General features: G+C 41.9%; 2 protein-coding genes and 2 long non-coding RNA genes across 11 annotated transcripts in view; all 4 read left to right on the top strand.

Annotated features, from left to right (window-relative positions):
• Positions 1 to 10,262, top strand: part of LOC109905455 (uncharacterized) — a 12,422-nt gene extending 2,160 nt beyond the window's left edge. The window contains exons 2-4 of one of the 5 annotated variants that reach the window (XR_002257275.2): positions 4,108 to 6,711; positions 7,428 to 7,597; positions 8,621 to 10,262. This is a non-coding gene — a long non-coding RNA (uncharacterized LOC109905455). Of the gene's footprint in view, positions 1 to 4,107 lie in introns of all 5 variants that reach the window. The other 4 variants (XR_004203100.1, XR_004203101.1, XR_004203099.1 and 1 more) reach the window with 4 other exon arrangements.
• Positions 10,263 to 23,671: 13,409 nt separating this feature from the next.
• Positions 23,672 to 36,458, top strand: LOC109905454 (HHIP-like protein 1). Its single transcript, XM_020502833.2, has 9 exons — positions 23,672 to 24,255; positions 28,325 to 28,971; positions 29,162 to 29,305; positions 32,835 to 33,163; positions 33,301 to 33,427; positions 33,609 to 33,754; positions 34,168 to 34,249; positions 34,670 to 34,752; positions 34,876 to 36,458. The coding sequence occupies exons 1-9, from the start codon at positions 23,968 to 23,970 to the stop codon at positions 35,919 to 35,921; spliced, it is 2,892 nt and encodes a 963-aa protein (XP_020358422.1). The 5' UTR covers positions 23,672 to 23,967; the 3' UTR covers positions 35,922 to 36,458.
• A 7,938-nt stretch (positions 36,459 to 44,396) lies between these two features.
• On the top strand, positions 44,397 to 52,971 carry LOC109905453 (protein YIF1B). Of its 3 annotated transcripts, none has more exons than XM_020502832.2 (8): positions 44,397 to 44,550; positions 50,291 to 50,517; positions 50,621 to 50,725; positions 50,874 to 50,952; positions 51,045 to 51,102; positions 51,210 to 51,365; positions 51,535 to 51,628; positions 51,743 to 52,971. In XM_020502832.2, exons 1-8 carry the CDS (start codon positions 44,508 to 44,510, stop codon positions 51,896 to 51,898), a joined length of 918 nt encoding a protein of 305 aa, XP_020358421.1. In that variant the 5' UTR covers positions 44,397 to 44,507; the 3' UTR covers positions 51,899 to 52,971. The 3 variants fall into 3 exon arrangements, with proteins under 3 accessions (XP_020358421.1, XP_020358420.1, XP_031646348.1); XM_020502831.2 differs by having other exon boundaries at positions 44,410 to 44,574; XM_031790488.1 differs by lacking the exon at positions 44,397 to 44,550 and adding an exon at positions 48,896 to 49,250.
• A 10,673-nt stretch (positions 52,972 to 63,644) lies between these two features.
• On the top strand, positions 63,645 to 65,348 carry LOC109906050 (uncharacterized). 2 transcript variants are annotated; one of them, XR_002257356.2, is made up of 3 exons: positions 63,685 to 64,187; positions 64,481 to 64,716; positions 64,876 to 65,348. It is a non-coding gene; the product is annotated as an uncharacterized LOC109906050 (long non-coding RNA). The 2 variants fall into 2 exon arrangements; XR_004203097.1 differs by having other exon boundaries at positions 63,645 to 64,716.
• The last annotated feature ends 6,741 nt before the right edge of the window (positions 65,349 to 72,089 follow it).

The raw sequence follows: 72,089 nt of genomic DNA, 5'->3' as shown, positions 1-72,089 counted from the left end.
CATTTGTCTGGTGAACATTATTTGGATAAAGGAAAAAAACAATAACTCAAAGCTGGAGGCAGCTGGCCAGTTGATGTGTGTGTGATCGTCATGCTAAACAACACAGCCACGGGGCCTGTATGCTATTTACTTCAACATTTATCATCCCTGTCATGACACCACACTTCTCTGGTGGCTTTTACACCCGGCGTGGTCCTCCCGGGGTTTAATAGCACACTGAAATAAAACTGTGATGACATAATCAAAGACATGGTTGTTATTTAGCTGGGTTCTCCTCTCGTGCGGTGACAGGAAACAGAAGCCTGTCAGTTAGGCTCCCCTGCCTGCCAGTGAATGCTTGGCTCATTTCCCATTGCCTTGTTAGAGACTATTAATTATAACTCCTAACAGCGGTCGCTATTGATGAACCTCAAGTCTTAATTTGCTGCTTCCTTCTGTCTGTTTCAATGGGTTTCTCATTGGCCTCCAGGGAAAGACGGAGCTCATTGTGAGCCAATCAAAGTAATTTGTCTCATTCCCTCACCGGGCCCGTGTCTCTGAGGTATTTCATAGTAGCTCAGGGCCTCAGACACATCCTCAATATTGAGACACATTGGGCAGTTTTCCATTAACCCAGGTTTATTCGACAAAAGCAATCATTGCGACGTGTATTGGAAACGGTCGGATATAGGATACCCTTTCTATAGATCGACAACATTTTTATCCGTTTGACATGGGCGTATTTGTTTAGCCTAATTGTCTTTATTGCGACAAATGATGATGGAAATGAATTACGATTGCCGAAGGCACATGGGGCACGTCATCAAGTAATTAATGTATAGGCTCCACTTGACATTTAATTCTAAATGCCTACTGCTTGCAAAACAAAAATGTTTAACTATTTAAAAAAAAAAAAATCTTTGCAATACAAGGATTGTCCGGTCTGTTCAAGAATGCCTGAATTTCTTCGCCTTGATTTTCTGGTTGGCTGGCAAGTTTCACCATCCAATTATTTCAGATCTACCGGCGTGAAAGTTTCACCATGGCACGGACTAACCTAGGCGATATGATGTGGCGATGCGTTGGCACATGAGAATTATTAGAATATGTGTCAGTTATTGCATTCTATCCATGCGGGATACCTGAGACATTAAACAGATAGGTGGGACGGCATACTGGCAGTCGCAAATGTATTAACGGGCAATTTGCCTAAATAGGTCATGGAAACACTTGAATCACGATGTCCAGCTGTTATAAATCGACATGATAACACTGAACAAAAATATGATATACTGAACAAAAATATGAATGTAACAAGGCAACCATTTCCCAAACTTGCTCAATGGGTGACATGTCTGGTAAGTATTCAGGCCATGGAAGATCGGGGTCATTTTCAACTTCCAGGAATTGTGTACAGGTCCTTGCGACACGGGGCCGTGCGTTATCATGCTGAAAGATGAGGTGATGGCGGCGGATGAATGGCACGACAATGGGCCTCAGGATGTCGTCACGGTATCTCTGTGCATTCAATTTGCCATCGATAAAATGCAGTTGTGTTCATTGTCCGTAGCTTATGTCTGCCCGTACCATAACACCACCGCCACCATGGGCCACTTTGTTCACAACATTAGCATCAGCAAACCACTCGCCCACACGTCGCGACGCCACACATCCTCTCTGCCATCTGCCCGGTACAGTGGTACAGTTGAAACTGACATTCATCTGTGAAGATCACACTTCTGCAGTGTGCCAGTGGCCATCCAAGGTGAGCATTTGCCCACTGAAGATGGTTACCAAACTGCACGACCAGCACGCAGATGAGCTTCCCTGATATGGTTTCTGACAGTTTGACAACACTACACAACTTTAATTGCTGATCAATTGAAACTTTGTTTGACACCCAAGTTCTCCCTGATCACTCTTCCTGATAGGAGGTGTAGTGGAGCTAGACAGTGGTTCCTCCTGGTTCCTCTCACTTCTTATCAGTAGCAGATGGGAGGAAGAGAATGATGAACCTGTCCCTTCCTGATGGATCGAGTATGTCTCCATCTAGACCGGCGGTGCAATGAGGCGCGGGGACAGGGAACAGCTAAATGATTGGGCCATCACAGGGTGCAGTTGTCCCGTCTGGCTGGTCCTGCCATATGTTAGAGCAGGGTGGGCCAACTCAGACTTAGCTGATAAATGGATGTGCGTTTTAAGCCAGGCAAGGTGAAGAGGGGTGAAGAAGACAGAAAACACCAATAAGTACGTGGAGTGAAAACAAACCTGGCCGTGTCCTCCAAACAATCCTCCAAATGCACTATATATGTGGACACCCCTTCAAATGAGTGGATTTGGCTATTTCACTCTTTGCTGACAGGTGTATAAACTCGAGAACACAGCCATGCAATCTCCATAGCTTAACACTGGTAGAATAATGGCCTTACTGAAGAGCTCAGCGACTTGCTTCGTCATAGGATGCCACCTTTCCAACAAGTCAGTTCGTCAAATTTCTGCCCTGCTAGAGCTGGCCCGGTCAACTGTAAATGCTGTTATTGTGAAGTGAAAATGTCTAGGAGCAAGAATGGCTCAGCCGCGAAGTGGTAAGCCACACAAGCTCACAGAAAGAGACCAACGATTGCTGAATCGTGTAGCGCACAAACATTGTCTGTCCTCAGTTGCAAGACTCACTACCAAGTTCCAAACTGCCTCTGGAAGCAACGTCAGCACAAGAACTGTCCGTCAGGAGCATCATGAAATGGGTTTCCATGGCCGAGTAGCCGCACACAAGGCTAAGGTCACCATGCACAATGTCAAGCGGTGGCTGAGGTGGTCTAAAGTTATCTGCCATTGGCTCTGGAGCAGTGGAAATGCGTTCTCTGGAGTGTTGAACCACGCTTCACCATCTGGCAGTCCGATGGACATATCTGGGTTTGGCGGATGCCAGGAAAACGCTACATGCCCTAATGCATAGTGCCAACTGTAAAGTTTGGTGTAGGAGGAATAATGGTCTTGGGCTGTTGTTCATGGTTCGGGCTAGTTCCAGTGAAGGGAAATCTTAATGCTACAGCATACAATTACATTCTAGATGATTCTGTGCTTCCAACTTTGTGGTAACATTTTGGGGAAGGCACTTTCCTGTTTCAGCATGGCAAATCCCCCGTGCACAAAGCGAGATCCATAAAGACATGATTTGTCGAGATTGGTGTGGAAGAATTTGACTGGCCTGCACAGAGCCCTGACCTCAACCCCATCAAACACCTTTGGGATGAATTGGAACACCGAACCGCCCAACATCAGTACCTGACATCACTAATGCTCTTGTGGCTGAATGGAATCAGGTCCAGCAATGTTCCAACAGCTAGTGGAAAGCCTTCCTAGAACAGTGGAGGCTGTTATAGCAGCGAAGGGAGGACCAACTCCATATTAATGCCCATGATTTTGGAATGAGATGTTCGACGAGCAGGTGTCCACATACTTTTGGTCATGTAGTGTAACAACAGAAACACTCTTATCAGGTAAGTTATTTAGCTAGTTCTAAGCTGCACATTTGCAAGAATCACATCAACAAACCACAGCAAAAATAGTCTTACTTTATTATTTATGGCCATGAAACTGCACCTTTAAACTGTTAATGGGTTTTAATTTTGAGTAGTATAGTTTGACTCAGTAAATTATTTGAGTAAAGCTTATATACAAACACTGGTGAGTCCCATAGGGGAGAGGGAGACAATGACTGACTGTTGGATAATATAGGTCATGCAGCTGTGATCGTTAGAATAGGACACAGGGTAGAAACCCCAAGAGTGACTAACCAGATGCTCTTGATTGTTCTTGTTCACAGCACTGAGGGTACTTCTGTTCACATCATACAGTTCACATTATACGTGGGATGTTCCCAATTGTCTTCATGTCACACTGATGTGTCTCGCTATTATACCCTGTAAAACACATTTAGTGTTCAGTACGTCAATAACTGAGTACTAGACCATTTTATCAACCTTATGATACCTGTTACCCTCCAGATGCTTGTTTTGGACACAGGGTTACAGAGCTGCTGTACATATGGACTCTCTCTGATATGCTATTATGCTGGCCTTGATCCAAGTCATCTTTTCATCTCTCCTCTTTTCTTTTGTCCCTCAGCATTTTCCGGCTGTGAGTGGGGCCTTCATGGATTCCCCGTACAATGGCAACACGTCCCTCCAGACCTCCACCTCCAACCTCAACGCCAACTTCTCCCGGCCGACCGAGGCGGAAGAGGAGGGCAAGTACTCCAGCGATGCCATCTGGCTTTGGGTGGCCGTCATTGCAACCATCGGCAACATAGTAGTGGTAGCAGTGGTTTGCGCCTGTGCCTTCTAAGACCCGTTAGTTGCAAGCACACAGCCGAAACATCCCCCTTGCCCCGTCTTTCCTCCACTTGAACCTATCCCCTGTATTCATTTTACTTTTGTAAGTGTCCATCCATAATATTAAAGCCAAGGCCCCATTCTGAGGATCAACGGAATATGATAGTGTAAATATAGGGACTGGCTTAACTGATGTTCTCTAGGACTAGGAATGAGAGAAACAGTCCTCCATAGTTACCATACTGTATCTTACCTTAAGCCTATGTCTCACACTGTTAAAAAAATGTAATGATGAGAAACGGTGAAGTGAGCAGATGTGGGCTGTGCCTTTTTATAATGAACATGGTAAATTAGTTCAGGAAGTGGGCAATATATAAAGCAGCTGAGTGAGCCTCCCTTCTGCTTACCCCCAGAGGTCAGCCTAAAGGATTATGGAAGTGTACAGCTATGAGATCCCCTCTGCCTGTGAACCTGAACAGAACACCACACCATATATCTTTGTCTTGTTGATGTCATGTGACTGTTTGTCTGGAATGGATGTGTTGATGCTGCTGTCTTGGTCCAGTTCTCTCTTGAAAAATGTTTTTTTTTTTTATCTCCACGAGCCTAACCTGGTTAAATAAGGGTGAAATAAATAATCTGCAGTTCTCGTTGTGGCTGGCCATCGTCTCGGAGACCAGTGGAGAGATATGTGACAGATGGTGGCTGGTAGTGGGGCAGAGGGGACAGCGGAGGGGCCCAGGGCAGGCTTGGCAGTGCCCCCAGTACCTGGTGTTCTTTCATGTGACTGCTGCACCGCTGCACTACCATTACTGCTCTGTCCTGTCCTCATCAGCCTGTCAGTGATAGAAATCTCCCCAAGCACTTTATAAAGTGCAATAAAGTGGGGAGTTTTCTTCCATTTTAACTGCATTGTTCTGCAGTGGCTGTAGACCTGTGCCAGTTTTAACTATGCAGTGAAGGCATCCTATTGGGCACACACTGGTTGAATCAATGTTGTTTCCACGTCATTTCAATGAAACGACGTTGAACCAACATGGAATAGATGTCGAATTGCCGTCAGTGGGATGGCAGTGGCTCATGTTTATGAGTGAGACAAATGTATAGAAACACAGTATAACCCACAAGCCAAATTAGTGAATTAAGTTGTCAGCACTGACATTATCTGAAGTTACGGAACCACCAATTACATCGCACTAAATCATTGAGCCGCCCACCATTACCAGACCACTGCTACAACAGCCTCAATCTGTAGAGCTAGCAGTCAAATGAGTTCTCTCGTCATAAGAAACCCCATTGCTGTTAACGCTCATTTTTTAGTTGCTGTGCCAGGCAGTCAGAATCTCATATTCGCCTCAGAATGTCTCTCAGTAGACTAGTGTGTGTAGGTGGCAGCAGCCCCAGTAGTTCTGTGCTGTGCTGTCTCCCATGCACCCAGTGGAGTCGGGCCACAGACTTGTCAAACAGCAGGGCTTTAATGAGATGTAATGCCTCTCTCTCTCTCTTTCCTAAAGCGAACACTGACCTCCCGTTGCGCTGTGGTGATCAGAACAGAGCTGATCCCTGCTGCACTCAGCTGCTCTGAACAAAGATAGTGCTTCAAGTGCATTTTTAGAGTGTGACTTCCTCATTTAATCAGCACTCGTTGACAGAGAGAAAGGGGAAGGAGAGAGGAGCGGACGAGAGGAGTGGCTGCATGGGAATTAATTTAACAGCCAACTTCCATGTCATCTCTTTGAAATACAAAACTTTTTTTGAAGTTGAATGGAGAATTCCATTATTTTTATTGAAACCAACGAAGTGGAATAAAAAGTTTGAAAATGGAGAGATTTAGGATCAAAGGCCTGGCTGAGCCATCACTTCACACAGCTAATTGCCCTGATCTCACTGAACAGTAGAGTTAATGAAAACAAGAGACCGATTCATCATGGCATCTCTGAGCGGTCCTTTTCAGGGTCCTTAGAGACCTTAGCCAGAAACATGCGGGAACATTAATCTGTTGTCTGTTAAAATAAACAACAACAATCGCACTGAATGGGGTCTTCATAAGTAACTGCTGTCAATAACTCAAGATGACGCTAACAAGTTAGAATTACACATCCCCACTATATGTAGTTACTTTAATACTGTAACTATTCTGAAGCCAAATTCATATGGACTAGGTGAGGAATCCCAGTTAGCTATAATAGGAATTTCTTCTACCCTTGTGTCGGCTGTGTGCTTTGACATGGGACTGGTTAAGGCTCAGGTGCCCACTGTCTACGGCTCGAATTATGTGCCTGAACTGACTAACACAACTCCTACCCGTCAACTGCTTATTGACCATGGACGCCCCTTGACCACCATGGATGATGGTCCTCCTACACACCACAAAAGGTCATCACAGCCTCAAGTCCAGGTACCGTGTGAACCAGTTTGCAATGTCACTTAGGCGCGCGGTTCACCCGACACAGGTTAATAAGGCTAATCCTGGACAAAAATAAATCAATTATATGGAGATTCTCTATTGAGCGTGCTGTGTTATTCCAGGACTAGGCTTAATCTGTGTCCGAGAAACTACCCCTTACTGTTTAAGATTTGTTTTTAATTACCGCCTCCATGTAAAAAAGTGAATTGTTACGCTATACATTATGCATCTGCCTGTTAAAGGGAATAGTTTTTTTTTAGTATTGGGTAACTTGGAGTGATGCTTCATTCATAATCATATTTGTTTAATGTACCGTGTTTCTTTATTTCTATAGGTCAACATTACTTCAGTCTTACTAAGTCTACACTACATATTGAGTTGAAACATTCCATTTAAGCATGTCATTTCCTTATTTGTTCTAATGGACGAGTCTCTTCACTGTGTTAACTAGCGTATGGTATGATAAATGTCGCATTTATATAGAAGTACTACTATGGCAATACTCATGGAGACCCTGCCAGTTACAGCTGTTTATTGGGGGAGACGTGGCCATGGAGTGCTCCCTCCACCAACAGATGCATTTCACCACGTTTGACTTCCTCCCTCCCTAGGCCCAGAGGGGACTGAAGTCTGCTTAATCACACCCCATAGAGCATTCCATCCTCCTTCTCCTTTCCCCTATGTTCTCTCTCCTTCCATCCATGCAGAGCACCAGACCGTGCTTTCTGCATTGGCACTGGCCTCTGACCCGAGGCAGGGCACCTCATGCCCACATGCCTCTTCCTTCCCAGGCAACAAGAAATAGTCCGGTCGTTGCTGGGTGAAATGGACAAGTCACTCCTACGAGAGGAGAACTGTAAGAGCAAGGAGCAGCTGGGTATATAAGCGAACACACACACACACACACACACACACACAATGTAAATGTACCTTTCTATAACATGGTTGTGATGACAATGCTATGATGTCATTATGTGCTCTCAGGGTTTGCATTTTGTTCTTATCTTTCAATACATTGTAAATGTTTTACACCATTTTCTCATCATAGTTATAGTTAGCAAATTATAACATTTATAGGGGCCATTTAATGTTGAGCTAGATTAGGCAAGCTTCAATTTTGGATTCTGTTCAGTCTATCGCTTCATCTATTCAGTCTGTATCGGTGAAACATTACAGATTGTGTGATAGAAATGTAAAGGTAATTGAGCTGACATAATGTAGAGTTTACCAAGAATGCAGTCTCCACTAACGTGGTAACATTGCCTTTACATGTCAATCCCGATGTAACTCTGCACTTCTGCAATAAAGATTGAATAGAGCCCTGAGGCTAATATTCGATCCAATTATACTAGTTATAATTTAGCTTGAATTAATAAGCACTGTATTGCTGAATGTCATACTGTAGTTATTCACTCACACTCAAACATGCTGAGGTATAGCCCTAGACTTTTGTGTAAATATGCTCCCCCAAACTAACTTGGGAGCTCTATAATTCATAAGAATCCTAACAATTTGTAAATATTTAAACGCTTTTGAATCCCAACATTTCATATATCACGATATACCCATGTATAAATTGACCAATGACCTAGCGGGGTAATGAAAATATAGTCAGACTTCAGTGGGTGTTTCTATATGTTGTTGTCACGGGAACACCCATCCATAGATCACCTCACTTTTTGTGGTGTTCTCTGGCTCTGGGTCCTCGTCAGACGCTAAGCATCCCAGCTCTCTTCCTCTGCAGAGTGTTGCATTACCCAACAAGGCTTTGCTGCATGTTTGTTAAGTCGGAGATATGAGAACGCTTCTTGACTTTAATGCTGCCGGACATCATGTCCCTTCCCTGCTGATTCACAGCGGCTCCCCTAACCCGATGGCTCGTTTGTGTTTGTCTCTGCAGACTCCCAGGAATTTTCCATCCTTCCTCGGCCTCCAGGAATATATATGCTAATTAAAGCTGACTTCCTATATCCTGAGTACAGCAGAGACAGTATGGTTGACTAGGGACTGTGACTTTATAAAAGCACCCAGAGGAAACCCATAAAGACTACATGGAGGCTGGGGGGAATATTGTGTATAGGTGGGACTTGAGAGGTGACAGTAACAGACATCATATTTATAACTTCAACAAATGATACCATATCTTATTCAAGGTTACTTGTAGTTAACTTGATTTGGAATGTGCTGTGACCCATGACACTCAAAGGACCTAGAAAGTGAAACCACGCTATGTCCATCCTCCTGGAGCCCTGTATGTCTTTGTTTTGAAATGGATTTCTGACAGCGATTCACATACTCGTTGCAATGAATGGATGGATATTCATCGACTTCCTTGACTCTGAAGACTTGGATTCTACATTTCTGTGCATCCAGTTGCAGTGTTGTACATTCTGATACCTCCCTGTAGGTGTCAGGGTTACTGCTATGAAATACTGATTGACAGAAAGGCTGTTGGCTAAATACAGGAGCTGTATTAGTTCAATTAATTCACAATGTTAATTCACAAAAGCGTCCTATAACAATTACTTCATACAAAATACTGCACAGAGTCATGTCACTGCAATTGTTTTAAATTACATTTCTAGAGGGGAGGGGAACACCTTACTATCTTGACTTTCCATAAATGTATGACCTACTTTGAAAAGATATCTAAAAAAAAAACAGGAAATCTAACATGTGGGGGTTTTCTTTTAATTTCAGTATGTGTATAAGCATGATTGAAGTGTACAGGTATAAACACTAGGGGGGGTTATTGACACCATTTATATTTTTAACATGATATTTGAGGCTCATTAATATTTTGTTCCCATGCTAGATTAACCAAAACATGCGCACACACGCATTGTGAAACGTGGCTCGCATTACAGGAGCCAAGGATTCAATACGTGTACTGTATAAGGATAATGGATGTGTACACGTCAGTAAATTAGACCAGCTCTGTTGTTCATTTGCTCCTCACTACCAGTAGTCCCAACATCCAAGCCGCGTGTGCATGCTCATTGCAAAGACGTCTTAATATGGAAAACACTTAGACGCAGCTGGTGCGAGACCACATGACAGTTCGAACCAGGATCATTTTCTTGTCTTTTCGAATTTCTATTGTGATATTTTGATTTAGTATGAGCTTACTGAGCTTGCTTGCATGTATTGGGTTTACTTCTGTCCCGACATATTGTTAGTCGACAACTCTGCAAGCTGCGTTCCCGTAAGGAATAAATCATGTAATAATCATGACATTATGGAATATTGATTGGAGGATTCATTACTTGGTACATGGAGAAATATGTAGAACTAATGTGGAATATTTTTTTGTCAACCTTTTATTGATCATGTACATATTTCCAATGTTTTAGCAATTGTCAGTGCAGAAACATCGCTGCCAAAGTCTTGATGTATTTTTTTTTTTACACACTCTTGCAAGTGAACAGAAAAGCTTAGAAGTAAACATGTTTTTACCTACATAATAAAATCTATGTTGTCTGTTAACCTCATGTTTTACCATCCTGTTTAATTCAATTAAAGTGATAAGAATGTGAAAATGATGGGTCGTCCTGTCAGGTTATTCTTCATTTGCATGTGAATGAATAATATTGTGCTATCACAAATCTGTCAGTGTCCTGCTCATATGGGGTTGAATCCGCAGTGGACTAATTTCATCCTTTGAACAAATGTTTCCCCCCCCCCAATTCAAAGTGATGGGTCACTTATCAGAATTTAAAGAGAACTTTCGCTCGTTCTTTCAGAATTAGCATTGGCTCTGAAATGGCAACTCCAGTTCAAAGCTGAAATCAGCTTATTCGTTCTGGCACAGCCACACTCATGTGGCCTTCTAGAGATAATGCCACTTGCAAGGAGATAGACTCAAATTGGACTATTATACTGTAATACAACATTTACAGTTGAAGTCGGAAGTTTACATACACCTTCGCCAAATACATTTAAACTCCGTTTTTCACACTTCCTGACATTTAATCCCAGTAAAAATTCCTTGACTTAGGTCAGTTAAGATCACCACTTTATTTTAATAATGTGAAACGTCAGAATAATAGTAGAGAGAGTGATTTATTTCAGCTTTTATTTGTTTCATCACATTCCCAGTGGGTCAGAAGTTTACATACACTCAATTAGTATTTGGTAGCATTGCCTTTAAATTGTTTAACTTGGGTCAAACGTTTCGGTAGCCTTCCACAAGCTTCCCACAATAAGTTGGGTGAATTTTGGCCCATTCCTCCTGACAGAGCTGGTGTAACTGAGTCAGGTTTGTAGGCCTCCTTGCTCGAACACGCTTTTTCAGTTCTGCCTACAAATCTTCTATGGGATTGAGGTCAGGGCTACTCCAATACCTTGACTTTGTTGTCCTTAAGCCATTTTGCCACATCTTTGGAAGTATGCTTGGGGCCATTGTCCATTTGGAAGACCCATTTGCGACCAAGCTTTAACTTCCTGACTGATGTCTTGAGATGTTGCTTCAATGTATCCACAAAATGTTCCTACCTCGTGATGCCATCTATTTTGTTAAGTGCACCAGTCCCTTCTGCAGCAATGCACCCCCACAACATGATGCTGCCACCCCTGTGCTTCACGGTTGGGATGGTGCTCAGCTTGCAAGCATCCACCTTTTCCCTCCAAACATAATGATGGTCATTATGGCCAAACAGTTATATTTTTGTTTCATCAGACCAGAGGACATTTGTCCAAAAAGTCTGATCTTTGTCCCCATGTGCATTTGCAAACCGTAGTCTGGCCTTTTTATGGCAGTTCTGGAGCAGTGGCTTCTTCCTTGCTGAGCGGCCTTTCAGGTTATGTCGATATAGGACTCGTTTTACTGTGGATAGAAGCTTCTAAAGCCATGACATAATTTGCAGGGAAATTTCATAATTTTCTGGAATTTTCAAAGCTTTTTAAAGGCAACGTCAACTTAGTGTATGTGATACAGTGAATTATAAGTGAAATAATCTATCTGTAAACAATTGTTGGAAAAATTACTTGTGTCATGCACAAAGAAGATGTTCTAACCAACTTGCCAAAACTGTAGTTTATTAACAAGAAATTTGTGGAGTGGTTGAAAAACTAGTTTTAATGACTCCAACCTAAGTGTATGTAAACTTCTGACTTCAGCTGTATGTGGCTCTTCTATCTCTCATATTTACAATTAAAATGAGAATCAATTAGAGTCAGTAGCAATTTGACTGAAGCTTATATCCTGGGCTTTTTGAGGGACATTTAAGCATTTCATTTTTTTTTATTTATCTGAGAGCAACTGGGGTGAACCACGAGGTAAAAGCACTAATCCACCCGACGTTTTAGAGCTGGAACAACCTTGGATTGTGGGAACTAACTTTACTTGGCTGATGTGTTACATAATATGTCAGGAAATTGGCTTACATAGGAATTAGGAATATTAATACCAAACGTATTGGTGTCAGCCTGACTGTCAGTCTGCTGTGGAAAACCAGTAAAATCTTTAGGATAAAGGCTGCAATTATTTGTTAAAGTTTTGATAGGTAGTAAGAAAGTACAGAGTGTATATTACATTTTAAATGCATGCTTGTATCGTTTTATAGTACGGTAAGCAGTTGATGTGTATACGTAAGACACACTGGGTGTGTTTTGTACAGTTCAGGATGTTTGGGCTCCAGGCAATCCATGATAAGCCATCTGTAGCCATGCCACATATGTGTCTTTGGGGAGAGAATACACACACATTAGGAGTACCCCTCTCTGTTAGCCCACTGGGCATTCTAAAGCTTAACAAAACATGTTAATTTGCTGCCATCCCAATGATGTCACAGCAATTTACTGAGAGTAGGGTGCTATACTCCACTTCCTCAATACAGTCTCCACTGGTCCACAATGAAATATCAATCCTTTATTGATTTTAACACTGAAAGATGCCTTGATTTTCAGGTCAGATTATCTGTAATGCTACACAAACACAGTAAAACCACATGTGGCTAAAGTGTACAATCGCTAGAGCCAGGTTTGAACCCCTGTCGGAGGTACCGCTGAATTCGCTACATTGATGTCAGAAGTGGGATGGTGCCTGGGAGGCCATCGGAGAGGCGTGTTCACGAGAGGGACTTGGTATAGAGAAGTGTGGGGACTCTAAAGCATAATACAGTCATCTCATACACTTTTTCACCACTTTTGTTAAAATTATGGAATTGCATAACAATCAAGCAGTCACTGTTTATAAAACCAACATATCACATAAGAAATTATGCTTAGTGATGCTAAACTAAAGGGTGGATTTGGCTGTGTATCATTCTGAATGTGCAGCATGGTATACTGGTTACCCCTGAACGACCCCAGACGCTCATCACTTTCCTGGGCGATCCGAATGCACCCTCTCCCACTCCTTGACTCACCCTGTCTGGCTCTTAGGTTGGAGATAGAGGGAAGCGTCAGAGCATGAAATGCACTGCTCCAGCGTTGTCTCCGGAGTTAATGGATACTCAACCCTGAGATGGTAATCTGAGGCAGGCAGGCAAGGAGAGAAAGAGGGCGAGTGGGAACTGGCGTTAGCAAGATATACACTGAGTGTACAAAACATTAGGAGCACCTTCCTAATATTGAGTTGTACCGCCTTTTGCCCTCAGATCATGCTCAGTTCGTCAGGGCATGGACTCTACAAGGTGTCAAAAGCGTTCCACAGGGATGCTGGCCCATGTTGCCTCCAATGGTTCCCACAGTTGTGTCAAGTTGTCTGGATGTCCTTTGGTTGGTGGACCATTCTTGATACACACAGGAAACTGTTGAGCGTGAAAAACCCAGCAGTGTTGCAGTTCTTGACACAAACCTGTCGCCTGGCATCTACTACCATATCCCATTCAAAGGCACTTAAATATTTTGTCTTGCCCATTCACCCTCAATGGCACACACACAATCCATGTCCCAACTATCTCAAGGCTTAACAATCCTTCTTTAAACTGTCTCCTCCCCTTCAATCTACATCGATTGAAATGGATTTAACAAGTGACATCAAAAATGGATCATAGCATTCACCTGGTCTATGTCATGGAAAGAGCAGCTGTTTTTAATGTTTTGTACACTCAGTACAAAACACTTACACTACACAAAACACTTACAAAATACCACAGTTTCCAGAGAAAGAAGTATAGCAAGTTTATGTTGAATTACTACGGTGTAAACTTAGATCCAAGATGTGTTTATAAGTTATCAACCTTAGATTGGACTCACAGGTTATCACATAACATACATTGGCTGTAGTTGTATCTGCCCTCCAGGACATCTACAGCACCCGGTGTCACAGGAAGGCCAAGAAGATCATCAAGGACCTATTAGCTGGCTATCACCCATTTCTTCTACCCTGTACCTTAGAGACTGCTGCCTTCAGAAAATTCAAAATTGATTCTGTAGATTGATTTCCTCATCCATCTACACACACATACCTCATAATGACAAAGTGAAAACATGTTTTCAGAAATATTTGTGAATTTATTGGCAGCGATTACAGCTGTGAGTCTTTCTGAGTAAGTCTCTAAGAGCTTTCCACACCTAGATGGTGCAACATTTCCCCTTATTTGATAAAAAATATTTGCCCCTTATTTGTATAAAAATTATTCAAGCTCTGTTAAATTGGTTGTTGATAATTGCTAGACAACGATTTTCAGGTCTTGCCATATTTTCAAGCAGATTTAAGTCAAAACTGTAACTCTGCCACCCAGGAACAATCACTGTCTACTTGGTAAGCAACTCCAGTCTAGATTTGGTCTTGCGTTTTAGGTTACTGTCCTGCTAAAAGGTGAATGAATCTCCCAGTGTCTGGTGGAAAGCAAACTGAACCAGGTTTTCCTATTGGATTTTGCCTGTGCCTGTGCCTATCCTGAAAAACTCCCCAGTCCTTAACGATTACAAGAACACCCATAACATGATGCAGCCACCACTATGATTGAAAATATGGAGAGTGGTACTCAATAATATGTTGTATTGGATTTGGCCCAAACATAATGCTTTTGTATTCAGGACAAAAAGTAAATTGCTTTGCCACATTGTCTGTAGAGCTCCGAGAAAGGAATATGTCGAGGCACCAATCTGTGGAAGGGTACCCAAAAAATTATGCAGTATTGAAGGTCCCTAAGAACAGTGGCCTCCATAAAACTTAAATGAAAGGAGTTTGGAACCACCAACACTCTTTCCAGAGCTGCAAACTGAGCAATCAGGGGAGAACGGCCTTGGTCAGGGAGGTGACCAAGAACCTGATGGTGACGCTGACAGAGCGCCAGAGCTTTTCTGTGGAGATGGGAGAACCTTCCAGAAGGACAACCATCTCTGCAGCACTTCACCAAACAGGCCTTTATGGTAGAGTGGCCAGACAGAAGCCACTCCTCAGTAAAATGCACATGACAGCCTGCTTGGAGTTTGTCAAAAGGCACCTAAAGGACTCTCAGACCATGAGAAACAAGATTATCTGGTCTCATGAAACCAAGATTGAACTCTTTGGCCTGAAAGCCAAGCGTCACGTTGGAGGAAACCTGGCACCATCACCATGGTGAAGCATGGTGGTGGCAGCATCATGATGTGGGGATGCTTTTCAGAATCAGGGACTGTGAGACTAATCAGGATCGAGGGAAAGATGAACGGAGCAAAGTACAGAGAGATCCTTGATGAAAACCTGTATATATATATACACACACTACCGTTCAAGAATTTGACATTTTCAACATGTCCCTGATTGAGTTTGTAATACCAAAATGTTTCAAGCAGACCATCATAGTCCCTGTGCCCAAGAACACAAAGGCAACCTGCCTATTTATTTACCTTTATTTAACCAGGTAGGCAAGTTGAGAACAAGTTCTCATTTACAATTGCGACCTGGCCAAGATAAAGCAAAGCAGTTCGACAGATAAAACGACACAGAGTTACACATGGAGTAAAAACAAACATACAGTCAATAATGCAGTATAAACAAGTCTATATACAATGTGAGCAAATGAGGTGAGAAGGGAGGTAAAGGCAAAAAAGGCCATGATGGCAAAGTAAATACAATATAGCAAGTAAAATACTGGAATGGTAGTTTTGCAATGGAAGAATGTGCAAAGTAGAAATAAAAAATAATGGGGTGCAAAGGAGCAAAATAAATAAATAAATTAAAATTAAATACAGTTGGGAAAGAGGTAGTTGTTTGGGCTAAATTATAGGTGGGCTATGTACAGGTGCAGTAATCTGTGAGCTGCTCTGACAGTTGGTGCTTAAAGCTAGTGAGGGAGATAAGTGTTTCCAGTTTCAGAGATTTTTGTAGTTCGTTCCAGTCATTGGCAGCAGAGAACTGGAAGGAGAGGCGGCCAAAGAAAGAATTGGTTTTGGGGGTGACTAGAGAGATATACCTGCTGGAGCGTGTGCTACAGGTGGGAGATGCTATGGTGACCAGCGAGCTGAGATAAGGGGGGACTTTACCTAGCAGGGTCTTGTAGATGACATGGAGCCAGTGGGTTTGGCGACGAGTATGAAGCGAGGGCCAGCCAACGAGAGCGTACAGGTCGCAATGGTGGGTAGTATATGGGGCTTTGGTGATAAAACGGATTGCACTGTGATAGACTGCATCCAATTTGTTGAGTAGGGTATTGGAGGCTATTTTGTAAATGACATCGCCAAAGTCGAGGATTGGTAGGATGGTCAGTTTTACAAGGTTATGTTTGGCAGCATGAGTGAAGGATGCTTTGTTGCGAAATAGGAAGCCAATTCTAGATTTAACTTTGGATTGGAGATGTTTGATATGGGTCTGGAAGGAGAGTTTACAGTCTAACCAGACACCTAAGTATTTGTAGTTGTCCACGTATTCTAAGTCAGAGCCGTCCAGAGTAGTGATGTTGGACAGGCGGGTAGGTGCAGGTAGCGATCGGTTGAAGAGCATGCATTTAGTTTTACTTGTATTTAAGAGCAATTGGAGGCCACGGAAGGAGAGTTGTATGGCATTGAAGCTTGCCTGGAGGGTTGTTAACACAGTGTCCAAAGAAGGGCCGGAAGTATACAGAATGGTGTCGTCTGCGTAGAGGTGGATCAGGGACTCACCAGCAGCAAGAGCGACCTCATTGATGTATACAGAGAAGAGAGTCGGTCCAAGAATTGAACCCTGTGGCACCCCCATAGAGACTGCCAGAGGTCCGGACAGCAGACCCTCCGATTTGACACACTGAACTCTATCAGAGAAGTAGTTGGTGAACCAGGCGAGGCAATCATTTGAGAAACCAAGGCTGTCGAGTCTGCCGATGAGGATATGGTGATTGACAGAGTCGAAAGCCTTGGCCAGATCAATGAATACGGCTGCACAGTAATGTTTCTTATCGATGGCGGTTAAGATATCGTTTAGGACCTTGAGCGTGGCTGAGGTGCACCCATGACCAGCTCTGAAACCAGATTGCATAGCAGAGAAGGTATGGTGAGATTCGAAATGGTCGGTAATCTGTTTGTTGACTTGGCTTTCGAAGACCTTAGAAAGGCACGGTAGGATAGATATAGGTCTGTAGCAGTTTGGGTCAAGAGTGTCCCCCCCTTTGAAGAGGGGGATGACCGCAGCTGCTTTCCAATCTTTGGGAATCTCAGACGACACGAAAGAGAGGTTGAACAGGCTAGTAATAGGGGTGGCAACAATTTCGGCAGATAATTTTAGAAAGAAAGGGTCCAGATTGTCTAGCCCGGCTAGTAGGGGTCCAGATTTTGCAGCTCTTTCAGAACATCAGCTGAATGGATTTGGGAGAAGGAGAAATGGGGAAGGCTTGGGCGAGTTGCTGTTGGGGGTGCAGTGCTGTTGTCCGGGGTAGGAGTAGCCAGGTGGAAAGCATGGCCAGCCGTAGAAAAATGCTTATTGAAATTCTCAATTATGGTGGATTTATCAGTGGTGACAGTGTTTCCTATCTTCAGTGCAGTGGGCAGCTGGGAGGAGGTGTTCTTATTCTCCATGGACTTTACAGTGTCCCAGAACTTTTTTGAGTTAGTGTTGCAGGAAGCAAATTTCTGCTTGAAAAAGCTAGCCTTGGCTTTTCTAACTGCCTGTGTATAATGATTTCTAGCTTCCCTGAACAGCTGCATATCACGGGGGCTGTTCGATGCTAATGCAGAACGCCATAGGATGTTTTTGTGTTGGTTAAGGGCAGTCAGGTCTGGGGAGAACCAAGGGCTATATCTGTTCCTGGTTCTAAATTTCTTGAATGGGGCATGTTTATTTAAGATGGTTAGGAAGGCATTTAAAAAAAATATCCAGGCATCCTCTACTGACGGGATGAGATCAATATCCTTCCAGGATACCCCGGCCAGGTCGATTAGAAAGGCCTGCTCGCAGAAGTGTTTCAGGGAGCGTTTTACAGTGATGAGTGGAGGTCGTTTGACCGCTGACCCATTACGGATGCAGGCAATGAGGCAGTGATCGCTGAGATCTTGGTTGAAGACAGCAGAGGTGTATTTAGAGGGGAAGTTGGTTAGGATGATATCTATGAGGGTGCCCGTGTTTAAGGTTTTGGGGAGGTACCTGGTAGGTTCATTGATAATTTGTGTGAGATTGAGGGCATCAAGTTTAGATTGTAGGATGGCTGGGGTGTTAAGCATGTTCCAGTTTAGGTCGCCTAGCAGCACGAACTCTGAAGATAGATGGGGGGCAATCAGTTCACATATGGTGTCCAGAGCACAGCTGGGGGCAGAGGGTGGTCTATAGCAGGCGGCAACGGTGAGAGACTTGTTTTTAGAGAGGTGGATTTTTAAAAGTAGAAGTTCAAATTGTTTGGGTACAGACCTGGATAGTAGGACAGAACTCTGCAGGCTATCTTTGCAGTAGATTGCAACACCGCCCCCTTTGGCAGTTCTATCTTGTCTGAAAATGTTGTAGTTTGGAATTAAAATGTCTGAATTTTTGGTGGTCTTCCTAAGCCAGGATTCAGACACAGCTAGAACATCCGGGTTGGCAGAGTGTGCTAAAGCAGTGAATAGAACAAACTTAGGGAGGAGGCTTCTAATGTTAACATGCATGAAACCAAGGCTATTACGGTTACAGAAGTCGTCAAAAGAGAGCGCCTGGGGAATAGGAGTGGAGTTAGGCACTGCAGGGCCTGGATTCACCTCTACATTGCCAGAGGAACATAGGAGGAGTAGAATAAGGGTACGGCTAAAAGCTATGAGAATTGGTCGTCTAGAACGTCTGGAACATAGAGTAAAAGGAGGTTTCTGGGGGCGATAAAATAGCATCAAGGTATAATGTACAGACAAATGTATGGTAAATGATGACTAAATGACTACCAACCCATAGCACTCACGTCTGTAGCCATGAAGTGCTTTGACAGGCTGGTCTTGGCTCACATCAACACCATTATCCCAGAAACCCTAGACCCACTCCAATTTGCATACCGTCCAAACAGATCCACAGATGATGCAATCTCTATTGCACTCCACACTGCCCTTTCCCGCCTGGACAAAAGGACCACTTATGTGAGAATGCTATTCATTGACTACAGCTCAGCGTTCAACACCATAGTACCCTCAAAGCTCATCACTGAGCTAAGGATCCTGGGACTAAACACTTCCCTCTGCAACTGGATCCTGGACTTCTTGATGGGCTGCACCCAGGTGGTGAGGGTAGGTAGCCACACATCTGCCACACTGATCCTCAACACTGGAGCCCCCCAGGGGTGCGTGCTCAGTCCCCTCCTGTACTCCCTGTTTACCTACGACTGCATGGCCAGGCATGACTCCAACACCATCATTAAGTTTGCAGATGACGCAACAGTGGTAGGCCTGATCACCGACAATGAAGAGACAGCCTATAGGGAGGAGGTCAGAGACCTGGCATGGCTGGTGCCAGAATAACAACCTATCCCTCAACGTGACCAAGACTAAGGAGATGATTGTGGACTACAGGAAAAGGAGGATCGAGTACGCCCCCATTCTTATCGACGGAGCTGTAGTGGAGCAGGTTGAGAGCTTCAAGTTCCTTGGTGTACACATCAACAACAAACTAGAATGGTCCAAACACACCAAGACGGTCATGAAGAGGGCACGACAAAGCCTATCCCTCTCAGGAAACGAAAAAGATTTGGCATAGGTCCTGAGATCCTCAAAAGGTTCTACAGCTGCAACATCGAGAGCATGACTGACTGGTTGTAATCACTGCCTGGTACGGCAATTGCTTGGCCTCCGACCGCAAAGCACAACAGAGGGTAGAGCGTACAGCCCAGTACATCACTGGGGCTAAGTTGCCCAAGCTATAAGACTCCTGAACAGGTAATCAAATGGCTACCCAAACTATTTGCATTGTGTGCCCCCCAACCCCTCTTTAACACTGCTGCTACTCTCTGTTTATCACATATGCATAGTCACTTTAACTATACATTCATGTACATACTACCTCAATTTACCCGACCAACTAGTGCTCCCGCACATTGGCTAACCGGGCTATCTGCATTGTGTCCTGCCACCCAACACCTCTTTTATGCTTCTGCTACTCTCTGTCCATCATAAATGCATAGTCACTTTAACCATATCTACATGTACATACTATCTCAACCAGCCTGACTAACCGGTGTCTGTATGTAGCCTCACTACTTATAGCCTCACTACTTATAGCCTCGCTACTGGTATTTTTCACTGTATTTTACTGTTGTTTTTATTTCTTTACTTACCTATTGTTCACCTAATTCCTTTTTCCACAATTGGTTAGAGCCTGTAATAAAGCATTTCGCTGTAAGGTCTACACCTGTTGTATTCGGCGCACGTGAAAAATAAACTTTGATTTGATTTGAATTTATCCTTTGTTCTGGAGTCCTAATTGGAGATTTTTTGTTCCAACCGCCATGTCTTTGTGAGACGCGTTGTGGGTGAACTGATGATCTCTGCATGTGTATTTCCCACCGTAAAGAATGGAGGAGGAAGTGTTATGGAGTCGGGGTGCTTTGCTGGTGACACTGTCATTTAGAATTCAAGGCACACTTAACCAGCATGGCTACCACAACATTCTGCAGCGATACGCCATTCCATCTGTTTTGGGATTAGTGGGACAAGACAATGACCCAACACACCTCCAGGCTGTGTAAGGGCTATTTTACCAAGAAGGAGAGTGATCAGATCACCTGGCCTCCACAATCCCCCGACCTCAACCAAATTCAGATGGTTTAGGATGAGTCGGACCGCAGAGTGAAGGAAAAGCAGCCAACAAGTGCTCAGCATATGTGGGAACTCCTTCAAGACTGTTGGAAAAATATTCCAGGTGAAGCTGATTGAGAGAATGCTAAGAGTGTGCAAAGCTGTCATCAAGGCAAAGGTTGATGACAGCTTTGAAGAATCTGAAGAATCTTCAAATATGAAATATATTTTTATTTAACACTTTTTTGGTTACTACATGATTCCATATGTGTTATTTCATAGTTTTGATGTCTTCACTATTATTCTACAATGTAGACAATAGTAAAAAATAAACACACACAGTTGCAAGAAAAAGTATGTGAACCCTTTGGAATTATCTGGATTTCTGCATAAATTAGTCAAACAATGTGGTCTGATCTTCCTCTAAGTCACTACAATAGACACAGTGTGCTTAAACTAATAACACACACATTATTGTATTTTTTTTGTCTATATTGAATACATACATACTTTAAACATTCATAGTGTAGGTTGGAAAAAGTATGTGAACCCCAAGGCTAATGACTTCTTGTTGCATTACTCACTTTGCACTCTTCACGGTACTACTGGACTCTGATATTATTTTGCAAAGTCAATTTAGACATTATTCAGTTGTACACGTAGATGTCTACCTCGGTAACTTCATTGCTGCTATCCCTGTATTTCAGTTGCATGCCTCCTTGCACTTTCAATTTGCCTTCATTGCACATTTAGACTTTCCATCTGTACTTGCCGTTTGCCTTCATTGCACATTTGTACATCCCACTTAATAATATACATTGTACTTAATTGTTTCACTTATAAATTTGTTGTATTTGCACTTCTGGTTAGAGTTCGTTGTCCTGTACTTGTACTTGTTCAATGACAATACAGTTTAATCTAATCTAATCATTGATGAAAAAATTAATTCCCATGTTGATGAAGACCTTTTGCAGGAGAATGTAAAGCTATCTGTCCGCCAATTGAAACTCAACAGAAGCTGGTTGATGCAACAGTACAAACACCCAAAACACAGTAGTAAATCAACAACAGAATGTCTTCAATAGAAGAAAATACGCCTTCTGGAGTGGCCCAGTCAGAGTCCTGACCTCAACCCGATTGAGATGTTGTGGCATGACCTCGAGAGCGGTTCACACAAGAATATTGCTGGTGTGAGGAATGGAAAGAGGAATGGTCCAAAATTCCTCCTGACCGTTGTGCAGGTCTGATCCTCAACTACCAAAATGTTTGGTTGAGGTTATTGCTGCCAAATCAGTTATTAAATCCAAGGGTTCACATACTTTTGCACCCTACACTGTGAATGTTTACAGACTGTGTTTGTCCATTGTTGTGATTTAGATGAAGATCAGATCAAATTTTATGAAATCCAGGTCATTCTAAAGGGTTCACATACTTTTTCCAGTCAAAAGTTTGGACACACCTACTCATTCAAGGGTTTTTCTTTATTGTAAAATAATAGTGAAGACATCAAAACTATGAAATAACACATATGGAATCATGTAGTAACCATAAAAGTGTTAAACAAATCAAAAACTTGTTTTTATATTTGAGATTCTTCAAAGTAGCCACCCTTTGTCTTGATGACAGGCTTTGCACACTCTTGATTTGATTTACTGACCTTCAAACACCAGGCTTCTTTCATTCAGATGAGACATTGCTTTTTTTCTCTCCCTCCCCCAAAGTATAGCATTCTGTATTATATAACACTTTCTCTGAAATTCAGTTTTATCATTGTACATGCAGGAATAGACTGCACCACTTGCCAATGGCAGTATTTCCAAATGGTACAGTAAGACAAACTACACCCTACAGGCTACTAACCTATCATAATATTTCGGAAGAAAAAAAAAATAATAATAAAATCGATAGACTTTCCAAAAAAGTCATGACCCAATCTACGTCTTACTTCTGTCTATCTCAAGTGTTTAAGAGACTTGGCTTACTGATATGAGGCAGTACAATTCCCAGAAAGCAGATAAACTCTCTATGACTCACTCTGACTCACAGCCGTTTCACCTCAATAAAGCACAGAACACGGACAGCCATGCAAGGTCTGAAAAGGTCTGAGTGGAAAAGAAATTAAAAAAGATACCGGTTTGAAAAACCAATATTTGATTAATGGTCTTTTTATCCAGCCTTTCCTCGAATAATAGTGGGCTGTATTTATTTTTTCCGAGGCAGATGGTTTAAAATCCACACGTTCAAAAAATTTCATTGCAAGAGGAAATAGAAACAGTTCCTATGATGTTACCAGAGAAATGATGATGTGCTGTGCAAATATGTCAGACCTGAAGCCAAGTACATGGGAGGGAGGTGGCTGAGTCCAAATTAAAGACATATGTCTTTGGTATTTGTATACCCTGTAGGTGTAGGACACAACATTCAGCAGCAAGCCAATTCAAAGGCTGTCTCGCCTTTTATCGTTAGACTCAATTCACTTTAGAACAGATTTTTTTAGTTGATGTATACTGGTTTTAGACCAATTTCATATCACCAAGTGGTTTACAAATGCTTGTTGAATAACAGCAATAGCCTGTATTAAACACATGAGCATTATCCATATGTAATCCTTCATATACATACAGTTTCTTATTGGCTATGCCATTGTTTGCGGTGTGTGGAGGATCCATTGCTCTCTTCTTTCAGCACATGTCCTGAGTCATTCAGTGAATCTGTCTGAGGCAGGGTAGGGAGGTGTGTGTGAAGTAGAGAAAAGGCTGAGTATGTAGAGGGGGGAGGAGAGCTACAGGAGGGTGATATAGACAGGCCGCAATGGGAAAGAATGCCATGTGTCTGTGGAGGACAGACAGAGAGCGAGGGAGAGGAGGAGAGAGGGAGAGTAAGGGGAGGAGGGAGCAGAAGGGGGGAGGGAATAGGTTCTGAGTGGAGAGTGGAAGCATCGTGGCTGGCCAGGGCGGACTGCTGAATGAAAGGGCCTGTTGCTCTCCGCCACCGTTCGTTTTTGTCCCGCGAAAGAGCACATGTCCAGAGCAAACATAGGAAGGCTCTCCAACAGTCAGGCACCGGGGGAAGGGACAGAATCACCACTACACACAGCCCTTTTGGAATTTTGCGTCTCTCCATTACTTAGCTCTACAGGTGGCAGGGTAAACTACTATTGCAATGAGCAGGGTAAGTGTAAAGGGAGTTGAGCTGCTGTCTCGTTGGCTGTTGGTCCTACTGGTCCTACACGCACCCCGACATGGGAACACCCATCCCCAGTGCCTGGATTACAAGCCCCCCTTCCAGCCACGGGAGCCTCTGGTCTTCTGTAAGGAGTACGCCAAGTTTGGTTGCTGTGACCTGGAGAAAGATGACAAGATCTCCCAAAACTTCTACAAGATCATGGACTATTTTGACTACTCGGGTTACATGACCTGTGCGAAATACATACGCACCATCCTCTGTCAGGTAAATTGAGGTCTGTCAGTCGTCGGATGTTAGCTAATGCCTCCTTATCTAAAACTTTCCACAAAAAGACAATACCTTTTTTTTCTAAGAGCGCATTTGTAGAATGGATTATCTTCACGCATGTTTTTTTTTCATTTTTTTCACTTGTATTAAAATTCTATTTCATCGCAGGATATAAAACATTTTATACATATTAATCTATCATATTTCATGAAACTATATTTCATTCCAATTTTTACACATTGACACCCCCTTCATTATTGAAATGTATGTGAACATCATGATAATTACATACCCCAGGCCTTTCCAAATGTGCACGCTGTAGATTGGAACAAATTACAGTTGGAGGGATTATGTAAGGCGTTGACGTGTCTGTTCAACCATGAGATACGACAGTACTGTTACCAATGATGGATTTTGGGGCCTGAACCACAGTACCACAACATCACTACTGGATGGAATATATTTGTTCTCCTATCCAATGAAGAGAATTGCAGACCACGTGAACGTGTCCTCAGCTTTGTTTGGTTTTGGATCTAGTGGAAATTAGCTATTGTGCTCAGCTCTCATATCAGCCATGCTAAGGTACAGGCAGTGTGGTCAGTGGCTGGAGACCCAATGCCCAAGGCCACTTAGCCAGGGTAAACTCTGCTCAATCATGCTCTTTGTCCAGACAGTTATCATAGATACAGGGGGATGCTTGTGATCTGTCAAGAGGCCCACTGACCACCAGCCAAACATTGATTTCCTCTCTGGTCACTGAACAGGATATACAGTATCATATTTCCACTGGGATAGGGAGGGAGGGCAGGAGGGAGAGGGAGGTGAGGAGTTGAATCCAGCTGAAGTAGTTGAAGGAACTATACCGTCTACTTGTGGTAGGATTAAGGCTGACTATTGGGTTACAAAACAATTAGTAACATTGACGTCAACCATTTAAATAAATACAGCCTATCCGATACCTCCTTCCCAACTTTGGAAGCTGAGAAGTCTCACATTTACAGTGATCGTGGCAACGTGGAACGTTGAAGGGTTGTCCTATACGATGTGGCACATGTGTACTCTCTCATTACTGCCCACCCCTTTTTGGAAGGAGGGCCGTTTTAGAGGTTTCTTTGAGTGTATTTATGTTGACTTTGGTGACTCATGGAGGAAAGGAAACCAACACACACAGCTTTAACACTACCAGCTCACCCTGCATCGTGTACTTAACCGTTTTACTACTGTCCTTCTTTACTCTCACAGTGTTTGTGGGTGTGCGTGTGGTAGTGCTAGTCTAGGGTTGTTTCTACGATAAAATGTACAATTTGCAACATACAGTGGCTTGCAAAAGTATTCATCCCCTTGGCATTTTTCCTATTTTGTTGCCTTACAACCTGGAATTAAAATGGATTTTTGGGGGTTTTGTGTCATTTGATTTACACAACATGCCTACCACTTTGAAAATGCAAAATATTTTTTTTTGCGAAACAAACAAGAAATAAGACAAAAAAACAAACAGAAAGCGTGCATAACTATTCACCCCCCCCAATACTTTGTAGAGCCACGTTTTTCAGCAATTCCAGCTGCAAGTATCTTGAGGTATGTCTCTATAAGCTTGACACATCTAGCCACTGGGATTTATGCCCATTCTTCAAGGCAAAACTGCTCCAGCTCCTTCAAGTTGGATGGGTTTCGCTGGTGTACAGCATTCTTTAAGTCACGCCACAGATTATCAATTGGATTTAGTTCTGGGCTTTGACTAGGCCATTCCAAGACATTTAAATGTTTCCACTTAAACCACTCAAGTGTTGCTTTAGCAGTATGCTTAGGATCATTGTCCTGCTGGAAGGTGAACTTCTGTCCCAGTCTCAAATCTCTGGAAGACTGAAATTTCCCTCAAGATTTTCTCAATATTTAGCGCCAGCCATCATTCCTTCAATTCTGACCAGTTTCCCAGTCCCTGCCGATGAAAGACATACCCACAGCATGATGCTGCCACCACCATGCTGCCACCACCATTCACTGTGGGGATGGTATTCTTGGGGTGTTGGGTTTGCGCCAGACATAGCATTTTCCTTGATGGCCAAAAATCTTGTTTTATTCTAATTTGATCCGAGTACCTTCTTCATTATTTTTGGTTTCTTTAATTAAGCAATGGCTTTTTTATGGACACTCTTCTGTAAAGCCCAGCTCTGTGGAGTGTATGTCTCAAAGTGGTCCTATGGACAGATACTCCAATTTCCACTGTGGAGCTTTGCAGCTCCTTCAGTGTTTTCTCTGGTCTCTTTGATGCCTCTTTGATTAATGCCCTCCTTGCCTGGTCCCTGAGTTTTGGTGGGCGGCCTTCTCTTGGCATGTTTGTTGTGGTGCCATATTCTTTAAAATGTTTTAATAATTGATTTAATGGTGCTCCGTGGGATGTTCAAAGTTACAGATATTTTGTTATAACCCAAACCTGATCTATACTTCTCCACAACTTTGTCCCTGACCTGTTTGAAGCGCTCCTTGGTCTTCGTGGTGCCGCTTGCTTAGTGGTGTTGCAGACTCATGCCTTTCAGAACAGGTGTATACTGTATATACTGAGATCATTTGACAGCTCATGTGACACTTAGATTACACACAGGTGAACTTTATTTAACTAATTATGTGACTTCTGAAGGTAATTGGTTGCACCAGATCTTATTTAGCGACTTCATAGCAAAGGAGATGAATACATATACACGCACCACTTTTCCATTCTTTTCTTTATATTATTCTTTTTCATTTCACTTCACCAATTTTGAAAAAAAAATGTGTATGTCCATTACATGAAATCCAAATAAAAATCAATTTAAATTACAGGTTGTAATGGAACAAAATAGGAAAAACGCCAAGGGGGATGCATACTTTTGAAAGGTACTGTAATATCTGGTTGCCATCTCTGTGAACAAAAGGCATTTGGAGTTAAGTTTGACGGTTTGCTGTTGTCAGGGCTCCCCATCCCATCCAACACAGTATTTACAAAGAATTTAAACAGAACGTTATAGTTGGCTAAGTGACTGCATTATCAGGGCTGCCTGCAGTAGAGGCCAGAGGAGTCAACACCCATATGACAAAAAACAATGACCAGGGCCCAGTTTTTCAAAAGTTATCTGGTTTAGGATTAAATGCATAGAAATAGAATTAATAGAACCGTCAAATTATTGACTTGAATGGGGAAACCCATTCTATTCATTCTATTTGTATGCATCTAATCCTATCTAATAGGTGAAATCCAGATAGATAACTTTTGAAAAACTTGGCCCTTTGCTCACCTCTCCCATGCAAGAATTTCTAATATTTTACAGTTACTGCCTGGGAATCATGTGATTTGCATAATCCACCCTGCAATCTACGGCCAGCAACAGATTTAAACCCTGAGTTGGCCAAGTGTTGTTGATGTTAAACACTTTGATGTAGAGTTTTTGATGGCACCGTTTATTTGATAGCACCTTTTGGGAGAGCATATCCCAGATTTAAATGGAAAGAAATGAAAAATTACTCAGCAGAACTCCAGAACACATTATGCCCCTTTTGCTTAAGACTTGGAATCATTATATTATTCATCCGTTTTTGTAACAGAATTGTTTCTTTCAGTACCAGCTGTTACAGTGGTTTATATGTTTTGCATCATTGTCCCAACAGTTTACCAGTGTCAAAATGGGTGTAATTGTGTGGCTTTGACTTAATAGGGGATTGGATGTTCCAAGATGCATTTAAACAGGCCTTATTTATACCCAGAACAGTCATTTCCAGCTGGTCTGGTGAGTACTGGGAGGAAAAGAGGACATGCTGAATTTCAAATGTTTACAAGCCTAGGGAGAGTTCATCATGAAAATAGCTGCACAGTATCATGAACAGACATGACATAGCATTAACATGTAGACTATGCTTTTGAAGTTTCAATTTGAGATTACACAAAGTGGCTATAGCCTACAGTTTAAGTGGTAGCTCATTATGAAAGTTATCAGCCGACAAGGTAGATCTACTGAGTTTTGCTCATAAGCGTGTGTAGTCCGAGCACCAATACCTCTGCCACTTTTCAAACAAGCTTTCCTCATCCTCACAGGAGTGCTCTCCCTACTCTGCCCACCTGTACGATGCTGAGGATGCCAACACGCCCATGAGGGAGCTGCCAGGCCTGTGCGGAGACTACTGCTCTGAGTTCTGGCACCAGTGCCGCTACACCATTAGCCTGCTCACCGACAACAACGCCACGGTGGGCATAGAGGAGGACCGCAATAAGTTCTGTAACTTCCTGGAGCTCAAAGACAGGGAGTACTGTTACCCTAACGTGCTCTCCGACGACAAGCTCAACGCCAACCTGGGAGATGTTCGGGCGGACCCCGAGGGTTGTCTCCAACTGTGCCTGCAGGAGGTGGCCAACGGTCTGAGGAACCCGGTGGCCATGGTCCACGCCGACGACGGGACCCACCGCTTCTTTGTGGCAGAGCAGCTGGGCTACGTGTGGACGTACCTGCCCAATGGCTCCCGTATTGACCGGCCCTTCCTCAACCTAACTAAGGCAGTGCTCACCTCTCCCTGGGCAGGGGATGAGAGAGGCTTCCTCTGCATGGCCCTCCACCCGCGCTTCACACTGGTGCAGAAGGCCTATGTCTACTACTCTGTGTCTGTGAAGAAGGAGGAGAGGATCCGCATTAGTGAGTTCACACTGTCCGCTGACGATATGAACCAACTAGATCACTCCTCAGAGAGGTAAGAGAAGTTTCACCAAATGACATGGACTGAATCAGAACCTGTGGTGACATGGGCTCCATTCACATGCATGTATTTGACATTTTGAAACAATACAAATCAGCAGATTTGAAATAAAGATCTGCAACTACAATCATCCTTTCAGATTTAGAATTTAGTGATGTTTGGTCATGCATGGTTTTCTTTGTAGGACTATTTTGGAAGTGGTGGAACCTGCCTCGAACCACAACGGGGGCCAGCTTCTCTTCGGACACGATGGCTACCTCTATATCTTCATCGGCGATGGGGGAAGAGCAGGGGATCCCTTTGGCAAGTTTGGGAACTCCCAGAATAAGTGAGTCCACGTGCTCTATACATTTCAAAACTCATTCAGGGGAAACAAATTAAGGGGTGACATTTAGTTATTTAGTGTATATCTAGCCTTCACCCCATGTTGATGTTTTTTGAAGGTCAGGATGATAAGTTTGCTTCAGAGACCTACATTTTTAAAGTTGAAGATATAGTTCAACAAAGGACACCTAAACAGTGGTGTCGGAGTATTATTGCAATGTGTACGCTGGGATTCAGGAAGTAATTTCAGGGAGTGTATTTAATAACTAAATGAACATAGAACAAACCAAGAAACACAGGTAGCGTACAAAATGAACACTGGAACAGAAACAATAGCACCTAGGGAAAGAACCAAAGGGAGTGACAGATATTGGGAAGGTAATCAGGAAGGTGATGGAGTCCAGGTGAGTCTGATGAGGCGCTGGTGCGCTTAACGATGGTGACAGGTGTGCGTAATAATCAGCAGACTGCCGACCTCGAGCGCCGGAGAGGGAGTAGAAGTGACAATTATAGTTAATAGTGGAGTGAAACGCTTAATGTGATACATCTGGCTCTTCATAGTATACTTATTTGCAGTCATTTAACTTTTTTTTAAATCTGGAAAATAGGAGTTCAAAAAGTTTAACCTATAGCGTGACATCTTTGTTGATGTAAATATAAGCTACAGTAAAGGGGACCACAGGGCACAATTAGTCTATTAGTGTGTTTGTAAACTGTATTACTCAATTGCCAAATTATGTGATGTTCTCATATGGTAACATAGTGATACATGATTCTATTTTTAAAGAATGGAAAATCCTGTTGCCCAGGTAAATGTCTAGTAATTATTATATTCATGGTTGACTAATACACGTTTAGATTAAATTCGTGTCTGAGTTGTTGTCAACTTGTCATAAACAAGTTTAATATTCCAGAAGATGAATTGACACCGGAGGGTAGAAGAATCTTTTAATAAAAAATTTGACTAGAAATTGACAAGCTCTCAACATTGAGAGAGTGACAAATGTATGGATTGAAGCGCAATTAACTTTATACAGGACCTTCAGCAATGCCACTCAGCAGCTATTCATGAAAGTGCGATTTTATGACCTTACTTGTCAATGGCGCCAATGCTTTGGTAACATTGGGAGAGAAATCGCCATCTATGACCTCAACCCCTGAGCATTTGACATGACAAACACTCAGCTCAAGGCTATATGTACATTCATGTAGACAGACAGTACAGTTGTTCACAATATTAGCCTTGGCACGGTATGTTTAGCTTTCTCCTGGCAGGGGCCAGGGCAGGGGTTGGCAGTGCCCAGAATCTACATAGTGTCACAGGGCCATTCAGAAAGGACTCAAAGGCAGCCCAAAACATTTTGCTGAAAGTGACCTGCCTCTATAGTTATAACACCGTGACAGAATTGTACACACAGTGATATTATGAAAAACTCTAAACCCTTCTTTGAGGAAAAACATCACTGAGCTCTGGACAGTCTGTGTCTTAGAATGCACTTTATTTTGAACCATGGGCAAGGACAGGGCATAGCAGTACCAGTCAGGTTGAGAGTGCCACCCCCACAGCGCTTTGGTCAGTGGCCAGAGTCTGGACCTGCTGTGTCAGGCTAAATATTTATGGAGAATGTTGTCGGGCGATGTCCGGTATTTTCTTACCATGTGATAATCACTACAGTCTTGCATAGTTGAGCTTGAAGGGACGCTTGCCACTCCTTTTAAAGACCCGAACGGAGGTAGAATATCTGCTATTCTGTTCAGAATATTACAATGTAGATGTAAAAGGAGGCTGGTGGGAGGAGCTATAGGAAGACGGGCTCATTGTAATGGCTGGAATGAAATAAAAGGTACGGTGTCAAACGAATCCCAAAAATATGGAAAACACGTGACTGACTCCGTTCCATTCATTCTATTCCAGCCACAACAATGACCGTATCCTCCTAATTTCAACAGTGGCATGAGTAAGAGCAGGTGCTCTAAATCAACCTTGTTATGCGTTATTCTCAGAAGAGGGTTATGTCTAGTTCACAGTTGGGTAGCTCTAGTGGATAGCAGAATTTATGCATGCCGAAATAGGGGGTTCTATACATCACAGCTTTGTCTCGGGGGCGGTACTTACGGTAAAGGCGTTGTACTGAGTTGCATTTGGTGAAAACATCCCTTTCAGCTCATCCCAGGAGAAGAAAGATGAGCAGAAGGTTTCTTGACAGCCAATGAGTGGAAGGCCAGGGATATGAGGGTTTTGGGACCTGCCAAGGCTAATATTTACACAAGACGCTGTGTGCCGTATAATAGTATAATAGTATGAGAGAGAGAGAGAGAGAGAGAGAGAGAGAGAGAGAGAGAGAGAGAATCCCCTATATATTTATTTGGACAGTGATGCTAAAACAATTCATTTGGCTCTATATTTCAGCATTTTGGATTTGAGATCAAATGTTTTATATGAGGTGACAGTACAGAATGTCACCTTTTTATTTGAGGGTATTTTCATAGATATCTGTTTTATCGTTTAGAAGTGAAAGCATTTTGTGTATCTAATCCCCCCATTTGAAGGTGTCATAATTATTTGGACAAATTCACTTATAGTGTATTAAATTTAGTCAGAAATTGAGTATTTGGTCCCATATTCTTAGCACGCAATTACTGTATCAAGCATGTGACCCTACAAACTTGTTGGATGCATTTGCAGTTTGCATTGGTTATGTTTCGGATTATGCTGTGCCTAGTAGAAATTAATGGTAAATAATGTATTATGTCATTAGAGTCCGTTTTATTGTAAATAGGAATAGAATATGCTTCTGAACAGTTCTACATTAATGTGGATGTTACCATGATTACAGATAATCATGAATGAATCGTGAATAATGATGAGTGAGAGAAAGTCACAGAGGCATAAATATCATTCCTCCTAAAAAATGCTTTTGGGGGCATGATCTTTGTGCATCTATAACTTTCATTAATCGTAAATGTCTTTGATGACTGTTGTGACACACCAGCCTGGTCTCGTACCATAGTAAAAGTAAATCAAGGACACTCAAATTAGCATGACACGTTACAGTTGTTATGACTAATGTTTAGCAACCCATACGTTGCAAGTTCGAATCTCATCACGGATAACTTTAGCATTTTGGCTAATTAGAAACTTTTCAACGACTTACTACTTCACTGTTTTGCAACTACTTAGCACGTTAGCTAACCCTAACGTTAACCTGTTAACCTAACTCCTAAACTTAACCCTAACCCCTTGCCTATATAACGTTAGCCACCTTGCCACCTAGCTAGAATTTGTATGTTGTATATTTAGCAAATTCCTAACATATTGTACATTTTGCAAAGTCGTAACATATAATACCAATTGTAATTTGGAACATATCATACTAAAAGGAGTGTCTCAGATTTACGTACAGAATAATACTAAACGTTCTGAGACCAGGTTGGATACACATACACAAATGAAAAACAATGACAGAAGCCCACACTAAAATACTCAGACATTTTCCTATGAGTACAACTCAGTTAAACCCATGTGTGTGTAGGTCCACGCTGTTGGGCAAGGTGCTGCGTCTCAATGTGGACAACAACGATGACGTGGAACCCTACAGCATCCCATCGGACAATCCTTTCCTGGGGGAGAAGGGCTCGCTGCCTGAGATCTACGCCTACGGGGTGCGTAACATGTGGCGCTGCTCCATCGACCGGGGCGACCTCATCACGGGGCAGGGCCGTGGCCGACTGTTCTGCGGGGACGTGGGACAGAATAAGTTTGAAGAGGTGGACCTCATCGTCAAGGGTGGCAACTATGGCTGGAGAGCCAAGGAGGGCTTCTCTTGCTATGACAACAGGCTGTGTCACAACTCCTCTCTTGGTGAGTAGGCTATTCCTCCAACAGAACTTGGTAGAGGTGGCAGACTGCTTCTCTATGAAGAATCAATTCATTATTTGGTGAAGAGATTCAGATATGTATTAAATCCCTTAAGCAGTGTAAAAATATTTTCTCCTCAGATGACATCCTGCCTATTTTTGCTTACCCCCACAAACTGGGGAAGTCGGTCACTGGAGGCTACATATACCGCGGCTGCCAGATGCCTAATCTCAATGGCCTCTACATATTCGGGGATTTCATGAGTGGGTGTGTGTTTATACAACGTTATACTGATTAAAATGCACAAAATGTTTCATAGATTGTCATGCCTCGAAAAAAAAGTTGATACACAAATGTTCTTAATATTGAAAGATCATTGACAAATGTTTAAAATGCCCTAAAACTCACTTAACACCTGCACAATCTGAGTGACTCCTTGTGTGCCTAGGCGCCTGATGTCACTGAAGGAGAACCAAAGCACTGGGAAGTGGGAGTACAAGGAGATCTGTATGGGAAAAGACCAGACGTGCCGATTCCCCAAACTTATCAACAGCTATTACAAATACATAATTTCCTTTGCTGAAGATGAGGCAGGTAACCTTGACAACTAGCTTTGCATGTTTTTCTGTCTTTTTTGTGTTTTGTTTGTACTGATCCGTACATGAAAAGGCCATTAGGGGATGCATGCTGCTTGTGAATTCAGTCACCCAAGACAACCATGGAAAATTGTCTGCTTCTCTGAGTTATTTCATGATGAGCCTCTGCTGCTTTCGAACAGAAATAAAGAAAGAACACACCCAGTTCAAACCCAGTGGTGTGCCACTTAGTGCATGCTCTTTAGCTTCAGATAAGTCTCAACAAGCAAACTTTTTCAGAATACTTGACTTCAAAGCTGATTTGAGTAGAGTGGGAAGGGGTTCAAAAGAAACGGGCTGTCTTGATTTCACTTTGAAAGTGTTGCATATCTTTGTGCTGGGTCTTAGATCCTTTTTTCCTCTTGTTTCTAGGGGAGCTGTACTTCCTGGCAACGGGAGCTCCCAGTGCGTCTGCCAGAGCGGGGGTGATCTATAAGATAGTGGATCCATCCAGGTATTAAACAAGGGTCACAGTGTCCCAACAGCCAGAGGGCTCTGGGAATTCATCCCTATCTCAGATTAATGGCAGATTCCCAAAACAGACATACCTTTGCCAGATATACTAATGTTTATTGTCCATCCAATTATTGATGTGGTCTTCAATCCCCCTGTGTTTGTTTAGTATATCTCTTACTTTAACTATGTAATCAGCTAATGTAATCACTCTGTGTCACGCTAAGGGAATATCTGCTAAATCTTTTACCATAACGGCAATTTACTGAATATAATGTGCTTATCAATGATAGAACTGTTCTCCATGTGGTTATTATAATGTATGATTCAAATTACTCTATACTGTATTAGTAGGAGATAGAGCTGTCATGGGCAGCATTAAAATCAATGGATTGTTTGATGGATTTCTCTCACCATCTAGGAGAGCACCTCCAGGCAAGTGCAGCTTCAAGCCAACTCTTGTCAAGATTAAAGGCAAGCTGATTCACTTCCACCCGAAGGAGGGTAAGTGACACCACAAACAAACACTCGTTCCTTTGCAGGCCATCATGAGTCACAGCGCAACACATCTCAGTCAGTTGGAGTGCTCTAAAGGGTTGTTTCTTTCGCTTGACTTCCTCTCTACAGAGTTTGTCATTGACAAGAAGCCGACGACCACCGCTGCGCCCACTATTACTGCGAGAACAACAGCTACCACCACGCTCCGTACTCCTCCGACCACCCTGCGCTCCATGAAGACGAGACCTACCTACACACCTCCAACTGCAACCCTGAAGGCTACTGCTAAACCTGCAACGATAATGGCTACAGTTGAACCTGTAACAACACGAGCTACTGTTAAACCTGTAACAACACCTTCCAATCCCACCTCAATGCAGCAGAGGACTACTGGTACCGCTACACCTGCACTGACCATCTCATGGAGGCAGGTAATGACGACCAGGCCAGGTCATGCCACCACTCCTTCCTGGCAGAGACCGTCGTTGTCCTACACCAGGCCCACTGTTACCCCGAAGCCCCGACCACTATTGACAACTGGAGCCAGAAGGCCCTCTCCACCAACAGCACGACCCTTGACCCGACCGCAACCACACGCCACAGTCAGACCCTTTCCACTAGGAGTTACGACCAATCGGCCCCAGACAACACCAAGGCCTACGTACTGGACAGCTGCAACAAAGCACACCACCCAGAGGCCTAACTTCACTCTGTCAAAGGCCCAGGACAAGTTCCTGAAAGGGCAGAGTGACAAGACACAACATTCCACAGGGAACCGGGTCAACAAGAAGAACCGGGGTTCCAAACCTGGGAAGCAGCGGCGCCGGAAGCATCGGGCTGGGTCGGTGCGGCTGATCAGTGCAGAGCAGCTGTCGGATCGTGGGCGGGTGGAGATTTACATACGGGGGGAGTGGGGCACAGTATGTGATGACTTGTTTAATAGTAAAGCGGCTACGGTGGTCTGCCAGCAACTAGGCTTCCCTGTAGCCCTGCGTGTGGCTAAACGGGCAGAGCTGGGGGGTGGCAGTGGCAGTATCCTGCTAGATGATGTGGAGTGTGAGGGCACAGAGAGGACGTTACTGGACTGCAAACGGGCAAAGTTGGGCAAGCACAATTGTGCACACGATGAGGATGTGGGGGTGGTGTGTGGCTACCACCACGACGAGGATAAATAATGAGCCAAAGGATGTCCTCAAAGGATCATTACTACTCTCCTGTGCTTGAACAGAAACGTCCTCTATGTACTGTGCTTCAACTGTGGTCAGACACATCTCACCCCTCTACTCCCCCACACATACTCATGTAAACACACACACGAATTCATGATGATTAACAACAATTGTTGATTGTAGACTAGACTTTCTGATACTTCACTTCAGAGGCAGCAACCATTTCCTTCCCTTCACTTGCCTCCCTGCCAGAAAAATGTATATCACTTTACAATATTGCCCTCTGCTGGGGAAAAAAGGCATACATGTTGTTGAAAACCTTGTTATTTTTTACATTGTATGAATTGATAATCACATCTATATATATGTTTTCTTTTTCTTTTTAATACAAAAAAAAGTGATATCAGTCAAAATAATAATGACGATATAAGTGAGGAAAATGCTGGACATTGTGTGCTTTATTATTGTATAATTTGACAGATTATATTTGTAAACTGTTTTCAAGGTACAGGGTGCCTTTGAGATTAATAAACTGAGATTTCAATTTCATTCCTGCTCCTCATTTCTACTCAAGCATCACCCATGGAGAACCAGATAAAACTACACTGTTATCCAGAGGACTAATGCTGGGTTCACGTGCTAGTCAGAACTAGGAAACTCAGAAATGTCCGACTAGCCAATAGCTTGTAGTTATACACGAGCCAAGCTGCGTTCAACCATTCAGCAAGTTGGGCATTTCCGAGTTTCCTAGTTCCGACTAGTGCGTGAACGCGGCATAATGCTGGACCGTAAGGGAGAGGGTGGTTTCATGTGCTCATGGGAAATTGGGAAGTCGTAAATACAACATGAATGTGTTCATGTGTCTTTGAAGTCTGAACAATTATTCAACTAATGAGATGTTAGCTAGCTTGATAATCTAGCTAACATTGCTAATAATAAAGTTAGCTAGCTTGCTTAACATTGACACATGGTCAAACTAGCTATACTACTGTTCAAAAGTTTGGGGTCACTTAGAAATGTCCTTGTTTTTGAAAGAAAAGCTATTTTTTTTGGAATATCTACATAGGCGTACAGAGGCCCATTATCAGCAACCATCACTCCTGTGTTCCAATGGCACGTTGTGTTAGCTAATCCAAGTTTATAATTTTAAAAGGCTAATTGATCATTAGAAAACCCTTTTGCAATTATGTTATCACAGCTGAAAACAAATAACTTTCTTCTGAAACTCGTCAGTCTTGTCTTGTTCTGAGAAATGAAGGCTATCCCATGCGAGAAATTGCCAAGAAACTGAAGATCTCGTACAGCACTGTGTACTACTCTCTTCAAAGAACAGCGCAAACTGGCTCTAACCCGAATAGAAAGAGGAGTGGGAGGCCTCGGTGCACAACTGAGCAAGAGGACAAGTACATTAGAATGTATAGTTTGCGAAACAGATGCTTCACAAGTTCTCAACTGGCAGCTTCATTAAATAGTACCCGCAAAACACCGGTCTCAATGTCAACAGTGAAGAGGCGATTCCCTGGATGCTGGCCTTCTAGGCAGAGTTCCTCTGTCCAGTGTCTGTGTTCTTTTGCCCATCTTAATCTTTTATTTTTATTGGCCAGTCTGAGATATGGCTTTTCTTTGCAACTCTGCCTAGAAGGCCAGCATCCCGGAGTCGCCTCTTCACTTTTGAAGTTGAGACTGGTGTTTCTTTTTTTTGTTCTATCTGTACTTGACATTAATATTTATAATGCTTAGCAGGACAGCAAATAATCTAATTCAAACACTTATTAAGAGAACATCCATGGTCATCCCTACTGCCTCTGATCCTGCAGACTCACTAAACACATTTGTTAATTATGTCTGAGGGTTGAACTGTGCTTCTGGCTTTCCTTAAATAAAAAATAACAAGAAAATGGTGCTGCCTGTTTTGCTTAAAATAAGGAATTAGAAATTATTTGATAATGAGGGATGGATCGGAATTTACATAATGAGTAGCTGAATGAAAATGGTGGAGGGTCATGCTTGATCAATTTCAGTCAAGGGGTTTATTTACTTTTTAAAATCTAGTCCAGGGGAGGGTCATGTAATTTGTAATTGACTAAATGTCTATATTTCTCACTGTTTTAGAATGAGTTGCTTATAAGGCTATAGATTGGTGTGTGCCCGCTGCCGCCCCTCATCTCTGATTGTCTGCTTGGCGCGCAATATCAAGTGTCCCTATAGGCTATTTAGTGTGGTCTCAATCAAATTATCCATAGCCTATAAGCTACGAAGTGCATGCTCGGAGAAGCACAGAGCAAAGTTATTTTTCTAAGATGGCTGCTGAGATGGTGTAAATAAAACTAGGCTGTATTACACGCTGCAATGGATATTCCATCCTGAGGCCGATTATATAAAGTGATCTATAACAGCGCTTTGGTCAGCGATGCTTTATGCTAGGAACAAGCTGTAAAAGACATGACTCCGATGCATATGGGGATATCGTTGTTATTCAGAGGCTGAGCTACAACCTTCTATACCCGAGGAGACAAGAAATGTACTCTGCTTGGGAAATAATCGAATTCTGTCACTATCACTTGATTAAGCTATTAACTTTCCGTACAATAGATGTTTAAACCCAGACAGCTTTTAGGGAAACACTTGTGACCTTCTCTCGTTGGGTTAAGCCACGGAAGAAGAGTAGCCAGCAGTTAAAGCTTACATTTTTCTGCGTTGGTAGGACTACTCTGTCTGGGGTCGAAAGGTAGGCCTTATATTTGAAAGTACAGTACCGTGCTCAGATTCCTAATAATGTCTCAGATTTTATTATTTGCAAACAGGTTCGTTGCAAACAAGACACATTGATATGTCATTGGAGACATATGATAAGAGGAACACATGCCTATCTCTCTGTCCATTCTTAGCCTGTAGATTCAGTAACTTGTGTGGTATTTAAAAAATCATCTGTTAATATGTCAAATTGCGTAGATTTGCATGAAATGTTAATAAAATGCTATTTTTGCTTTGACTATATAGGAGATCTTTCCACCCCTACTCTCGTCCATAGTGGTCTGCAGATACACAACCGTTTGGCCCGGAGTCCTGTGCGCTATCAAAATTCCCATGTAATGCTTACAGGACAAAGAACAGTTTCTAAAACTGCATATCCAAGGCTCTGCTCTGTCCAAGAAGTTATGGTAAATGGTAGACATGTTCTCTCCTATCCACATGTTTTAATGATTATTTTGGGTATAGGGGGGGTCACATGTTTTAATGATTATTTGGGGTATAGGGGAGGGTCACTTGTTTTTGTTATTTTAAGCGTTCAGAGAGGGTTTAGGTAAACAAGGGAGGGCCACCCATTTTCATTTCAGAGAGGTCCGATTTTCTCCATGTAACCTTTATTATGAATAACTCCCTTAAGTATTTTTTAGCAATTATATTTACTTTTGATACTTAAGTATGTTTAAAACCAAATACTTTCAGACTTTTACTCAAGTAGCGTTTTACTGGGTGACTTTCACCTTTACTTCAGTCATTTTCTATTAAGGGAGCTGCTCTTGTACTCATGTATGACAATTGGGTACTTTTTCCACCACTGCTTGTAATACCTATTTGGAGGGTCATTCAAGTGTAATTTCCCACTGGGAACTATGAGTATGGAAGGAGATAGCTGCCAAAAGGTTGAGGTATCATTAGGATCGTAAGAAAATCCATACGTAAATGGTTAGGATGGTAAGAAAAGCCATGCTTGAAACATGAAAGGTAAACTTTAAATTAGATCTGTAAACATATGTTACGACTATGAATGAACATTTACACTTTAAATTATTATTTTACCGTCTCCCTTTACTCGGTTTCAGATCTTTTTTTATATGTACAAACTTTCGTCAGTAATGTGGCATCAGCGAGCTTCAATGCCATACAACTCTCCTTCCGTGGCCTCCAATTGCTCTTAAATACAAGTAAAACTAATTGCATGCTCTTCAACCGATCACTGCCTGCACCTGCCCGCCTGTCCAACATCACTACTCTGGACGGCTCTGACTTAGAATATGTGGACAACTACAAATACCTAGGTGTCTGGTTAGACTGTAAACTCTTCTTCCAGACTCACATCAAACATCTCCAATCCTAAATTAAATCTAGAATTGGCTTCCTATTTCGCAACAAAGCATCTTTCACTCATGCTGCCAAACATACCCTTGTAAAACTGACCATCCTACCAATCCTCGACTTCGGCGATGTCATTTACAAAATAGCCTCCAATACCCTAATCAATCATTTGGATGCAGTCTATCATAGTGCCATCCATTTTGTCACCAAAGCCCCATACACTACCCACCACTGCGACCTGTACGCTCTCGTTGGCTGACCCTCGCTTCATACTCGTAGCCAAACCCACTGGCTCCAGGTCATCTACAAAACCCTGCTAGGTAAAGTCCCCCCTTATCTCAGCTCGCTGGGCACCATAGTAGCACCCACCTGTAGCACGCGCTCCAGCAGGTATATCTCTGGTCACCCCCAAAACCAAATCCTTCCTCTCCTTCCAGTTCTCTGCTGCCAATGACTGGAACAAAGTACAAACATCTCTGAAACTGTAAACACTTATCTCCCTCACTAACTTTAAGCACCAGCTGTCAGAGCAGCTCACAGATTACTGCACCTGTACATATCCCATCTATAATTGAACCCAAACAACTACCTCTTTCCCTGTATTTATATATTTATTTTGCTCCTTTGCACCCCATTATTTCTATCTTTGCACTTTCTTCCACTGCAAATCAACCATTCCAGTGTTTTACTTGCGATATTGTATTTACTTCGCCACCATGGCCTTTTTTGCCTTTACCTCCCTTATCTCACCTCACTTGCTCACATTGTATATATACTTATTTTTCTACTGTATTATTGACTGTATGTTTGTTTTACCCCATGTGTAACTCTGTGTTGTTGTATGTGTCGAACTGCTTTGCTTTATCTTGGCCAGGTCGCAATAGTAAATGAGATAGTTCAACTTACCTACCTGGTAAAATAAAGGTGAAATAAAATAAATAAATAAATAAAAAATCTGCAAAGGACATGAACCGAACGTAGCTAGTCAAAGTTAGTTCGTAAATCAAGCAACTCTAGCCCAGACGTTAGAGTTTCTCTGCAGCTTCCGGTTTAATTTCCAAAATAAAAGTCTAGAGCTTGTTTTAGAACTGCATTCAATAGCGATGATATACCAGTAGATGGCGGAGTATAGTCTTGGGCCTTCTGCAAATTACTTGTGTGAGAAGGATGAAGACTTTATTTGAATTTTGTAAACCTTTATTTAACAAGGCAAGTCAGTTAATAACAAATTCTTAGCAAAAGGCAAAAGGCCTCCTGCAGGGACGGGGGATGGGATACATTTTTTAAATATAGGACAAAACACATCACGACGAGACCCCACAACACTACATAAAGAGAGACCTAAGACAACAACACAGCATGTCAGCAAGACATGACAATACAGCATGGTAGCAACACATGACCACAACACAGTAGCGAACACAACCTGGCAGCCAAGTCAATAAAAATAGCAGCACAACATTGCTTAGAATCAAGGGCAATGGTGACATCATTTAGGACCTTTAAGGTTTCAGTGACACATCCATAACCTGAGCGGAAACCAGATTGCATACCGGAGAGAATACTACAGACATCAAGAAAGCCAATCAGTTGAGTATTGACAAGTTTTTCCAACACTTTCTGTAAACAGGGCAAAATATAAAATGAGCTTCTAACATTTAGGATCAGCTTGATCTCCTCCTTTAAATAAAGGACGGCTGCCTTCGAAGCAATGGGAACCTCCGCAGAGAAGAGAGAGAGGTTAAAAAGGTCAGAGATAAGCTCGGCGATGATAGGGGCTGCAACCATAAAGAAGAAAGGATCTAAACCAGATGTTTTTTGGGGGTGAAGTTTAAGGAGCTCCTTTAGCACCTCAGACTCAGTGACCGTCTGCAGGGAGAAACTTTGTAGTGGGGCAGGGGGAAAAGAGAGAGGAGCATCGGGGCAAGTCACATTAGAAGGGCTGGGAGATGAGGAAATGTTGGATGGGCAAGGAGGCATGGTTGACTCATATGAATCCTGACTTAATTAAGTGGTGATTAAAGAGCTCAGCCATGCGCTCCTTGTCAGTAACAACCACATCATCAACATTAAGGGACATGTGGCAGCTGTGAGGAGGAGGGTTAATTCTCCAGGTCTTAAAGTAACTCACTTTAGCCTTCTGCATAGCCTGAGTGCACTTATTTCTAATTTGCCTGACCGAGAGCCAGTCAGGCTGAGTATGCACATGCAGAGCCTTTCGCCAAATGGAATTCTTGATGTGGAGTAACTCTGCCAGATAGGGAAAACATATCTTGCAATAAGAATAGGCTATCATCAACTATTTTGTTTCAAATGTATTTAGAAGCTATACTTAGAGGCCTATAAGCTAGAGTCTCTTTTTAAGGGGATCCCTATAGTAAAAACAGTGTGAGACTTCAGTGACCAGGCAGAGGAAGATGAAATGACAGCACCCTCCTCGGGGGATAGGTATTTATTGGAAAGCCAATTAGTACACAGCTGGGCCCACTAATTGCTTTGTGTCTTCCTCTATATAGGTGGGGATGTCGTTTATTTAGTTATTTTGCCTACCTCAAAGGACGCTTCTGTGACTGGCCACCCTGTCTCTCCGTTAACCTAGGCAGGCTTTAGGTAGAGAGAAGCGTTCCTCCTGCAACTTATGTGTAGGCGATAGCCTAAGACAGGAGTAGCTGTTTGTTGCGTTCCCTTTTTGGCCACTGGCATTTTGGTCAACGGCTTAGTTCATTTTTATTTGTTTCATTACACTGGTGTTGTCAGCATTGGATGTTCCCTGTACTGGAGTTATTTTGTCGGGTGAAAGAAGACCCATGTAGTAAACGATACAAAAGAAAAGGAACCACAACCACTACCTCTGGTCAATTCATTTTATGCCTCCCGCCTGTGTTAGGGTGCTTCGGACAAGCAGATCCGTTCACAACAGTTATAAAACACAAATAGAGTTGTAAAAGTATTCGGCAAGACACCAGTACCCAAAATGAAAGCCTAAATTGCAATTCCTACAAGGTGAAGGCCTATTTTTAGTTATTTGGATAGGCCTAAATTAAACATTGAATTATTAAAATGGTAGGCTAAAGAACTTTGGAGAATTTAGATTTACATAAACAAATGGTTAAGACTGTTCTATTCTCTTTGATTTAGTTCCTGTTGTAACTCAGACAAATGACAATGGATGACATACTGACTGACTGAACGAGGAATTAAACGTACAGATATGTTGGAATGATACGTTGCAAGCATCATGCATGCTCTGCACTATTTGGCTAGTAGGCAAAAAGGCCTACATTAAGGGTATAATGACTATGGTTGCATGCCTCCAGAAGGGCATCTTCTGAAGCTGAGGCCTGCTTTTCCCGAAGGCGCATGGTGCTGTGGTGCTGCGTGGAGATCACAAGCTCTTCGACTGGGCAGCAGTGTTGCGATGGAGGGAATAGCTTATACTGAGACTACCTAAAACCACTGCAACAGAGTTATTGTAAAGTTTGGGAATAAGTTTATGCCAGACTTAGCCTATGTTTAACCTCTCCCATGTTCATTTCAAAGTCCATATGTTCATGGTCCGATTCATATAAATAATGTACAATTATTTTAAATTCATATTAACCCCTCCCACAGAATATGCGTTGGCAGATTTTGAGTGACGAAATTAATGTGAAAGTATTTGAATAAAAATATATTTTGAGTGGCAAAGACTCCAGTGGTCATACATAATTCAAATACTCACCAAACATCTATTATTCTTCTATGTTTCATTATTCCTGTTAGATACTACTGGTTATGATTGCAGACAGAGCCCAGAGAATGGGATGGTGCAATATTGAACGTCATATTTTTATAAAAGCGCATGCATGGGGATGTTCACGTGGGGATGTCCAGAGATATGTCCATGCTGTAGAGATGCACCTAGCGGACTGAAACTTCACTGTTGTAGGCATAATTCAGGTTGTGCTATCTAGACATGCACTGGCAAACAAACCATTACATTGGCTACCTAAATGTGAAGTAAATTCAACTGAGCAGTAATAGAAAATGTTGACTTAAATTGAAAACGTGCAGGAATCCTCATTTGAACGCAGCAAGACATTAGAACACCATTGCCCATTAGAAACAGATTCACTTTCCCACTCTATATCATAACCTGATTGGAATCTAAATATTCCTGCTAAGGATGCAATACAGCTGCACATTACTGTGCAGGAGATGTAATGTGCCAAAAATATAGGTGAAAATCAGTGGTGTAAAGTACTAAAGTTAACATAGTGTTATGTACTGTAACTAACAACGAAAAAAGATTTCACGGAGTTGCCCTCCCTGCGTAAGTAAATAATTATAGTGATTATTTCGATTGGTCCACATTTTACCAGGAACGCCTTTGTCTTTTTTTTTTAGTTGTATGATAATATCATTGGCCAGTTGACACATGGGTGTGGCTGTGTAAAAATTTTGTAGAAGCCTATTGAATGGTTTCATATCAGCGTTTTTAGAGACGATATCCCAAATTACCTGTAATAATTGATGGACATGGATTACACAGCAACCCAAAGTGGGTTCACACAGTGTAAGTTACTTGGTCAAAGGATTGGTAAGATGTCTTGCTTTTTGACCGAGAAATCAAGCTAACGTATGCTAGCTAGTTAACCGGCATGCTAATAACTAGCTAGTAAGCTAACCCACTCCATGTCTGCTCTTCAAACCAAAACTAACCACCTGGCAAATGTATCTAGACAACTATTACTTTTGTCATATCTCGTGTGTTATCAATCATAACAGCAAATGTCTTGCTAATATAGCTAGCTGACACCATGTTGCACAAGACTAAGTTAGCTAGCTTGCTCGTGGTTAGCCACATTAGATAATATCACCAGATAGGCTTTCATATTATATGTAGACAGAGGACCTGAAACATGTCTGATCAGTTTCGGGCTACATTATTCAGGTTTACGTTAGAAGGTCGCGCTATTCGCTCTCTAGAGTTACGTTTTCTTGTATCAAGCCTTTACGTACTGCCCGCATTGCATTGCTTCTAAATCGGGTCATGGGACTGTGCCTCTGGTTATGTTAGCTAACGTTAGGTTCTTGTTGGACTCCGCCCAGTGTCCAATCAGAACTTGTTCCCAAAACAGAGCTACAGTAGCCACCTTCAGGAAGTATTCATACATGACATTTTTTTTGTAATTTAGCACCCCTTGACTTGTTCCACATTTTGTGTTACATCCTGAATTCTCTCTCTTTGTCTCTCTGTCAAAAGTTGTCATGAAGGCACAGGGTGGCTATTTTGAAGAATCTCAAATATAAAATATATTTGGATTTGTTTAACACTTTTTTGTTGGTCACTACATGATTCCATATGTGTTATTTCATAGTGTTGATATCTTCACTATTATTCTACAATGTAGAAAATAGTCTAAATAAAGACAAACCCTTGAATGAGTAGGTGTTCTAAAACATTTGACCGGGACTGTATATATATTGCACTGAGATGCATTGCCTTAGAAAGCTGCGCCACTCGGGAAATGAAGTACAGAAATACCTCATTTACATTAAGTATTCACACCCCTGAGTCAATACTTTGTAAAAGCACCTTTGGCGGTGATTACAGCTGTGAGTCTTATGGGGTAAATCTTTGAGCTTTTCACATCTGGATTGTGCAATATTTGCCCATTATTCTTTTTTAAATTCTTCAAGCTCTGTCAAGTTGCTTGTTGATTATTGTTAGACAGACATTTTCAAGTCTTGCCATAGATTTAAGCCGATTTAAGTCAAAACTGTAACTAGGCCACTCCGGAACATTCAATGTTGTCTTGGTAAGCATCTCCAGTGTAGGTTTGGCCTTGTGTTTTAGGTTATTGTCCTGCTGAAAGGTGAATTTGTCTCCAAGTGTTTGTTGGAAAGCAGACTGAACCAGGTTTTCCTCTGGGATTTTGACTGTGCTTATAGCTGTATTCTGTTACTTTTTAATATTTATTTCTTCATTTTTTACCCCCCTTTTTCCTCCCCAATTTCCATCTTGTCTCTTTGCTGCAACTCCCCAACGGTCTCAGGAGAGGCAAAGGTGGAGTCATGCGTCCTCCGAAATATGACCCACCTAACCGCGCTCCTTAACACCCGCCAGCTTAACCCGGAAGCCAGTCGCACCAATGTGTTGGAGGAAACACTGCTCAGCTGGCGACCAGTGTCAGCTTGCAGGCACCCGGCCCACCACAAGGAGTCGCTAGGTCACGATTAGTCAAGTAAAGCCCCAATACCAATAACATGATGCAGCCACCACCATGCTTGAAAATATGAAGAGTGGTACTCAGTAATTGACGTGTTGTTGGATTTGCACCAATCATAACACCTTTGTATTCAGGACAAAAAGTTCATTTTTCTTTGCAATTTTTTTTTGTAGTATTACTTAAGTGGCTTGTCGTCAACAGGATGCATGTTTTGAAATATTTTATTCTGTACAGGCTTCCTTCTTTTTACACTGTCATTTAGATTAGTATTGTGGATTAAATACAAGGTTTTTGGTCCACCTCAGTTCTCATATCATACCCATTAAGCTCTATAACTGTTTTAAAATCACCATTGGCCTCATGGTGAAATCCCTGAGCAGTTTCCTTCCTCTCCGGCAACTGAGTTAGGAAGGACGACTTTATCTTTGTAGTGACTGGGTGTATTAATACACCATCCGAAGCCTAATTCATGACATCACCATGAGCAAATGGATATTCAGCATCTGCTTCTGTTATTTTTACACATCTACCAATCAGTGCCCATTTTTTTACGAGGCATTGAATAACCTCCCTGGTCTTTGCAGTTATATCTGTGCTTGAAATTCACTACTAGATTGAGGAACCTTATTGTTGGGTACAGAGATGGGATAGTTATTCAAAACAATCATGTTAACCACTATTAGTGGTCCATGCATTTTATGTGATTTGTTAAGCACATTTTACTCCTGAACTTATTTAGGCTTGCCATAGCGAAGGTGTTGAATGCTTATTGACTCTAGGCGTTTCAGCTTTTTTATAAATGTCCAAAAATGTCTACAAACTAACTTTCTCTTTGACATTATTGGGTATTGTGTGTAGATCAGTGACACAAAATCACTATTTATTAAATGTTTTATTCAGGCTGTAACACAACCAAAATGTGGGAAAAGTAAAGGGGTGTGAATACTTTCTGAAGACATTGTACTTGCTAAAATAACTGGCACCGCTGTGGTAAGCCCAACAATGGCCTACTACTGGGTGTCCCAATTTGGCAGCATCTTGTGCAATTGAACTTGGGATTTGTAGGACCTGGTGGCTGACTTCCTGGACGGCTCCATAACAAGCCTAGGTAGTACTATTGACTGAGTTGGTGATTCATTCTGCTCTATAATACTATATATAGGAAGTTGTTTGATGCAATGGAAATGAATGGGCATATGCTCTATGATAGAGCCCCCAATCTCTCAAAAATCCAAGGTAGCCATGAGCCAGGGGGTCGGTTAGGCTCACTTGGGCCGACACTCTTAGTGACATTTTTTTTTAAGGTCTATGTCCCTAGAGTTGGAAAATGTGAGAGCAGCGCAGCAATGGTAGCCTTCTGTGTGTTATCACTTTCTTTCATCACTCCCATCCCATTCAATTTTCCCATAGGGATTTTACCCTATGACAAACAATGTCAATATACAGCAAGTTGTTGTTCACTTATACCCTTTAATCATATATCATTGGAAAGCATAGATTCACAGCTATCCATCAGACATTTTTTCGGGAATGTTCAGGCCAACGTAACTTTGACCTCTAAGGGTACGTTTTAGAATTGCCTGTATAAATGGCTTTAAAAAGGGGAAACCCTGATACATTTTAAACTTTGTTTGACAAGTGGTTCTGAAAGGTCATGAAATTACCTTTTCAAATGATATACAATATAACCAACCTTTTAAAAGCACCAACTATAACTAGTTTTGTATATTGTGCCATTGGCATTCGAATGTTGGAAGCATAGACATAACATTCCATATAATGGGGCAGCTGTGTTTTATTGATTGTGACTTTGGTGATAAAGGCACCAAATTGCACACACACAGCTAGAACAGGGGTTTAAAAATATTTGTAGATACAGGGCCATCACAGCATTACACCCACAGAAGCCTTTTTCCAATATGACCGCCAAACAACTCAATGAGGTCGAACTGTCGAACTGCTTTGCTTTATCTTGGCCAGGTCGCAATTGTAAATGAGAACTTGTTCTCAACTTGCCTACCTGGTTAAATAAAGGTAAAATAAAAAAAAATAAAAAAAATGTCTTATTGGACAACTTCGCATGAAATATAATTTGTAGTATGCCCATTTTTTTTCTCTCGTGATGTAGAATACACAACCAGATGAGCCTGTGTGCTAACCGTTTTCGGGTAGATGGAAAAGCAAATAGAAGGTCATTAAAAATGCCTGGCAGACCTAATTATTTGCATCAATCCAGTGGCCATTTGTTTTGAAAACTCCCATCACATGTGCGCTACAGAAACACCGCTAACCAAACACAACTGGCTGGCGCGCACCTGAATTAAAGGGTGACTACACAAAAAATATATAATTTTCAAAACAATTGTTCTCAAGTGTTTAAGCATTGTTGTGGACTTAGAACATCCAGTTTTGTTGTTTTTCTGTTAAAAAAATAAATATACTAGGGGAAATCACAATTCTCCTCCCCACTTTCTTTTTATTTATTTTTGCCGTGGTATCGTTTGGTATCCGGTATAGTTTTTTTCAAATTCGGCCCTCTAGAGGGTTTTGCAGAAAAGAACACATAGCACTTTTGAAATCTGCAATAAATACAAATTTCATAAACTTTTTGATCCTTGCTAGCAATACAGTTTTGGAAACCTTTGGAACTTAACTTTCATATGAGAGAAAGAATCTTTCAAATAATATACACTTACTGTGCACAGTTTAGCAAAGTTGCACCCAGGTGTTTTCACACACCGCCTCGGCTACGACACATCCTCTCACATTTCCACTGGACAATTCCATTTCACATTTCCTCTCCTAAACTGTGTACAGCAAGTGTATCTTTTGTATTTGAACAATTATTTTCTCGCTTATATGAAAGTTAAGTTCCAACTGTTTCCAAAACCATATCGCATGTGAGCCGTATTTGAGTTTAGACAGCGCATTTGGCCAGCGTCGGCGCGCCGGGCCATTTCACTCACAAGGCAAAATGGGACGAGGATTGGCTCCACTGTAATGGAATGTAATTGGAGTCATGAGAAGGGCTAAGAGCACCATGGTAAACTTACTGATTTTGTAAAGGATAGGAAACAATAGGCTTACCCATGAAAATGTCAGAAATAGAATTACAGATATTAAGAGATGTGCTTCTGCTGCATAACCAACATTGTATTTAATTATTTAGACCTATAGGCTTTTAAGCTTTTCTGACACAGTAGACTAGAGCTGGGTGATTTATCACTGTAAATTGACTCAATTGTCACGATAATGATGAATTGAATGATAACTTTGACATTAGTATGACCCTTTAAAACTACTACTACTTGTAATATTGTACCATTTGCCCAGTTAGCAATAGCCCATATTAGCAGACTTATTTCATTAAACATCAAAGCTAATTATCATTATTATCGATATCAGTAAAATGTCCTCGATAAATCCTGGGTTTGGTTAAGTTTCTCTACTTTTCGGGTTTATCGACCAAGCTCGACAGTAGACCACAAGCGAAGATCTATAAATGTGTCCTTGTTTGAATGTTTCTTTGGTCCATTTTGAAATAGAGCCTACTTGTTCTGGCTGACTTCTAGCCAGATATCTCTCTTTGAGAAGGAGGTTCCTAATCTCAAGGGATCCTGTGGTTAAGTATTAATAATACGATTAGTCTACAGTGCAGGCCAATGAATGTCTGTGAAATAAAGCATAAATTGATAGGAAGAGGCTGGGGTGATGTAAGGATGTCCTTCTGCTTAGTGTGTGATGATGGGACCATTCTGCTCTCAGGGGATAAAACACACCCAGAAGTGATGACTGAGAGCAGGGTTTGTCTTACACGTGAAGTGAAGAGACCCCATTATTGGCACTGTCTGATTCGGCCAGGCTATTTGCTGCTACGTGTCAAAGTGCACTTGCATAGCTCCTTCTTTTGCAGCAAAAAAAATGTTGGTCCTTCAAATGCATTGGAAGATTGCCATGTTTGTCACCTTACAACTTCACATAACATCACAGCTATTAACGATGCATGCGTGTGTTGCGCAGTACTTGCAGTCCGTATCCCCCACTCCACTGACCAGAATGTGGTTTCGTCCTCTTGTGTAATAGATCCCAAATTGAGGATGAGGAACACGTCAAAGGACAGAATAGATCCCAGCCAGCTGTTTGACGACACCAGCGCAGCGCCGGGGGTGGAGACCGCTGGGTTCCCGGGCCAGGGTGTTGGGGCGATGGGCTACCCCGGCCAGACCCTCCTCTCAGACCCCATGTCCAACTTGGCCATGGCGTACGGAAGCAGCCTGGCCAGCCAGGGCAAAGACTTGGTAGACAAAAATGTAAGACTCATGGTACTGATGGAAAATAGTTGTGGTACCAGTTAGTAAGTAGCAACATTAAGAAAGGCTAAATCATCTTGATTTTGCTCCATTTAATCTACAGCTGGATCGTTTCCTCCCCATCTCCAAACTGAAGTATTACTTTGCTGTGGACACAGTTTACGTGGGCAAGAAACTCGGACTGCTCATCTTCCCCTACATGCACCAGGTAAGATCTGGTCGCCATCTGTTCATATTGCTTGTGTCCATGTCCAGACTCCGAGCTACCAAGCTGATACTGAATTTACGCCCTAGGATGACACTCATTGATTGGGTGACTAAAGAAGATGTATGTTTTTGTTTGTTTTTTGTTTTAGAACTGGGAAGTGAGCTACCAACAGGACACCCCAGTGGCTCCGCGCTTTGATATCAACGCTCCTGACTTGTATATTCCAGGTAAAGGAGATTTGGTCAGGTCTACCACCTTGACTGAACCAAACTAATAAGACTCACAACTAGCCTATTGTTTTTTTTATGTTGTTTTGCAGCAATGGGTTTCATCACATACATCCTGGTGTCTGGGTTAGCACTTGGAACACAGAACAGGTAAAGGTGGTCCACTTCCACTCACTTTTTCCCAATTTTCTTCCCAGTTTTCTGTATAAATAGTATCCTGAAACTTGTATCTATCTCAACCTCCCGTCTGTCTCTAGGTTTACCCCTGAGATCCTGGGCATGCAGGCCAGCTCGGCCCTGGTGTGGCTCATCATGGAGGTGCTGGCTGTCCTCCTCAGTCTCTACCTGGTCACAGTCAACACAGACCTCACCACCATCGACCTTGTGGCCTTCTCCGGATACAAATATGTGGGGTACGGATGGTCTCTCGCTCTCTGACATGATTAGTATGACTTTGTGGTTCTGGATTTTCCTGTCTTTCAACTTTGTCGTTTGATTTAAAAACAAAAACAAAAAGTTGTATAGACATGATGACACATCGACTACTCGGATGAATTGTGAAGGATTCCCTTGTGTGTGCAGGATGATTGTAGGGGTCGTGGCAGGGTTACTATTTGGTCGAACGGGTTATTACCTAACGCTGCTGTGGTGCTGTATATCCATCTTCATCTTCATGGTGAGTAGCAGGAAGAGCTAACTTTAGAATCTAATTTACTCCTGCCAGTGCCTTGACTACTGCACTCAGGTTTACAAGCTACATTTTTGCTCCCTCCCTTGGTCCTCTCTTCAGATCCGCACATTGAGACTAAAGCTCCTGTCTGAGGCAGCAGCCCAAGGCGTGTTGATCCACGGGGCCAGGAACCAGCTGAGGATGTACCTGACCATGTCCATCGCAGCCGCCCAGCCCATATTCATGTACTGGTTGACCTATCACCTGGTCGGGTAAGACCACGAGCTGACCAGGAGCGTTTCATCTGACAAGACACTACCTCTCTATGGAAAGATGAGACTGTTCACTGACCATCACCTCTCCCAACCATTCGCTGCGGAGGTGCGGGACACTTGCACAGATAAATAAAAACACACAAATGGCTTTGTGGAATCAGCATTGCCAAGTCTCACAGCACAACTGTAACAGTAGGGTTTGACTTGTCTTTTTGTATAGTTTTTTAAATGTAATTGTCTAAAAACAATAATTGACTGGCTTGTCATGTTTTGTATACTGTAATTTAGTCAATTATGTTTTCTAAGCATTTGTGAACATATGGTTGTATATTAGCAATCTAGCTTGGGTCCTCAATCTCCAAAGCTTTGACTGAGCCAAGGATGGAAGCACAGTTAAGGCAAATGTATAGCCTATGTAAGTATGCAACGCAATTAGCTACGCAAATTGGCTGTCATGCAGGATTGCATTGCAGAATTTGCAGCCTAAAATTTGTAAGGTGTCACAACTACGCAGGGAAGCCATTTTGACTAACTGCGTTCTTGCGTTACACACTTACGTTGACTGAAAGGCTTTAGCATAATTTGCCTGCGCCGTCCAGTGAACACAAAAAAAGCACTCTATCCTCATTCATAGGATGATGTATTTAAACAGATTTGTGGATGTGTTTGTAAATAGGAAGGAGAAAAATGTTGTACATGTCTGATGTCTTGGTGACACAAACTGAAGCCCAAATAAAGGCTTTCTATCATGTAACAAAGTCATTAAGAAATCTTACATTAACAGCTGATGCTTTTTTAAATAAGTTTGACAAAAAAACATGAGCATATGACACTGTAATTGATATTCATGTTCAAACTGGAAGATGGAACAGGAAAAAAATATACAGAGGTTTAGATGTTATAATTACTAACTTTCATTTGAAATGTAGGCTTGTTACTAGAAATATCATGCTAAAATGGTGTTGCGTTGCCATGCTTAAATTGCTTTTATGAATAATTGATATACAGAAACGTAATAACATGGATCCTCTTATGCTCTCTACAGCCTGATAAATAAATTGAAACTGGGGTGCACATTTTTTATAGCTTTTTAAAATGTAACTTATGAAGATGAATATGTCTCATGTCCAATATCACTAACACACACTCAAACTTTGATTTCTGTTGATCCAACAGTTTTTTCCAACAGGAAATAAGCTTTCATGGTCTGGTTGTATCTATGTAAGATTAACACCTTAGCCCTTTTCCCTCTCTGCCCCAAGTTAGGATGATATGATAAATCCTGTTTATCTTGACATTAGCAGATGTATTTGACAAATGTTCCTGTCAATCTTGATCCAACTCTTGAGAGTCGGCATTCCAAACCAGATGCATCATACTCTGTCACATGGCACAATCAGATAACAGAAGCCATGATTTACACTTTGCATTAACATATGGTTGTCATCGTGGATTGTTATCGGATCAAGATGTGTTGTCTACACATGGTAATAAAATGTGTATCTTATCTGCCACTGCGTCCGCATTGTGCCCAGATGCCATGGTCCATCCCTGAATGCAAATTCATTCAACCTGACTTGGACCTTCCGTTATGATACAAGCTGTATAAATTGACAGAAAATGATCAGTATAAAACTAAAACTGCAGTTACAGCCTACTTTTGTTATCCAACGATGTAAGACTGGCCGTAATAGGCTGTAGTCCCGATAACCTCGACCTGTCCACAGCCATACAAAAAAAACATCACCGCACAAACGAGCTGAATATCTGGATGTATTTACAATATACAATTATTTCACAGTATAAGTATAAATGGCACGTAAGGCCTTAATGCACACAGTAAAAACCGAAACAAGTTGAGTTCCAGAGTAGGCTACAAAGTACATCTCAGAATGACACAACGCATTTTCCAAACAGTTCTGGACAGGGTTGTTATTTACCATGGATGTTGTCTTTATATTATTGAAATCTTGTATTGTAAATCACATTTAGCATGGACCTAAAGAGCACCAAATGAAAAAAAAGTTAATACAAACATGGTTGAGTTTCCTCCAAATAATTGGATCAGTCATAAATCGCTAACGTAACCTGAATATGATAACCTATCGCAAGACGGGTGGTCAAATTATGAAAATGCTTGGATAAAAGTGGCAATCAATAAAAGGAGCACGCATGTAAAGCAAATGGCTTCATAAAATAATAAAATGTCAATCTAAGTAGCCTAAATAGTCCTTTGTATCGAAACCTATATTACATTGGACAGTGGCCTCGTTCACGTTTACAGAAAACTATGTGCCTTCTGCACTTCACTGATAGCTGGAAAATGCTCAAAGATTCACAGAACATAATATGATACAATGTAATCCTTTTCAATGTTAATATATTCTAATACCAATGTATTATTTTCAAACCTGATAGGCCTATAGCAACTGAAATGGACTATTCACCATCTGCCCGCCGTTCATTCTGGCTTGATCTAAAGGTACAGGTGGAAAATTAGGCCTACACATTATACCATATACTTGTCAGGCACTGCGCTTTTCTGCTGCGACCCAAACATTGTTGTTGGAGTATTATTGTATCTTTTTGCATTGTGTTATATTTAATAATAATCCATGATTGCAAATTGGTGTACAACTTAGTCCATGAATGAGAGAAAATAATCAAATCTACTACTACTACTACTAAATGGGTTTCTGACCTTGTTCTGAGAAAGACTCATCTACATATGTCAGGGGATCTCCATACAAAAATATTATTTGGAATTATGTTTACTTTGCCATTCAACCACTCATTTCAAGGTGTAAAATGAGATCAGTTATGCCTCATAAAGATGGCTGTAGGTAGTCTGATTAGGTAGTGACATTATGGAAGAAAAACACAGTGTGGTTTTACTTCTCCGAAAAATATTATTCTCTACATGTCTGTCTACAGAAACTCTCCGTAGACAACCAAAGATAATTTATCCATCTGCTTTGATTAATGTTTTTTTCATTCAGAGTCATCGATAGGTTTCTAAAACGAGAAGTGGTGCCCAATATTGCAAGACAATGTATCTCCAGATTCACAGTTAAGAGTATGTTCTCCCAAGCCCCTGAATGATATTAAATGTACATATAATATTTATATCACCGTTTCCTTAATAATGGAATGCAAACTCAAAAGAACATCACTGCAATGTTTCTTACAAGAGAAAATGTGATCTAAAAACTCATACAGTCTAAATGATTCATTATGGTTATATATAATTTAGAACAACATCACCTGGGAAAATAATTAGATGGTGATTATTTACATGAAGAAACTGTGAATCTGCTGAATCATGTCTTTAACAACAGAGATTTTGTTTTTCAGTTATACGCCGTGATCCATTGCATTCAATGCTGTGTTAAACAAAGGTGATAACGTTTGATAACCCTTTATTTTACAGCCCAGTATTTACCATAGTTAGATAGCTAATCACCATTTTAACAAGTTGTTTCTAAGAACTGCATAATAATTACACGTTGGTTTTATTTGAGATTCATTGACACAAGTGTCACTATGTACCATTTGGTACCAAGTAGTTAGCAATTGTGCTAAATTATTTGAGGTAAGTACCAGAAAGGAGTTTCTCAATGTACAAGTTTTGTCTAACTTGTTTATTACCAACAAGATAGACAAAACATCACATCAAAAATATTGAGTAAGGTAAGTCACAGCAGGTGTCTGAATATTTTCCATTCTACATCTCATGCCTCTGACAAATGTGACACCAGTACAACTGCCTTGTGCAGCTTCATGACTAGATCAAAGCATTTTCCTATTCACAATAGCATTATGTTTCTTTCCTGATAAGAAGCACATCCTATGATGGTACATTCTTCTGTGGTGAATGGCGTATCATAAGAAATATCTGGTTGCTACCAGTCACATTCCACAATTAGGTTTGGACTATTTATCACTCAAAATATCATGCAATGAATCAGTTTTAAACAACGATTCTGCTTAAAACACCTAAATGAAGAACTCAACTGAAGAGAAACAATGATTAGATGTAGAGTTTAGACAGTCCCTCATCCTTGACCAAATCACTGATCTTCAGCTTGGCGTTCTTCCCCCGGAAGATATGATAGAGCCTGCCGAGATGGGAGGTCACCTCTAAAGTCCGGACATTCTGCCTCTCCACGCCATGCACTGAGATCTCACAAAGTAATTGGGTTGGTGATTAGATTCCCTGTTGTGTAGTGGGACTTGAGGATGGACATGCTTACTGGACATGCTGGAGTAAGTTAACGTTGGGGATGGTGGCCCACTGACAGGTTGTACATGCTGCTTTCATGAGTCTCCTGGATGGGGAAAACATTGTTTTCAATGTAGAAGTTGACCTTGTTTCCGTATATCACCTCCAGAGTGCTCAGGAGCTCCCCTCAGGTGTTCTTGTCCACAGGGACGATGATCATGGGTCATGGAGGAGGAGACACTTGGTCTGGTGCATGTTACTGTACACAGTCGTTGAGCGCAGGAATCTGGCCATATTGTGTTACGGATACAGGTATCCTGTGTGTTTTTCTTTTCTCTCCTTCTCCCCTCACAGGTGGCAATCATCATTCCCCAATCAGAAGACACCTGCTCCTTTTCTCTTACCCTATCACATCCTTTCCCTTGGTTTAAAAACCCAATCAGTTGTTTTCTCTGGAGTTCGATCTCTCTGTGTCTCTCTCGCTATATCTCTCTCTGTTGGATTGAGCTCTCTTTTGTTTTTTGTTCATACATGTTACATTTGTCCGGAATCCTGTGAGTATTGTTTTATTATGGTGATTGACTGTTTGTTTGATGGTGGGAAAATGGGGTACCAAGACAAATTGCCCATGGGCATACACTACCCATAGGAATACTTTGCCTAAATACCCTAGTTAGAACTGGGCGGACCACCCGCTGTATTTTTGGTTAGTTAGCTCTATTGAGGTAGGCTAGTCTAGCTTAGGGGTGTTTTTGGATATTTGTTTCTTTCCTTGGTTCCAGCTCAGCCCCTTTTCCCGTCCCCCTTTAAACCATGAGTGTTTGACGATAATTTAGTTGTCTGTGGTTTTTGTTCTCACTGTTACTTTTTCACTGTTATTATGTGCATTATTTTTGCATTATTTGCATGAGTTATGTTACGGGTCTCGATACCACCCCCCCCCCCCCCCCTCCCCCATTCCCGAGTAGTAAAAATCACCTACCCCATGGTGAAGAGTCAAACCCAGGGATATCATATCATTATTTGTCATGGTTGTGAGGGTCTCTCTGAAGAAAGCTGTAGACCACAAATGGCCGTACCATCTCTCCATTTTCCTGCAAATACTCTGCAAATGTCCAGGGTCAGAAAGCAGCATACAACATATTTGGAGGCAATCTGACTTTGGTACATCCATATTTGTACTTCAAAATGAATTATATACACTGAGCCTACAAAACATTAGGAACACCTTCCTAATATTCAGAGGCACCCTGTTTTGCCGTCAGAACAGCCTCAATTCGTTTGTGCGTGGATGCTCGCACTTATTCACTCCAGTGCTTCCCACATTTGTGTAAAGTTGGCTGGATGTCCTTTGGGAGGTAGACCATTTTTGATACACACGGGAAACTGTTGTGCTTGAAAAACCTACACTCAACAGCCCACACTCAAATTGGTGCGCCTAGCATCTACTATACCCCATTCAAAGGCACTTAAATATGTTGTATTTCCCATTCAACCTCTGAATGGCACACTTACACAATCCATGTCTCAATTGTCTCTAGGGTTAAAAATCCTTCTTTAACCTGTCTCCACCACTTCATATAGACTGATTGAAGTGGATTTAGCAGGTGACATCAATAAGGGACAATAGCATTCACCTGGATTCACCTGGTCACTCTGTCATGGAATTTTACTAATGTTTTATACAGTCAGTGTATATTTCCAATATGTTAAAATTATGAATTGAATCATATCTTCACATGTTACCAGTGCCACAGGTTCCATGACAAACTGTCCACAGTCTGTTGGTCATTTGGACAAAACACTAGTGGATGATGATGCTAAGCACCATGCAATGACGTCCCTCGTGTTACAGTAAGAGAACCCCTCTCAACTACCTCCCTCTCTATCGGTGGTGTGTTATGCTCCCCCTGCTATATTAGCTGCAAAACTCAAGCTAATTCTGCAATATTTTTTTTAGGACTTCAGATGCAGCAGGTACCAAACTGTCAACATAGTTGAAGAGGCGTTGGTCCAGTATGAGCTGCTCCTGTGACAGGTCTGTTTTTACGGGCTTTCTGATGGTCGATCCGGGCAACGCTGCGGTCTACACAAACACTGCCCATCTTTGATTGCAGAAGAGTGTGTACAGTGATTTTATTTATTTATTTTTATTTTACCTTTATTTAACCAGGTAGGCAAGTTGAGAACAAGTTCTCATTTACAATTGCGACCTGGCCAAGATAAAGCAAAGCAGTTCGACAGATAAAACGACACAGAGTTACACATGGAGTAAAAACAAACATACAGTCAATAATGCAGTATAAACAAGTCTATATACAATGTGAGCAAATGAGGTGAGAAGGGAGGTAAAGGCAAAAAAGGCCATGATGGCAAAGTAAATACAATATAGCAAGTAAAATACTGGAATGGTAGTTTTGCAATGGACGAATGTGCAAAGTAGAAATAAAAAGATAATGGGGTGCAAAGGAGCAAAATAAATAAATTTAAATTAAATACAGTTGGGAAAGAGGTAGTTGTTTGGGCTAAATTATAGGTGGGCTATGTACAGGTGCAGTAATCTGTGAGCTGCTCTGACAGTTGGTGCTTAAAGCTAGTGAGGGAGATAAGTGTTTCCAGTTTCAGAGATTTTTGTAGTTCGTTCCAGTCATTGGCAGCAGAGAACTGGAAGGAGAGGCGGCTGATGATGCTAAACACAGCTCAGGAGTTCACAATGATCTTAAAGTTGTTGGGCTCCTGATATACATGCTCCATAATATTGACCCCTGGGACCCCTTACCAGTCTGTCCAAGTGGATTGGTCACTCTGTTTTACTGTGGAGAGGAACACATTGTTTTCAAACTGAAAACCCACATTTGGGCCATATGCCATCTCAAGCTGTGGCAGGAGTTCACCCCTGCTGTCCATGCCTAGTGGCATGATGAGCTCATCAATGTCCTGTAAGGCCACGTAGTGGCTCTGGTACATGTAGAGATAGATGCAGTCAATCAGTGCAGGGATCTGCCCATAGTAGTGCAGGTCTCCTGGGGAATGGGTCCATTGCCACCCCTTGGACAGGTTGATGTATGAGGTCACAGGCCAGTTGATGACCTTGACGAAGTCTCTCTACACATTGTGGCCCAGGACTCTCTGAGCAGCTCTGCTGCAGCTGTTCCTGTAGATTGCCACCCGCTGCACGTCCAACAGTCGACACATCTCCAGGATCTGCACCATCTGCAGGACATTATCAAAGTCAAACAATGGCGAGATGCAGACAGTGAACTCATAGGGGAAGAACTCGTTCCGGGCCCTCAGGTTCAAGACTGGTATGAAAGTCTTGAATGTAAAGGGCTATTTGTTTGGGGACTTCGCACATTATGTTTATAGTGGTCAGAGTTGATGCTGTTAACAGCTGATGAGTTGTATTTTTGTCCATCGCAGCAGAAGAGGCACTGAAAGACTGCCTTCTCCGGTTGGCCACTTCGGTGCTCAAAGTATGCTTAGACCATAGTGGCCGCCAATGGCCACTAGTGAGTCTTCACTGTCTATCTTCCAGGCCTGGTTTAGTTGACAGTTGATTTGAAGGGGATTCAGAGAAGGAGTCTCAGCTTTACCTTGTCTATCTTGAAACCTGCCTGACTTCTTCACAAAACTCCTCCCGAACCCCCACCCTGAAAAGAAGAACCAGGTGTATGGACTGGGACACATAATAAAATAACATTGTATGATAGACCTCTGGCTTTGAAATTTATCATGAAAATGTAATGTGGGGAAATGATGTTCATGAAATGGATGTTAGAAGAGTTTCAAACAAGCACATGAACACTCATTATTCAGGAGTGTCTAGTCTTGTGTAAGCAGCCATAATGTCTCAATGCAACATTTACACCGAGTAAACCAAACATTAGGAACACCTAACATTGAGTTACACCCCCCTTTTGCCCTCAGAACAGCCTCAATTAGTTGGGGCATGGACTCTACAAGGTGTCGACAGCAATCCACAGGGATGCTGGCCCATGTTGACTCCAATGCTTCCCACAGTTGTGTCATGTTGGTTTGATGTCCTTTGGGTGTTGGACAATTCTTGATACACATGATTGAGTGTTGAGGGTGAAAAACCCAGCAGCACTGCAGTTCTTAATGCCATCGGCACTATAAACGGATGCTGGCACTAAGACCGCACTCAACAAGCTGTATAAGGCCATAATCAAACAAGAAAATGCTCATCCAGAAGCGGCACTCCTAGTGGCCGGGGACTTTAATGCAGGCAAACTTAAATCCATTTTACCTCATTTCTACCAGCATGTCACATGTGCAACCAGAGGGAAAAAAACTCTAGACCACATTTACTCCACACACAGATACATTTACTCCACATACAAAGCTCTCCCTCACCCTCCATTTGGCAAATCTGACCATAATTATATCCTCCTGATTCCTGCTTACAAGCGAAAACTAAAGCAGGAAGTACCAGTGACTCGCTAAATACAGAAGTGGTCAGATGACGTGGATGCTACGCTACAGGACTGTTTTGCTAGCACAGACTGGAATATGTTCCGGGATTCATCCAATGGCATTGAAGAGTCTACCACCTCAGTCACCGGCTTCATCAATAAGTGCATCGACAACGTCTTTCAAGGAGAGCGACACTAATCCGGACACTTATAAGAAATCTCGCTATACCTTCAGACGAACCATCAAACAGGCAAAGCATCAATACAGGACTAATATTGAATCCTACTACACCGGCTCTGACGCTCATTGGATGTGGCAGGACTACAAAGGGAAACCTAGCCGTGAGTTGCCCAGTGACACGAGCCTACCAGACGAGCTAAATTACTTCTATGCTCGCTTTGAGGCAAGCAACACTGAATCATGCATGAGAGCACCAGCTGTTCCAGATGACTGTGTGATCACGCTCTCCATAGCCGATGTGCGCAGACCTTTAACCTTTTCACACGTACCAACACACGGGTGTGATCATTCTACAGTGGTCCCTGTAACATACGATCTAACCGGTGTGATTAGAATGCTCATTTAGAACACTTATCTAGAACGGACAGTTTCGAATAACGCAGCAACCAGCATTTGAGCTGGCCACACGTTTTTCAGAAACATTTTGCACTAACACAGTCCTTAAAGTTATGTCCAAAGTGAGCAGTTTATTTTTGGATGCAATGTTCAGACATTCACAGAAGTATCTACAGCATAACACAATCATCCATACTGGAAAAATATAGGCTATATCTGTCCTAGCGCTAATTGAGGAAAGATTGACATAACACACGCGGCCATTTTTACAACTCTCGGCTGACATAAACTACAATATTAATTAGCTTATAGCAATTACAATTTATAATTAATCACTTCACGGGTGAGCTCACCATTGATCAAAATAATTGAGTAAAACACTCTAGAAATCGAAGAATCTGATGATTGGTCATTTCTGTGCGATGCCATGCTTTTCTTCCCACAGAAACCAAAGAGAAGACCAGATGAGTTTGGTCTGTTTATAGTATGCATGTTGAAGGGGGTGTGTTGTCTACCATCGTTCACATCCCACCATTCACTTCCTGAAGTTCTCAATAAAATTTGTGAACCCTTACTCACCTCATTTTGTTTACCCCAGTCCTCAACAGTCCAATCCCTGTACCTTTTGCAGAATATCAGTCTGTCCCTGATGTTTTTCCTGGAGAGAAGTGGCTTCTTTGACACCAGGCCATCCTCCAAAAGTCTTCGCCTCACTGTGCGTGCAGATGCACTCACACCTGCCTGCTACCATTCCTGAGCAAACTCTGTACTGGTGGTGCCCTGATCCCGCAGCTGAATCAACGTTAGGAGACGGTCCTGGCGCTTTCTGAACTTTCTTGGGCGCCCTGAAGCATTCTTCACAACAATTGAACCGCTCTCCTTGATTTTCTTGATGATCCAATAAATGGTTGATTTAGGTGCAATCTTACTGGCAGCAATATCCTTGCATGTGAAGCCCTTTTTGTGCAAAGCAATGATGACGGCATGTGTTTCCTTGTAGGTAACCATGGTTGACAGAGGAAGAACAATGATTCCAAGCACTACCCTCCTTTTGAAGCTTCCAGTCTGTTATTCAAACTCAATCAGCATGACAGAGTGATCTCCAGCCTTGTCCTCGTCAACACTCACACCTGTGTTAACGAGAGAATCACTAACATGATGTCAGCTGGTCCTTTGTGGCAGGGCTGAAATGCAGTGGAAATGTTTTTGGGGGGATTCAGGTAATTTGCATGGCAAAGAGGGACTTTGCAATTAATTGCAATTCATCTGATCACTCTTCATAACATTCTGGAGTATATGCAAATTGCCATCATACAAACTGAGGCAGCAGACTTTGAAAATTAATATTTGTGTCATTCTCATAACTTTTGGCCACGACAGTAGATATCAAATAACACTGCAGTTCGCGGTAGAGTAGTCGGAGAAACCATTCACTTCAGGAAAAGGGGTGATATAAATGAAGTTTCCTTTCATTTTGTGGTATTGAATTCATAAAAATATTTGCTGCCATTGTAGTAAGGTTGGTAATGCGAGAGGTCTTCGGACGAGGCTATGGACGCTTCCGGGTCCTCGTTGATATGACAAGAGTGTAATGGAGAAACCGAGTCAATGGGAGAAGCGAGCAGGAATCTAGAACTAGTGACTCTGGTCACATGGAGCATTCCGAATTTCAGAGCAATTGAGGCGACCCAGAAAGGAGACCCTTGCCACTCTGAGGATGATAGCTTGCAACCCTTGGCAGATGAAATAGAAAAGTCCTCCAAAAGCAGTATAAGGGTCAGTGACTTTGCCCCAAGTGATCAAATTCAAACAAGCAAATCGGCCACACAGAATAGTATCAGGGTCAGTGAAGTTGACCCAAGTGAGCAGGCCCGAAGCAGCAGACTATCTCCCCTAAAATACATTGTTATGGACAAGTCCCACGATACAGTCAATTCACAAAGCTCTAAGAATAATTTAGAGGAGGGTAGTGGGACACGTACAAGGTACGAAAGGGTTGTTAGACCAGTAAAGAGACTTGTTGAAGCCATGAAAATGCTTGTCAGAGAACCTGACATGTCCGAGCCCATAGCAACACTCCTAAATGTCCTGTTATTTGATATCAGTGATACAGAGTATTATGTAGGCTATGTGTATTCAGTGTTGAGTTCAAGTCGCAGTTTAGGTTAAGGGACAGAAAGGGTGAAGGTGATGTGCAAAAGACACGTTATTACTTTGTACAATGTTTTGTACAGTCCTATGGATAGCCCATGGCTAAGGTTTACCCTTCAGGTATTTCTTTAACAGGTTTAAAGTGCCGGCCCTAGTAGGTGAAACCATTCAATACAGGAAAAGGGGTGATATAAATAAAGTTTCCTTTCATTTTGTGGTACTGAACTCATAAAAATATTTGCTGCCATTGTAGTAAGGTTGATAATACGAGAGGTCTTCGGACTTACCATTTTTGTATTATTTTCTTTGAAAGAACAACTAGTGGGTTTTGAGTGCTTCTACCCTATTTGGGAAGTTGGTCTGCCTACTCCTCAGTCTGAGAGAGATTCTGAGAGCAGGTTCGTGTCTCCTTCCTCTGTATATAAAAACTGTACTGTTTAACATAAGTGTTTTTGGAAAACTGGTTCATATATCCTGAAGTCAATAGCGAATATGGCTATGAATATATTTAATTTGCCGTTAATGTATTGAAGACCTATTTCAGCAAGTTAACCAAGTTTTTGCTGGCTTAGCTAGCCATGTTAACGATGAGCTAACTTAACTAGCACCGTACTACAATGTCACGCTAGCTATTGCCAGCAGGTGATTTGCTAGCAGGTGACTTATTGGAATATTAAGTGAATGTTTATTTTCTTACTACCTTTTAAAAGGTTTATATAAAAGGGTTGTACTTGTGCTCTGTATTTATGGATTAATATCACTTCACATTGAGGGTATGTATCACTCCTATCTAAAAGATATTGCTCCTATCTAAAATATATCTTGTGGGCTACCTAACCAGTGAACGTTTGTGGCTGTGACCGTCCTGTCAATGCCTGTCATCACTGTTTGACATCTTTTACTGCAGGTATGCTTTTCTGTATTTTTGTTATTGTATACTATACAATCACTTTGTAGATTGGGTCTGAGAGAGATATTCTGAGAGCAGTGAACGTGTGGCTGTGACTGTCCTGTCAATGCCTGTCATCACTGTTTGATATCTTTTACTTACTAAAAACCTAGTCAACCTGAAGTGCGGGTGTCCGTGTGCCTTTCTTCTGAGGGGCTATGTAAAGTTGGTTACATCAGCAAGGGACACACTTTGTATGTGGACAATTGGTACCTCGGTCCCACACTCTTCCAGCATCTGCTCTCCAACAGCACAGGGGCCTGTAGCACAGTCAGGTCAAACAGGAAGGGGATGCCGGCATTCGGATGCAGGAAGATAAAGAGAGGGGAGGTGGAGTTCAAGGAGAACGGTCAACAGCTGGCAGTAAAGTGGCATGACAAACGAGACGTCCATGTCCTCTCCACTGTCCATACAGCAACCATGTCGGCCACAGGGAAGGTGGACCAACTGACGGGAGAGAGAAAAATCAAACCAGACTAACTAACAGGTGAGATGATTACTGAACAAGGTATTTTTTTGTAATTGTAAGTACAGTTCACATACAAATCACAGAGTTCCATTATGCAATTATAGTGACAATATTTCACCCACCTACCCACTGCCTCATCATCCTCTCCCTTCCCTCATCCTCCCCACTCCCGCATAGATAAAGTAATTACCTACCAAAAGTACAGAGAGAACCTTATGAGGGAGCTGCTGGAGGAGCACCACACCCATCAGCGCCCATCCACTGGGGGTCGTCCTGCTGCGGACAATCCCCTAAGCCTCACTGCACGGCATTTTTCCTGCAAAGTCCCTCAAACTGCTGCTCAAGGTAGTCGCACACAGGCACTGCAAAGTTTGCCTGTCTGGCACCAGGAGAAGAAAGCAGAGGAAGTTGTCAATATACATGCATTTAGCTTGTGATACACCTCTATGTATTTCACCATGCTTTGGGGAGTATCATATGCTCAAGCAATATTGAGCACATCTGCAGCAATTAGTGACTGACTGACGGACCTGACAGGTGACTTTCCTTCCACGATACTAGTTGTTGTTCAATCACTGCATGAATATTAAATACGGGTTATGGATATTCCGTTTTTTTTCCTCTAGTAAAACTTGTTCAACCAACCACCACCATTACTTACATATTGGCCTTTGTTTTCTTGCTGTGTTTTCATCCAGTAAAACTGTTAAGGAGTGTACGGTAGCATACAAAAGCTGGCCTCAATCTGCAGCTCAAAAGATGTCCAGTTCTAGTTATGATATTAGCAAATACTGTTTGTGGTTTCTGAAAGTACAGAATAGAGGTATTCTAATGAATAATAATTCAATATAAGGATATAGCAATAAAACAATACTACGAAGAAGTAACATAATAAACACTGCTAAAAAAAATGCTATTGCATTGACAAAATCACAGATTTGAGTTATAACAGTAACTTCTGAGCTCCACAAGGAAGCAAGGCAGGGCAGAACAGAGCTATGCTAATAGGCCAACTGAAAACAAACCATGGTTATATTTTTTATTTTATTTAACCATTATTTAACTAGGCAAGTCATTTAACAATAAATTATTATTTACAATGACAGCCTACACCAGCCAAACTACGAAGATGCTAGGCCAATTGTGCGCCGCCCTATTGGACTCCCAATCATGGCCCGGTTGTGATATAGCCTGGATTCGAACCAGGGTGTCTGTAGTGATGCCTCTAGCACTGAGATGCAGTGCTGTAGACCGCTGTGCCACTTAGGAGTCATAAGGACAGGGAAGCTTCAAATACAACACAATCTAATACTTCTCTGATGCAATTAGCATTGTTTAACAGAGCTAAAATAAATATGTAGCTAGCTACATAAGCACGATTGAATAACACCATAAAGGTTATGAAATGAGTAAATTTACATTGCGTGTCTGCATTTATAAGGAATATACACACAAATATATTATGCTCCATACAGTAAGCTATAGTAGAAACGACATACAGAAAGTATTATAACGTAATAAGGCACTTTGATAGAAACACACACATTTCCAAAGGTATTATGAGTAAGGAAAACAACAATGACTGTGATGCGGGAAAGATACGGAAAATGCGCAAATGTCTGCAGACTTGAACTGCACAAACAATTGGGAAGTGCTTGGGGTATTTTGTCCGGGTCAGAAATGTAAAAAAATTAAAAAAAGATTTATCCGCAAAAGTAAAAAGGACAACATTTTATGTGAACGAATGAGAAGGCGGAACACACCTCAATTCAAACTGTTCTTATAAAATAAAACTAGCTAAAAGTCATTTGAAATTGAAACAGCCTATAAATAAAAACAGTCTGCGTGCCTTGGTTTGAGGGCAGTGCGAATTAAATGTACTGTTGCGTAACAATCACATTCTGGAATGGAGAGAACATTCTAACATCACGTGCATAAAAAAAACTCATGCTGGGGCGACTGCTCGAGATATTTGGAACTCAACATTCACAAAGCTGCGGGGCCAGACGGATTACCAGGACGTGTACTCAAAGCATGCTTGGACCAACTGGAAAGTGTCTTCACTGACATTTTTAACCTCTTCCCGGCCGAGTCTAATACCTACATGTTTCAAACAGACCACCATAGTCCCTGTGCCCAAGATAGCCAAGGTAACCTGACTAAATGATTACAACCTCGTAGCACTCACGTCGGTAGCCATGAAGTACTTTGAAAGGCTGGTCATGGCTCACATTTACACCATCATGCCAGAAACCCTAGACGCACTCAAATTTGCATACCGCCCCGCACAGATCCACAGATGACGCAATCTCAATTGCACTCCACACTGCCCTTTCCCACCCGAACAAAAGGAAAACCTACATGAGAATGCAATTCATTGACTACAGCTCAGTGTTCAACACCATAGTGCACTCAAAGCTCATCACTAAGCCTAGGACCCTGGGACTAAACACCTCCCTCTGCAACTGGATCCTGGACTTCCTGACGGGCCTCTCAAATCAAATTTATTTATATAGCCCTTCATACATCAGCTGATATCTCAAAGTGCTGTACAGAAACCCAGCCTAAAACCCCAAACAGCAAGCAATGCAGGTGTAGAAGCACGGTGGCTAGGAAAAACTCCCTAGAAAGGCCAAAACCTAGGAAGAAACCTAGAGAGGAACCAGGCTATGTGGGGTGGCCAGTCCTCTTCTGGCTGTGCCGGGTGGAGATTATAACAGAACATGGCCAAGATGTTCAAATGTTCATAAATGATCAGCATGTTCGAATAATAAGAAGGCAGAACAGTTGAAACTGGAGCAGCAGCACGGCCAGGTGGACTGGGGACAGCAAGGAGTCATCATGTCAGGTAATCCTGGGGCATGGTCCTAGGGCTCAGGTCCTCCGAGAGAGAGAAGGAGAGAATTAGAGAACGCACACTTAGATTCACACGACACCGAATAGGACAGGAGAAGTAACCCCAGCCCCCCGACACATAAACTACTGCAGCATAAATACTGGAGGCTGAGACAGGAGGGGTCAGGAGACACTGTGGACCCATCCGAGGACACCTCCGGACAGGGCCAAACAAGAAGGATATAACCCCACCCACCCCCTCTCCTTCAACAACCTCTACTTCAATGTTCGCTGATCGTGGACTATAGGAAAAGGAGGGCCGAACAGTCCCCCATTAACATCGACAGGGCTGAAATGGAGCGGATTGAGAGTTTCAAGTTCCTTGGTGTCCACATCACCAACAAACTATCATGGTCCAGACACACCAAGACAGTTGTGAAGAGGGAACGACAACACCTTTCCCCCTCAGGAGACTGAAAATATTTGGCATGGGTCCCCAGATCTTCAAATGTTTCTACAGCTGCACCATCGATAGCATCCTGAACAGTTGCATCACTGCCTGGTATGGCGACTGCTCAGCATTTGACCGTAAGGCACTACAGAGGGCAGCACCAAGTCTAGGATCAAAAGGCTCCTTAAAAGCTACCACCAAGCCATAAGACTGTTGAACAACTAAACTAATCAAATGGCCACCCAGACTATTTGTACTGCTGCTACTCTGTTTATTATCTATGCATAGTCACTTCACAAATTACCTCAATTAACCTGTACCCCTGCACATTGACTCGGTACTCAATTACCCTGTACCCCCCTGTATATAGCCTCGTTATTGTTATGTACATTTATTGTGTTACTTTTTGATTGATTAGACTTTTTTTACTGTAGTTTATTTAGTAAATATTTTATTAACTCTATTTATTGAACTGCATTGTTGGTTAAGGGCTTGTAAGTAAGCATTTCACGGTAAGGTCTAACCTGTTGTATTCGGTGCATGTGACAAATACGATTTGATTTGACACAAACCGGTGCACCTGGCACCTACTACCATATCCCGTTCAAAGGCACTTAACTCATTTGTCTTGCCCGTTCACCCACCCACATCCATGTCTCGATTGTCTCAAGGCTAAAAAATCATTCTTTAACCTGTCTCCTTCAACTTCATCCACACTGATTGAAGTGGATTTACCAAGTGACATCAATTTAAAAAAAAATATATCTTTCACACCACCACCAGTTACTGCTTCCATAATTTTGGTTGTTAAAATAACAAAAATATTTCTGGCACACCCCCGAAACTACAGTATAGCACTACCACCAGCGCTAAGATTTACCATAGCATTGGGTTTGTTAAAATAAAGCTCTTCATGTCAAGCAGTGTGAATTTTGACTGTTATTTTAGATTTGAGTCTTTGACAAAAATACATTTTAGTCTTTGTCACATTTTAGTCATTTCATCTTTCTTAGTTTTAGTTAATATCAGTCAACTAAAACTATTTTAGTGTAGGTTTTAGGCACAGTCATTTTAGTAACTGTATTTTTTCCCATGAAATACTTCATATTTACCTTTAACTTACACCATCTGCACTGTCATGATGTGGCCCTTTCTGGGTGTAGATCATGGCTTCCCCATCTCACTAACTCCTACACCCAGGTTCTGTTATCTCACGTCATAGATTCCTGGTGGAGACTCTCTCCCCCTGGCATGCAGAGAGAATACAGAGAGAGAACAAGGGATTTCACTTGGCCAAACTCCTAAATCCCCAAAATAGGAGTTTTAAACAGTATGTCCACATTTGAGAGTGTGGGAATGGTCCGTGGACACTTAAGGGACAGTTATATTGAGTGTGTTTCATTTTGTGACCTCATGAAGGACAGGAAACACACATAGTAACTATATCTCTGAATGTGTACATTTCTCAATTATGGGGTTGGCATCTAATTCTTGTATAAAATGAGTAAAGATAAAACTATTTGTGAAATTATTTAATGTGATACCTTTCATGTGAGAGAATTGTACTCCCTTTAAAGTTTAACTAAGTCATTGGTCCACCCCCTGAGCACAGACATGATCAGGCATCTTGGAACCACCCTCTTCTACTGTTACGAATAAAAGCCCCTCCTAAGAAAATCCTCTTCAGACTAAGCAAACCCACAGCGTGAGCTGTGATTGAGAATAGTTAAGACCACGCATACCTCTATGTAAGCTGAGGTGGCACAGGTTTGAGTACTAAAAAGTACTCAAAACTAGAAAACTATACCACGTATAGTACCAAAACTAGAAAACTATACGACTGGAAATGGTTAAACTCTGAGACTATCGATCCCTACAGAATAAGAGCAAATCTTAGATACAAATTAGAAGTCTGCAGCTAGAAATGATGCAAACCTGGGATGTGAATACCGACAACCACCGAAACACCTATACTATGAGAATATTTCTGAATGGGACTCTGAGGTATTGATTCTAAACACGAAAGAAGGAAACAGGGAAACAGAAAGAAAGAGAGCGAGAGAGACTCGAATGAACTCTCCAGCAGACTGACCGGATTCCAACAGAGAAGACAACAATGACATACACCGTAAATATGTACTTGCAATTATTCTCGAATGAGTGGCCGCTCATGTGCGAAGGATTAGCATTTCAATGTATATAATTATAGACTGTAATGAATCCATTTTGTCTTTCCCGCTCTCTCAGTCCACACCCCATTCCCCTTGTTCACCAAGCCTTCGTATTGGTTTAGCCACTAGGGAATCTTCCCTATCATTGTTAGTAACCAATATCTACTGTTTGTTTGTTTATGCATTTCTGTGATTATTTAGTTAGTATATAAATTATTAAGCCAATTGGTGTATGGATGATTCATAGCTTAGGCTGGGTTCCTTGCAGATAACCAAGAATTCTACATTGTTTGAAATTAGACTGATGTAAGGTAAATAATAATTCATTAAAAAAGGACTAATTTGCCAGATATTAAAATATCTGAAGAGTTATATTCGGAGAATTATCAATGCCATGATGGAGTCATTTTGCCAGGACATTGGATGTATATAGAATACAGTCCAATTAGATGATTTTGGTGTGAGAACTATATTTTGTATATATTTTGTTTACGCTTTCATTCCTATTCGGTTCAGTTACCTTGACACTTAAGGAGCAATAGAGCCATAAACAAAGTCCCCATACAACCATCACTTAGTGCCACAATGCCGCTCATTGGGGAATTCATGTAATTATATAATTCATGAGTGTGTGTGCGTTAACATCTGCCTAAGTTACTGCCCAGATCTTGTCCTTTGACAGCTCTTTGGTCTTGGCCATAGTGGAGTTTGGAGTGTGACTGTTTGAGGTTGTGGACAGGTGTCTTTTATACTGATAACAAGTTCAAACAGCTTAATTGAATTTTATACCCCAAATCTATTTAGCATGAAGAAACAACCTGTCATTCATCACAAACTCTGTGAATGTCTTGGTTTTCCCTCTTCACAATGCAGAAAGACTGCATTTAATCAGTGGACACCACTCGTTTTTGTTACAACACACCTGTCATAATTGTTTTCTTTACTAAAGTAGAGGATTATTATTAGTATTGCTAAAGTTACTGCATAGGTGTTAACATAATTCTTTTCACAACGCTTATCAGGCATCCAGGTAGGGTTGATCTTGTTCCATATCACGGAGGCATCCTGCAGCTGTAAGTTCCAATCACCTTGTCCAGGTTGTCCCTGCCTTCTTTGTTGTGGTTACAGTCCAGGATGATGGCTGGCTTCCTGTCCTCACGATCACTGATCTCAGCCGTTTTGTGCAGTGTGCTCAGGAGGACCACATTCTTGTTTCTCTTTGGGAGGTAAGAAACTAGAGTGGTGGTGGGGGTGAAGGCAAACTATGATGAGAAGGCCTCTCTCCCCCTTGTTATGAGAAGTGCGGGGTGGAGCTCAGGCTTGTTCTTTTTAACTGTGCCAACCATGGGGATCTTCCTTTTTAGGAGTTCAATCAGTAGCACACATAATCTCAATTTCTCATTGTGTGTGTGTGTGTGTGTGTGTGTCTTGTGATTTTTGTGGTGTGTAAATTATTTTATAACTGCCAGGTCAAAAATGACGCTAAGAATCTTTGTACCCTGGTGGTGTACAGCTTTCATGGAAATATAAACAAAGGAGATGTTTCACTTTTTCTAATGTTGGGGTCACTCTTGGTAAAGTCGTCAAATTTCAAGTTGAAAAATATAATTTAGGGTGTTTTCTCTGCTGTTACACATAGTGGCGGTTCATTTTTTACCCTTAAAAGACAAAACACTGGTTAAACACTGTTATTGCACGCAGAGTCCATGCCACTTATTATGAAACTTGTTAAGCACATTTTGACTCCGGAACTTATTTAGGCTTTTTATAACAAAGGGGTTGAATATCTATTGACAGAAGATATTTCAGCTTTTATATTTTTTATTAATTTGAAAAAAGATTCAAAAAAATGTAATTCCACATTTTGGGGTATTGTGTTTAGGCCAGTAACACAAAATCTAAATGTAATACATTTTTAATTCAGGCTGTAACAC

This window comes from Oncorhynchus kisutch, linkage group LG15, assembly GCF_002021735.2.
Source record: "Oncorhynchus kisutch isolate 150728-3 linkage group LG15, Okis_V2, whole genome shotgun sequence".
Taxonomy (NCBI): domain Eukaryota; kingdom Metazoa; phylum Chordata; class Actinopteri; order Salmoniformes; family Salmonidae; genus Oncorhynchus; species Oncorhynchus kisutch.
This window is presented reverse-complemented; position numbering and strand designations above follow the sequence as displayed.

Excerpts from the sequence above, each read along its gene's own strand:
- LOC109905454 (XM_020502833.2), top strand. The coding sequence starts at position 23,968 with ATGAGCAGGGTAAGTGTAAAGGGAGTTGAGCTGCTGTCTCGTTGGCTG. Across the intron at positions 29,306-32,834 it reads TTTGGGAACTCCCAGAATAA|GTCCACGCTGTTGGGCAAGG; the intron begins GTGAGTCCACGT and ends ATGTGTGTGTAG. Across the intron at positions 33,428-33,608 it reads TTCGGGGATTTCATGAGTGG|GCGCCTGATGTCACTGAAGG; the intron begins GTGTGTGTTTAT and ends TTGTGTGCCTAG.
- LOC109905453 (XM_020502831.2), top strand. The coding sequence starts at position 44,508 with ATGGACATGGATTACACAGCAACCCAAAGTGGGTTCACACAGTGTAAG. Across the intron at positions 50,726-50,873 it reads TCTTCCCCTACATGCACCAG|AACTGGGAAGTGAGCTACCA; the intron begins GTAAGATCTGGT and ends TTTTTGTTTTAG. Across the intron at positions 51,103-51,209 it reads GCACTTGGAACACAGAACAG|GTTTACCCCTGAGATCCTGG; the intron begins GTAAAGGTGGTC and ends GTCTGTCTCTAG.